We start from the raw sequence: 72,089 nt of genomic DNA on the forward strand, positions 1-72,089 counted from the left end.
TTTCATTGTAATAGTTGGAATAAGGGGTACCACTCTTGTATGCTTGAAAAGCATTCACTTGTTCATTTGTTCCCCTACATTTACTTTGGTCATGTCCCAAAGTTCCACAATTCTCACATATCCCACTTGGGATTGATGAAGATGCTACCATGGCATTAACATGATGCTTTGGTGATTTTGAGGCTTCTTCAAGTTTAGCCATGGCCTTCTCAAACTTTAAGTTAATGGTATCAATATGAGCACTAAGTTGAGCACCCAATTGAGTAATAGAGTCCACTTCATGCTTTCCTCCTCTAGTAGCCTTGCGAGGTCTACTATATTGTGAGTTATGGACCGCCATTTCCTCAATCTTGTTCCAAGTTTGATTATCGTCAACTTCGGTGAACATACCATTTGATCCCATGTTGAGAATGTTTCTTGAGTCTTCATAAAGACCATTCCAAAATTGTTGTACCAAGAACCACTCGCTAAGTCCATGATGAGGACATGAGCGACAAATTCCTTTGAATCGCTCCCAAGCTTCATACAAAGATTCTTCATCCCTTTGCTTAAAACCCGTAATTTGAGCTCTTAGCATGTTAGTCTTTTCCGGAGGGTAGAATTTTTTGTAGAAAGCTAGAGCCAACTTCTTCCAAGAGTCAATTCCAAGAGTAGCTTTATCAAGGCTTTTCAACCATTGTTTTGCGGTGCCAATTAGAGAAAAAGGAAATAAGACCCATCGAATTTGGTCTTGAGTTACACCGGTTTGTGAAATCGCATCACAATAGTCACAAAAAGTCTTCATGTGGGAATGAGGGTCTTCACTAGGCATCCCCCCAAATTGGCTTCTTTCGACTAATTGAATAAATGCGGATTTTGCAATGAAATTTCCGGTTAAGTGTTGTGGTGGGGGAGTACCATTGGGTAGGTTCTCCTCGGTTGGTACGGAATGTGATGAAAATTTAGGCATTGTGGGTTGATTTTGTGATTGATTTGGTGTTGGGTTCTCCTCACCTTCTCTTGCAAAAGGGTTGATAAACTCAATAGTATTTGGTTGAATATCTACAACCTCACCAATACCTCTCAATGTACCTCTAGCAAGTCTTCTATTGGTGGTCAAAGTCCTTTCAATTTCGTGATCAATGGGTAACAAGTTACCTTGTGATCTTCTAGACATGCAAAATATCAAACAACTCGAAAACAATTAGAACAAACCTTGAGAAGTTTTACTTCCCCAAGGCAAAGAAAGACACAACTAATAACAATCTAAGAAAATCAAATCAAGTTAACACCGTCCCCGGCAACGGCGCCATTTTTTGGTCGAACTCACTTGGAGCTTAATTTTCGGTTACTTGTCATTAGGAGCACCTAGACCAAAACAATATTTATAACTTCACAAACACCTCTACTATTAGTAAAGAGGCAAGTAAAGGTCGGATCCCATGGGACGGGTATTGATGTAGGATTTTCGATTGCAAGTAGCGGTGTCTAGGGGTGTCACAATTTGGGTTGAGATAAGAAGATCACTAAACTAAATAGCAATAAAAGTAAACAAGCAAGATGATTAAAATGAGATGTAAACAATTGATTAAAGGCACTAGGGTGTCATGGGGTCATAGGGGATTCATGGGAATTGATCATACAAACATATTCTCAAATTATAAGCAAGCAATTATTGTTGTGATGGATCGAGTTGGTTTATATCTTACAATCCTAGGAAGGTTTGGGTCCCGGAGCCGAATCGATTAGATTGTACAACACCTACAAGTCGACTTAATCCTTCCTACTCAACTATATGCATGGTCTAATGAGACTCGAGTTGGTTTATGTCTTACAAGTCTCATTGAAAAGGTAAGTGATGGGTAAAAAATGCAAGGATTCATAGGCTCGCATTTCATCAAACATAACATGTGCATAAGTTGAGATCACAACAAGCAAGCAAATAAATTATGAAAACATATTAAATTAAGCATGAATCATCCCCCATGTTGGTTTCCCCTAATTACCCATTAACCCTAGTTAAGGAAACTACTCACTCATTATCAAGTTTAACATGTTAACAAGGTTGTCAATCATATTAACAAAGCAAAACATGATGAATAAATGAAGATGATTAACAATAATTAAAACAAGGATTAAGAGATTTATACCTAGTGATGATTCCAAAATAAAGCAAAGAATAATAGAAGTACTTGATGATTGATGGAAGGTTGTCAATCTCCCAATAAACCCAAATAATCTTCAATTACCCAAAATAAAAGATGAACAAAAGAGAAATTAAGGAAATGAGATTTGTATTAAGACTTGATTAGAAGTTTATTACAAGATTAAAGAGAGATTAGAATGATATAAACTACACTAAAGATTGATAAGAAGAACATGATTAATCTAATTAGACTAATGGGGTATTTATAGTGGGGATTAGGTACACAAATTAGGGTTTACTAAGGGCTTAAATGATGATTAAGGCCTTCAGGAATCGCTCCTGTCAAAAGAGATGCCGGTCTCCTTTTTGCTAGTCTTCCGAAAATATGCGCATCTTCAATGGAGGGAGGAAGAGGACGTGTGGGTCTGTAACACAATCCGGGCGTCCAAGAGTTGGGACGAGCGGATTCTGGGGTGGCTGGACGGGCGGCCTGCTGGCTTGGACGAGCGTCCAGGGAGTCTTGTGGACGGGCGTCCCTATGGTAAAGACGCTCGGATTCTCAGTCTTGGACGGGCGTCTTTATGGTTGGACGAGCGGATCTCGTCCCAGCCTTCCTTTTCTTCTTTTCTTCCTCTCTTCTTCCAATAATCCTCCGGGATTTAGTCGGGGATGCAAGGATTTCTTCATCATTGCCCATCTACTATAATATGTACAAAGGCTTCTTGTCTTGTCTTCTCTTTGATGCTTGGTCATTAAATTCGATCAATTTAGCTCTATTTTGCCATGAAAATGCAAGGTTTGCACTCCTCTCCTACCAAGGAAACAAAACCTCAAAGAATATGCAAACTAAAGGACTAAAGATAGTAAATGACCCAAATATGCACTAAAAAGCATAGGAACGAGGCTAATTCGGGGACTAAATATGCTCAAATAATGGTCACATGAGACTTAAAGTAGCATAAAGGTTCTATCGTTCCGACTCAACCTAAATGCAAAAGTAAACGTGAAATTTTTCGAAATTTTTCGAAATTTTACGATATTTGCGAAAATAAACGTGCAAATTGAAATGCATTAAAGACACTATGCAGACACAAATATGGATGCATACCCTCCCCAAACCAAACCGTACAATGTCCTAATTGTACTAAAAATAGGGAAAGGAAATGCAAACTGACGAGAGAGGAAGAAGGAATCGCGGAAAACTTACAAGATGACGTAAACTAACGACCTCCCCAAACCAGCCAACAACATGGGAGGTCGTAAACAGCCCCGTAATAACCACAGAACACGAGGCATAGCAGCAAAACTCGATCGAGGAATAGGACACGCGATCGAGTGGTTTGGGCCAGCAGACGAGGAAGTAGTGCTCTCGATCGAGCTACCCTCTTTTGCAGGTACTCGATCGAAGAAAGGAGATGCTCGATCGAGTAAAATGGGAAGAAAAAATATTCGATCGAGTAAATAAGGTACTCGATCGAGTCATTCTCGTTAGATTCCTGTAAAAATGCAACAGACAGACTACGGAACCAACCAAACAAGCTCAAACGTTCAGTCTAAAGTTCATAAAACCAACAACTAAAGCACACAAAAACAGCTAAAAGTTTTATCAAAAGTACAACAAATTACTGGCCGGGTTGCCTCCTGGATAGCGCAGGTTTAAGAGGTCCCGCATGACCTTTTTGACTTCATTTATCTGGCTCATCTGGATTGTCGAAGTAGAGAACTTCGACCTTGCCAATCACGTCATTTGCATCATAGTAGTGCTTCACATATTGGCCACTCACCTTAAATCTTTCACCTTCGGAATTCTCTAATTCAACTGACCCAAATTTGGTGACAGCAGTCACTGTATAAGGGCCACTCCACCTGGACTTCAGCTTACCAGGGAACAAGCGCAGTCGGGCATTAAACAGCAACACCTTCTGCCCGACATGGAATTCTCGAGGTATGATACTTTTATCGTGCCATCTCTTCGTTTTCTCCTTGTAGATGCGCGAGCTATCATATGCATTTAGCCTGAACTCTTCCAGCTCATCTAGCTGTAACAAACGATTCTCACCACACAACTTAGGATTATAATTTAACTCACAAATGGCCGACCAAGACATACACTCTAGTTCAACAGGTAAATGACAGGACTTCCCATAAACCAACCGATATGGTGATGCACCAATCGGTGTTTTAAAGGCAGTCCGATATGGCCACAATGTGTCATCTAATTTAAGACTCCAATCCTTCCGTGATTTCAAGACAACTTTAGCTAAAATCTCTTTTATTTCCCTATTAGAGACCTCAACCTGCCCACTAGTTTGAGGATGATACCCCAAACCCTGATGATGTTGGACACCGACTTTAGACAGTATAGCTGCAAGTTTCTTTTCTTTAAAGTGCATTCCCCCATCACTAATGACGACCCTAGGGACACAAAATCGGGGGAAAATAATCTTTTTAAACATCCTAATCACGGTCTTGGCATCACAGTTAGGTGAAGCAATGGCTTCCACCCATTTAGACAAATAATCCACAACTACCAAAATATACCTGTTACCTTTACTAGACGGGAATGGTCCTTGGAAATCAATGCCCCAGACATAAAAAACCTCGACCTATAAAATGCCGTTTTGAGGCATCTCATGTCTCTTAGAAATATTCCCCGATTGCTGGCAAGCATCACAAGCTGCAACAAACACTTTAGCATCTGCAAATAAGGTAGGCCCGTAAAACCAGATTGAAATACCTTAGCCACGGTTCGCGACGGACCGTGGTGACCACCATAAGAGGACGAATGACAACCTTCTAGGATTGCTTTAGTCTCCCACTGTGGAATACACCGTCTGTAAAGACCGTCTGCACACTCCTAAAATAAATAAGGATCATCCCAAAAGTATTGCTTGGCATTGTAAAGGAACCGCTTCCTCTGCTGATAAGACAGGTCAGGTGGCAGCTCGCCAGTGACAACGTAGTTAGCCAAATCTGCATACCATGGATCATGGTTATTATTAATAAAAACTGCAAATAAAGAATCATCCGGGAAAGAATCATTAATAGGTAAAGGATCCTTTCGCTCCTGCTGCGGTAACCGCGACAGGTGATCAGCTACTACATTCTCCGCGCCCGTCTTATCTTTGATCGTCAGATCAAACTCCTGAAGAAGAAGTATCCATCTCAACAATCATGGTTTAGCTTCCTTCTTAGCAAGAAGGTGTCCTAGCGCTGCATGGTCAGTAAAAACAGTAACTTCTGACCCTATCAGATAAGAGCGAAATTTCTCCAGCGCATAAACCACAGCAAACAGCTCCTTCTCAGTAGTGGTGTACTTCACTTGAGCCTCATCCAGAGTTCGGCTCGCATAGTAGATCGCATTTAAAGCCTTGTGTTTCCGCTGGACTAACACCGCTCCTAGTGCATAATCACTAGCATCGCACATAATCTCAAATGGCAACTCCCAGTTGAGAGGTTGGATAATCGGTGCTGAAATCAAGGCCTGCTTCAACCAGTTAAAAGCAGAAAGACACTCATCAGTAAAAACAAAGGGGGCATCCTTAAGCAACACCTGTGTAAGTCGTTTAGCAATTTTTGAAAAATCCTTGATGAACCGGCGATAAAAGCCAGCATGACCAAGGAAACTCCTCACTCCTTTAACATTAACAGGAGGAGGCAATTGCTGAATCACTTGCACCTTTGCCTTATCCACCTCGATGCCCCTATCAGAAACTAAGTGCCCTAAGAAAACTCCCTCGTTGACCATAAAGCGTCACTTCTCCAAGTTAAGCACGAGATTAACCTTAATGCAGCCCTGCAACACTTTATCAAGGTTAGACAAGCAGTTATAAAAATCACTTCCATAGACGCTAAAATCGTCTATAACGACCTCCATAATAGACTCTATATACTAAGAAAATATCCCCATCTTGCACCTTTGAAAGATGGCAGGGGCATTACACAAACCAAAAGCCATTCTACGATAAGTAAAAAAACCTTGAGGACAAGTGAAAGTAGTCTTCTCCTGATCATCCGGATGAATAGGGATCTGAAAGAACCCTGAATACTTGTTAGTTATTTAGACCATATTAATACTCATCTTATGATATTAAAATTACAAATTAATTTAAAATGGTATAAATCTACATGCATGCAAATAAAAGTATAAAACATGGTATTAAACCATCTTAAGACAAAAGTTCCTTACATTGTATAAGGCAAGTTTTGGGCACAACTCAAGGACTCCTTCCTTTATGTTGTTCTTGAGCTATGAAAATGGATGATCCTCCAAGACAACAAACCACCAAAAAGATGGTCTCCTAAGGATATACCCAAGAATCAACCCAAATACTACTACAATACTAACTAGATATATGTAGTAGTAAACCTTGTTTAATTGTATATATGATGTACTAATAAATATTATTACTTTGATAATATTATTAGTTAATATTTATATATGTTTTTGATATAAAAGATGAACAAAATAAGAAGAAAAATTTGGTCTTTAGGTAGTGTATATGAACCTAGACCAATTTTTCTTCAAATTTTTCCAACTAGAGAAATGGTGGAGTTTCAATGGTATTTATAGGCAATTTGAGGGGACATTTATAAGTGGAAAAATCCACCTAAAGGACACTTGTGATGTCCTCAAAAAACCAGCATATGTGGACTACTTTTGGTCCATTTCGGTTTTCGATATTTGCCCCACAAATGCTTATAAGTCGTATATTTAATTATCTTACATAATTAAATATTAATTTAATTTATTTAACACTTAAATAATATAAATTAACTACCAATGACTACTTAACTATTAAGTAATCATAAGACCATTTAATCAACATACAATGTGTCAATATTAACCCATTTAGCTAATTTTACAACCTCTTGTAAAATTTAATAGCTAATTAATTCCACCTCAAAACATATACACATATCGTATAAAATTAATTAATTAACAATTAATTAATAAATTCTAATCATTTATTATTTAAATATCTCATAATTAAATAATAAATCTCTTTGTCCCGAGTTTGTAACCCGTCATCAAATAATACATTTATGTGACTAACTAAGAGTCAAATAATACAAGGAATTAATTATCTCGTATCTCATACAAACAATTAATTTATTCTATTTGGGCGTCATCCTATAGGTGTGACCTAAAGGGATCAGCTGATCACCGCCGTCACACGACAGTAGTGTCAAACTCTAGTCAGCCAATCATTACCGATTAACGACGATCAGCTGACAAATAAATAAAATAAATCCCCGATATTCCTTTTACGAGATTTAATATGTAAACGCACTTATTGTGGAGGACACTACTCCAACAATCTCCCACTTGTCTGACACAAGTGTGCGTTACCAATTCTCTTGTCCAATAATATCTCCCACTCAATGCAAGATGTCTTTCAGGTCGTTCTTGCACGTGATCATATCATAAAGTGGTTTCCTCGATCGGAGAATGACCATCGACCGGATAATCTACTATAGATCGCATCCGAGCGTGGCCACGCATTCACAGTCATCTCTCCTCGAGTGGCCTTGAGATAAAATATGACTTAAAAGGACAATCTTGTTGACCTATTTTCTTCATTCGATCTGATCACAATGACCAAAGTAAATGCTCATCGGCCTCCTTTTACGGTGCGACTTAGAACAAAAACCAAAGTCACCGGAAAACCGTACCAACTCAGACAAATAGTCACCAGTCTAAAGAATTGACTCGAAGGAATAAATAGAAATCCTCGCCACGACCTAGCAACAAAAGGACTCTATAAACGGTCACTGTCCGACAAATTGTCTCACAATATGCCTATGTAATCGACCAGTCATCACTATGACCATATGACAAATCGAACCGTCATCTATCGCCTTACAATCTAGTCACTCCGAGACGTCACCTCATTAAGTAACTAGGGACAAAATACAATGTTAATCCAGTTCACTTAATAGGGTTCGACATTGTCTTTACAACCTATTTGGAGAAAACAAAGTATATAAATTCAGACATAAAACTGAATATAACGATAAATGCAACTTATCATATATGAAATAATAAATACAATATTTTGATTATTACATATCATATATTTTACAACATTTCTGGCATTCGTCTCAACCCTATCGAAACTACATGACTATCATGTTTAGCTTGAGACAATGGCTTGGTTAAAGGATCGATGTTGTCACCGTCCCAACCTTACAAACCGTAATTTCTTTCCTTTCGATTAAATCTCTAATTACATGAAATTTCCTAAGTACATGTCTAGACTTGTTACTAGACTTGGGCTCTTTGCTTGAAAAATAGCCCCACCTGTTATCACAATACAAAGTGATAGGATCTCGGCGGTCGGAACTACTTTCGGTCCTTCTAAAACCGCCTAATCCAAACGGCTTCTTTTTGCAGCCTTCGAGGCCGCAATGTACTCAACTTCCGTTGTAGAATCAAGATCACGAGACTCTTTGAAATTCTCCAAAGAAACCGCCCCTCCGTTCAACAAAAAGACAAAACCAGCCTCGGATTTCAAATCATCCCTATCGGTTTGAACGGCATCCGTATAACCTCTTATACGTAATTCGATTCTCCTACAAACACTAAGAATGAATCTTTAGTCCTTCTCAAGTACTTCAGAATATTCTTGACGGCTATCCAATGACTCTCACCTGGAGTTTTCTGAAAACGACTCGTCATACTCAAAGCATACGAGACATCAGGACGAGAACACATCATAGCATACATGATCGATCCAACAGCGGAAGCATAGGGAATCGATTTCATGCGTTCAATATCCTTAGGCTCAGTAGGACACTATGACTTACTCAAAGTGATCCCACTACCCATAGGTAGAAAACCTCTCTTGGAGTTTTTCATATTGAACCGGTCAAGAATCTTATCGATATATGCTTCTTGACTCAATGCTAATATCCTTTTGGGTCTATCTCTATAGATCCGGATACCCAAGATGCGCTGAGCTTCTCCCAAATCTTTCATTTGGAAGTGATTTCCCAACCACTTCTTAACAGAAGCAAGCATATTAACATCATTCCCAATGAGTAATATGTCGTCCACATAAAGAAGTAAGAAAACAACTTTACTCCCACTAAACTTCATGTATAAACATGGTTCCTCAACACTTCGAGAAAAACCATTCTGTTTAATAACATGATCAAAACGATGATTCCAACTCCTTGACGCTTGCTTAAGACCATAAATGGATCTCTTAAGTTTGCATACTTTGTTAGGATTTTTAGGATCCACAAAACCCTCAGGTTGTGTCATGAACACTTCCTCTTCCAAAAACCCGTTCAGGAAAGCGGTTTTGACATCCATTTGCCATATCTCATAATCACAGCAATCACTAACATTATCCGAACAAATCTAAGCATAGCAACTGGTGCAAAAGTTTCATCATAGTGTAAACCATGAATCTGAGTGAAACCTTTTGCAACCAATCTAGCTTTGTAGACATCTTTATGTCCATCCATGCCGATTTTAATCTTGAATATCCACTTACACTGAAGAGGTCGAACATCTTTAGGTAAGTCAACCAGGTCCCATACCTGATTATCGTACATGGAATCCATTTCGGATTGCATGGCTTCGAGCCATAGCTTAGAGTCAGAACTCATAATAGCTGCTTTATAGGTCTTGGGTTCATCACTTTCTAAAAGTAAAACCTCATAGTCACCATCTTCCTCGATAATACCAAGGTATCTATCAGGCTGGCGACTAACCCTTTCTGACCTCCTAGGTTTAGAAGGAACAATAACTGATTCAGACGTAGAAGGAACATCTTCCTGTATTCTCATATCAGTTTGTGGCTCTTGAATTTCGTCAAGTTCAAATTTTCTCCCACTCTGTCTTCTAGAAATAAACTCTTTTTCTAGAAAGACAGCTTCACGAGCTACAAACACTTTGTTCTCGTTACTATTGTAGAAGTAATATCCACAAGTTTCCTTAGGGTAGCCTACAAAAATACACTTTTTAGAACGAGGTGCAAGCTTATCGTCAGACTTACTCTTGACATAAGCATCACAACCCCATACTTTCATGTATCGCAGATTCGGGACTTTCCCTTTCCATATCTCATATGGAGTTTTGTCGGTTGCTTTAGTGGGACTTTTATTAAGTGATTGACAAAACAGACAAAATGGCAAAACCCCAGAATGACTTAGGTAACTGTTTGACTCATCATCGATCGAACCATATCTAATAAAGTTCGATTCCTCCTTTCAGCCACACCATTTAATTGTGGTGTGCCAGGAGGAGTTAACTGAGATACAATACCGCAGTTTATAAGGTGATCTTTAAAGTCATTGCTTAAATATTCCCCACCACGATCTGATCGTAATGCTTTAATCTTCTTATTTAATTGGTTTTCTACTTCATTCTGAAACGCTTTGAACTTATCAAAAGCTTCACTTTTATACCTCATTAAGTAGATAAACCCATATCTACTCATGTCATCGGTAAAAGTAATGAAATAGTCATAATTACCTCTAGCAGTTACTGTCATTGGGCCACAAACATCAGTATGTATTAAACCCAATAACTCACTAGCTCGAGATCCTTTTCCTAGAAAAGGTGAACGAGTCATCTTGCCAAGAAGACAAGATTCGCATGTACCAAATGATTCGAAATCAAAAGGTTTAATTACACCAGTCGACACTAGTTTTTTAATGCGCTTCTCGTTAATGTGTCCTAAGCGACAATGCCATAAATAAGATTGATCGGGATCACCTGTTTTTAGTCTTTTATTATCTAAATGATAAACATCGTTGCAAGTATCTAGAATATAAATACCATTGATTGAAATAGCTTGACTATATACAATCCCATTAAGGGAAAAAGTACAACACTTGTCTTTAATTACAAAGGAAAACCCTTCTGTGTCTAACACAGATACGGATATTATATTTCTAGATAGCGTTGGTACAAAATAACAATTATTAAGATGTAACTCCAACCCCGAAGCTAAACTAAGTACATAAGTTCCTACAGAGACGGCAGCTACTTTAGACCCGTTTCCCATTCGGAGATCGACATCACCCTTGTTTAGCTTTCTTATGCTTTTTAGGCCCTGCAAATGATTACACAAGTGAGAACCACAACCAGTATCTAATACCCAAGTTGTATTTGAAGCATAATTTATGTCTATCATAAAAGATTCAGTTGAGAAATTACATGTCGGCTTCACAATGCCAGCTTTTATGTCATCCAGGTACTTTGTACAATTACGTCTCCAATGTCCCTTGTTATTACAATAATTACAAGTATCTTTAAGAGGATTACCCTTTATAGGTTTTTGCTTGGTAGAGCAATTCGCAATTGCTTTACCTTTGCCCTCCACCTGAATGGGCTTCTTACCTGCGTTCCTCTTAAACTGCTTCTTCCCCTTCACGTTAATCGCAAGCACATCTTTCCTCGTACTCCCACTCAATCCCATGTCCTTCTCTGCTTGCACAAGCAGAGAATGGAGCTCATGTAAACTCTTTCTCATGTTTGTCATATTGTAATTTATCCTAAATTGGGTAAATCCCTTGACGTGCGAGAGAGAGTGGAGCACTCGGTCCACCATAAGTTCGTCGGGGATCTTGCATCCCAACCCCTCTAAAGTTTCCACGTACTCAATCATTTTAAGTACGTGTGAACTTACAGGTTGACCATCTTTGAGGTTAGCCTCAAAGAAACGAACAGCGGTGTCATACTGAATTATTCTCGGGGCTTGAGAAAACATAGTAGAAAGCCTCGAGAATACTTCATATGCATCGCGAAACTTGACACATTGCCTTTGTAAAGCAGGATCCATTGAAAAAATCAAAACATTTTTTATTGCAGCGGATTCCTTTTGATAATTTGAAAAAGCCTCTCTTACATCGGCAGTGGCCCTAGTACTAGGCGAAGGGGGAGAGGGATCGACAAGGTAGCGTAATTTGCCATCACCTGCGGCAGCTAATCGAAGTTGTTCCTCCCAATCTTTAAAATTACTACCGTCGGCTTTTAATACATATTTGTCCATAAAAGAATGTAGCCATGAATCTCTAGCTATGGTGGCGGTTTCACTAGTAGAAGTCATCCTGATTACTACAAAGGAAATAAAGGAAAGATTAACATTTATCGTTTATAAATATTTAACTTGTGAAACTATTTAACAAGTTCCCATTTATATAATGATCTCCCACTGAATTATATAAATGATTCCAAGATCCAATTTTATATAAACACGGGCACGGTGGACCGATTCAACCCATATTTATATAAATTTGGTGAGTCAACATTTTGACTGATTCTACTACTAGAACTCTTGGTTGACGGATTTTCTTAAAATCTATCTTTTAGCCCCAGAATAAATATGGGCACGGTGGACCGATTCAACCCATATTTATCCCGTTGAGTCCAACCAATTTTCACGCGTAATAACTTTTATTACCCTACTTACCCAATGTAAAAAGAGTGTACCTCGGTGATCCGAACCTACCTCTAATGAAGAAGGGATTCATAGGTGCTATTATTTGGTAAGGCTTAATCTCAATTTTAAACAAATGTGGGAGATCTTATCAATTTAATTGTCTATCACTTTTAAGTGAACAAAATTGGTGAATGCTAGACGATTAAATCGATAACAACAAAAAAAATAAAACATGTAGTGACGATTTGGCATGAATGCATAGAAGAATTAAAACAAACAAGTCCTAATATGGCCACCTAGTTAATCTAATTAACTAAAATTATTACACTTCGGAAACCAACTCCTTGGTCCCTTGAGTCTTCATAAATTGGCCTCCTTCTTTAGGATTTTTAACGCCTTCCGAAAAACACCGTCTTCATGAAAACTCGTCTTTAGAAGCTTCATCTAATTACTAATAATTAAATTACATAACAATACCCTATTATACAATTTGTAATAAAATTAAAATAAAACTATTAATTAATTACAAATTAGGCGATGCGAAATCGCAATTAATTACAAAACAAGTCAATATTCCCTTACATTTCGGGAAATACCAACTTCTACCTATGGCCATATTAGGAAAAATTACATAATTATAATTCTAAAAAAAATATTCATCTAAATGAATAATAAAATGCATTATGAAAAATGACATGCCAAATCGTCTAACTTACCAACAACGATCATTTGAGCTTGCTTTGACGGAATTTTTTACCAATGAAAAATTCATAATCAATTCTTAAAACACTTTTAAGACTTACTCATCATTCTAATCTGGTCTAATATCAAAATAATTATTCTCAACAATTATCTTGAATTTATATGGGAATTAAAAAAACAATTGTGACAAAAAATGATATAATAATTCACAATTATCATACAAAAATTCCATTTAATATAAAAATTTATGGAAAAATAAATTTCAAAACCATGAATATTCTGGTCTTACACCAAAAATGCCATGCAAGTGAAAATTTTTGTTTTTGAAATTTATTTAAAACGATTTCACAATTTAATCGGTAAAGCGATAATTTTTACGATTTAATTCTAAATCAAACCATAAAAATTGAAATGACTTAAAATAAAATTTTGTACATTTTGGAACAATTTCCAGGAGCTAAAAATTCAGAAATTTCGAGCCCTAAAGTTAAATCAATATTTATTTACAAAATAACCATTATTTACCCATTTTTATCAAATAAAAATCAATAAACTACCTAAATTAATCACATTAACCTAAAGTATCTACTTATCTCATAAATAGAACATGCATGTGGTTATTTATAAATAAATATGCATAAAATTAACATGCAACCAAATTAAATTAACTCTTAATTAATTTTAATGCATTTTTACTCAATTTTATGCCACTTTAAGTTATAAAAAATGGAAAAATTTAACAAAAATCAAATTTTCGTCCCATATCATTCTAAGACCATATTATTTACATGCAAGACTATATTATGTGATAAAACGAATTTTAGTAACATAATATCAATTTTATTAATTTATCTCATAAATTACTAAAATCGTCTTAAGACAAGATGCATGTATTTAACAATGCTCTGATACCACTTGTTAGTTATTTAGACCATATTAATACTCATCTTATGATATTAAAATTACAAATTAATTTAAAATGGTCTAAATCTACATGCATGCAAATAAAAGTATAAAAGATGGTATTAAACCATCTTAAGACAAAAGTTCCATATAAGGCAAGTTTTGGACACAACTCAAGGACTCCTTCCTTGATGTTGTTCTTGAGCTATGAAAATGGATGATCCTCCAAGACAACAAACCACCAAAAAGATGGTCTCCTAAGGATACACCCAAGAATCAACCCAAAATACTACTACAATACTAACTAGATATATGTAGTAGTAAACCTTGTTTAATTGTATATATGATGTACTAATAAATATTATTACTTTGATAATATTATTAGTTAATATTTATATATGTTTTTGATATAAAAGATGAACAAAATAAGAAGAAAAATTTGGTCTTTAGGTAGTGTATATGAACCTAGACCAATTTTTCTTCAAATTTTTCCAACTAGAGAAATGGTGGAGTTTCAATGGTATTTATAGGCAATTTGAGGGGACAATTATAAGTGGAAAAATCCACCTAAAGGACACTTGTGATGTCCTCAAAAAACCAGCATATGTGGACTACTTTTGGTCCATTTCGGTTTTCGATATTTGCCCCACAAATGCTTATAAGTCGTATATTTAATTATCTTACATAATTAAATATTAATTTAATTTATTTAACACTTAAATAATATAAATTAACTACCAATGACTACTTAACTATTAAGTAATCATAAGACCATTTTATCAACATACAATGTGTCAATATTAACCCATTTAGCTAATTTTACAACCTCTTGTAAAATTTAATAGCTAATTAATTCCACCTCAAAACATATACACATATCGTATAAAATTAATTAATTAACAATTAATTAATAAATTCTAATCATTTATTATTTGGGCGTCATCCTATAGGTGTGACCTAAAGGGATCAGCTGATCACCGCCGTCACACGACAGTAATGTCAAACTCTAGTCAGCCAATCATTACCGATTAACGACGATCAGCTGACAAATAAATAAAATAAATCCCCGATATTCCTTTTACGAGATTTAATATGTAAATGCACTTATTGTGGAGGACACTACTCCAACAGAAAAGAACATCTAAATAACAGAAAAACCTATGAGAGGCTAACCTTTCTACCATCTGATCAATGAAAGGAAGGGGAAACTGATCTTTCTTTGTGGCAACATTTAGCTGTCTATAGTCTATGCACATCCGCCAACAAGTCACAACTCTAGTAGGTATCAATTAATCTTTATCATTCTTAACCACGGTAGTTCCTCCTTTCTTGGGAACCACCTGAACTGGACTCACCCATTTAGAATGACCAACAGAGTAGATAATACCTGCATCGAGTAGCTTCATTACCTCAGCCATCACAACATCCTCCATCTTCTGATTCAGCCTGCGCTGACCCTGTCTGCAAGGTTTGTGATCTTCCTCTAACTCAATCCTGTGCATAAAGATATCAGGGCTGATGCCCTTAATATCATCCAATGAATAACCCATCGCTTTCTTGTTTTTCTTCAGAACAACTAACAAAGCGGTCAGCTGTTTATCATCTAATTTAGCACTAACAATGACTGGATATTGCTTTGTATCATCTAAGAATGCATATTTAAGATGAGAAGGAAGAGGCTTACGCTCAGGTACCTTTACCTCCATAGCGCAAAGAGTATTTACCAATTGTTTTACCCTCTCTCCTTCAGCGTCGGTGAGTTCACGCTCATCTATTGCAGCTTCAAGCAAGTCCAACACAGCGTCATTGTTTTTCTAGTTATCTGCACACTCATCTAGCAACATCAAAGCTTCCAGTGGATCCTTAATCAAGGAATCCGACCAGAACTCATAAACAGACTCATCAACGATATCAACTGAATAACAAGTATCCTCTATCATTGGCCTGGCAAGTGTACTAGGTAAACTGAAAGTGATAGCGTCATCCTCCACTGCAAGAGTCAAACGCCCTTGTTTGACATCAATAATGGCCCAAGCTGTACATAAGAATGGTCTTCCTAGTATAATTGGGGTCCGGGTATCCTCAGCTATGTCTAAGACAATGAAATCTACTGGTATAAAGAACTTGCCAACTTTGACAGGCACGTCTTCTAGGATACCTAAGGGTCGTCTAACCGATATATCAACCATCTGAAGGGTGATATTAGTCATTTTAAGGTGACCCATATCAAGTTTCTTGCAGACAGAGTAGGGCATGACGCTGACACTGGCCCCTAAGTCACAGAGAGCCTTATCTATCACTTCATTTCCTATGGTACAGGTAATAGAGAAACTACCTGGGTCTTTCATTTTAAGCGGAGCTTTATTGAGGATCAAGTTACTAGACTCTTCCATAAATACAACAGTCTCAAATTCACTCAGCTCTCTCTTACGCGTCAAGATATCTTTTATAAATTTTGCATACGAAGTTACCTGGGTAATTAGCTCGGTAAAAGGGACGGTCACCTGTAGATTCTTGACCACATGTACGAATTTACCGTACTGTCGCTCGACCTTGGCATCTTTCAGTCTTCCCGGATAAGGAATTCGAGTTACAATAAGCGGGTCTGCGACTTTCTCTTTACCTTTGTCTAAACGTGGCATCTCCGCAGCAGAGGAAAATGACCCAGCAGCAAGTTTAGACGTCAAAACAGCGTTGCCACTGTTGCTAGTACTCGATCAAGTACAATGTTCACTCGATCGAACACTTTCTTCATGGGATCCACTCGATCGAGTACCACAAGGTTCTCGATCGAGTTCTTCAATTTGAGCACTCCTCGATCGAGACCTTACATCACTCGATTGAGGAATTTCAGAGGAGAACCTGCTCAATCGAATACCAGATTCACTCAATCGAGCATTGGGACGATGTTCAGCAGGGACGTCATCAATGTGTTCTTCCAAAACAGTTTCTGGAGTTTCAACAACAAGTATATCAGCATTTTCCGGCATTTTTGGTCCATCATAAGTAAGACCACTTTGGAGATTGATCGCATGGATCAGTTCACAAGGAGGTATGTAACTTGCTTAGTTCATTTGGTCAGATGTAAGTTGCGCGACTTGATTCTGCAACTTATTCATAGAACCCTCATTTTCTTCCACATTTTTCTGAAGTTGAAGTGCCAAAGATAGTACCAATGACTTCAACTCCGCTATTTCTATATTCATAGAGGAAGGTTCATCTTGTTGCGGCATCGGATCGACAGGATTAGGAGTACTTGCTATGGCCATATTGTCATAAAATTGAGAGAATGAGACTCCTTGCTGGAATTATTGGTAAGCACGGACTCGCTCTACCTCGGCCATACAATGTCCTTCCGCACCACACCTACCACAAATCACCTCTTGCTCAATCATAGCATGAACATGCTCATGCTCACCTATGGTTTGCAAAATCTCCGGATTGATACACCTCTCATTAGAAATTTCCACTTCAGCTACAAAAGAGTCACCAGCTGTTTCATTCACTCGTCTACCTCCTATCAGATTTCTATATTCAGCTACATGAATGGCCATGTCTTCAATAAGATGCCATCCCTTATCATCTTCAACATTTTTCTGAAATCTCCCTTTGGTTGCATTATCCAATATGACTCTCTGATCAGCATACAACCCATTGTAAAATTGGGTGCATAAGAACCACCGTTGGAAACCATGATGAGGTACAGAATGAACAAGTTTATTGAACCTAGTCCAAGCTCCATTCAGATCTTCGGTAGGCAGTTGTGTGAATGTAGTGATTTGGGCTCTTAATGCATTCGTGCCCTGTGGTCGAAAATACCTTCTATAGAAGGCCAAAGCTAGGGAATTCCAGTCAGTAACACCAGCAGCTTCCCTATCCAAATCTCTCAACCATTCCCGGGCGTCATCAGTTAAAGAAAAAGGAAAAACAACTCCCTTGACCCTATCATGTGTCACCCCAGCAGCTAAAGGAATGGTAGAGCAATACTCCGTAAACAACTCTATATGCTTACATGGATCCTCACCAGCTACCCCCTTAAAGAGATTCCTCTCAACCAACTGTATGTAGGATGGATGAATTTCAAAGGTGCCCGAATCTGTAGTAGGAAGCAAGAAACCTTTAGGCAAAGAATCCACCGTAGGTTCCGAGTGACTGGCGATGTTCAGCATTTCAACAAGCAAAGTTGAAAGAACAACAGGTATGACAATGTCCCCTTTTAAGACAGATTTCCTGCAACACAATTAAAGCACTAGAGAAAAATATGAGATCAGTCTCAAGGAACGAATTCCTTGAGACGAGAGACAGACTTAAAATAAAGCAACAATATTACGCCACCTCCCCGGCAACGGCGCCAAAATTTGACACGGCTGTCGCAACCCTATCAAAAATAAAACCAACTGGTCCCTATAAAATGTAGTAGAGGCAGTCGAGTATCGAATCCACAGGGAGATGGGAAAATGTATGCTAAACTAAGCCCGTCTAGGTAACCGTTTCTTGAAGGTTTTGATTGTTTGAGTTCTAAACTACAAAGTTGTAAGGGAAGAGAGCAAAGAAAAGATATGGATTAAAGTGCAGATAAATTGGCAAACAAAGAGAGATAACTAGGACAGTCGGTTCACCATGGTTTTCTAGGAGTCCAATCTAGGGTCACAGGTCAGTATAAATTCGGTCTGCAGGGTAATGGAAAGGTCCTCTCGGTCCGCTATTCGCCCTAAAACATTACTAGCTTAGCTTTCGCCCTTTACTAGCATGCCCTAATGTTCATTGCAGGTCTTACCCCTTCCAATCTCTAGATCTAGGTCAACGCATAACGATGTAAATTAGCTAATTGCATCGACTCAAGCAGCTAATTACAGTTAATTGCAATGATTAACAACACAGACTAAATTACACCAAATCCTAATCACCTATTCATGATTCCCTAATTACCATGGTTCCCCTATGTCCTAGCATAGAGAATTAGCTAAGCATAATTATTAAAGAATCAATAACAATAAATGAAATAAAAGAATTAAACATGGATAAATTGCTAGGAAAGATAAAGAGAAAGAATAAAAGGAGGAAAAGTATGAGTAAAGCAAGAACAATAATTGCAATAATGAATAATTAAACTAAAGATTCGAGTTTACCGATATAAAAGAGTAGCAATTGAGTAATTAGGTCTAAAGTGTAAAGAAGGAATGAGAGAAAAGGGAAGAAGAAGAAGTTTTCAGATCCATAAATTAAAGGTAAAAGAAGTGATAGTTTTGTTCTACTGCCGTCATCCTATTTATTCTAAAGATAGGAAATAAAATATCTTTGCGTAAAATACCCCTACGGCAGAACCTACTCGATCGAGCAGAACTAAACCACTTGATCGAGGGAAAACCAAACCAAACATCTCGATCGGGAACATTAAGTGCTCGATCGAGGAACCAAAAAACACCCTCTCTCGATCGAGTTCAGTAACAACTCGATCGAGGATCTTCAGCAGCATAAAGTATTCGATCGACTAGTTTCAGCAGCCAACTTGGTCGATCGAGCTATATTAGCGTAAATCAACTCTTGAACACCTTCCGAAGCCACTTCACGCATCTCTAAGTGACCGATTCCAAGCTCCGATTTTTCCCTCTCCAAAATGTGTTAGGTTCATATACCTATTATTAGACTTTTCTAATGGTGATCTAAATAACTTGTTAATTTAAAACTAGTGGATGTAGTTGCATGCATGATAAAATGAACAAATAAGGAGAAAAATCGATTTCTACTTACATGCATGTTGACCGAAATTTGGGCACAAGTAAGGTCTCCTACCTTCACTTGTTCTTGAGCTATATCACAAAAGGATGATCCTCCAAAAACTTCAAACATTCAAAGTAGAATGTCTCCTCATTGTTGCACCCAAAACAATTACCCATAACACTAATCATATTACTAACTAGGTAATAAAATTAGTAACCTTAAATATTATTTCTAATATTCATATTATTACTACACTAGTAATCTTGTGGTAATATTAGAATTCATGAACAATTTTTATGCATAAAACAATTTTATATAGAGAGAGGGAGAGAGCATAAGAGTTTTTCTCATAAGAATAAGAATGAATGATGAATGAAACTCCACACTAGAGTATAAAGGAAGGGGGGCACGGTTTTAACCTCATGGGGAAGGGTAATGTCTTTTCTTTTTCTCTTACCAAAGACAATAGACTAGCTTAGGTGTGTAAGATAAATCATGTTGTCTTTTTGCATGAAAAATAACAACCATCATTACCCTAAAATCACCCATAAAACCGGCTCCCTTATGCTAATATGGACTTCCATTTTACAATTTGTATTTTGTCAATTGTAATCTGTGACATGTGACAAGTAACATGTCATTAGAAATTTAAATGCATATTTAACTTAATAAATATCATTTTAAATCAAATAATTACATTTAACAAATTAACAAGTAATTCACAATTACATGTATATAAAATAGGTCATATTAAGTCTAGTTAATGTAATCTACAACATCTTGTAATTATAATTAACCAATTACTCTTATCTCAAATGTTTCATAAACTTTAATCAGTTTTAGTAATATAACAAATTAATTACTAAATTGAATCTTATTTAATCACATTACAATAAGATATATAACTCTCTCTTATTAAATAAAATTTGTTCAATTTAAGGAATTAATTAATCTATATCGATATACAATTAATTAACTTTACAGTTTGGGAATCGTCCTTTAGGTGTGACTTTAAGGGATCAACTGATCACCACCGTGAAACGACAGTAATGTCAAACTCTAGTTAGCCAATCATTACCGATTAATGTTGATCAGTTGACTATATAATTGAATCATCCCTTACGTATTCTTATTATGGGATTTATTAATGTGATCGCACTATTATTGAGGACACTTACTCCAACAATCTCCCACTTGTCTGAGACAAGTGTGCGTCACCAATTCTCTTGTCCTATTACTATCTCCCACTCTATGCAAGGTGTCTTGCAGGTCGTACCTGCATTTGATCATATCTTGAGTGGTTTCCTCGATCTGGAGAGTAACTGTTTGACCGGAATTATCTACCGTAGATACCTTCCGAGCGTGGCCACACATTTTCAGTTCACTGCTCATCGAGTGGCCCTGAGATTTAGATAACCCTGACAAGGGGATGGACAATTCCTATCGCACTATTCCCTTCGTATAGCCACAGTTCATCATGACCCAAAAGATACCCTTTTGACTTTAGTTACGACAGTCGTAGAGCATAAATCAAAGCCAATCAGAAACTGTGCCAACTTGGGCGAACAGTCTCTAGTCAAAGAATCGACTCATAAGAATACTATAGTAGCTCTTGCCACGACCAGACTATATATGAATTACCAAAACTCGGTAAGCGGTCACTGCCCGACAGAGTGTCCCATACAGTCTGCCTATGTGATCGACTAGTCATCTCTTATGACTCTATGGCACTTGAACTTGCCATCAATCGCATCACACTCTAGTCACTTCGAGACGTCACCTCATATAAGTGACTAGGGGCTAATACTATGTTAATCCAGTTCACTTAAATAGGGTTCAATATTGTCTCGACAACCTATTTGGAAAACAAAGTAATAAAAGGGTTTTTAATAAAACTCAAACGATGAATGCATTATCACATATGTAAAATTGATACCATATCAATTACTACATAATCTATAATCCATACTTAATTTGTATATAACTATACATCTCAACTCAATTGAAATGGCATGACTTATCATGCTTAGCATGTGAAAAGGGCTTGGTTAGAAAGTTTTAGCAATACTTTGCACTTTTCCTAACCTTACTATATACTATTTCCCATTCTTGTGAATAATCTTGTATTATAAGAACTTCTTTGAGTACGTGTCTAGATCCAATCTGGACATAGGCGCTCTTGCCTTTGAATAACTCCCACTGTCCTCACAGTGTGTAGGGATAGGACCTTCAGTTATTAGAACGAACTACCATAGTTCCTCTAATTCATAAAACCGAATCCTCATATCATCCCTTCCTTCTTGCATATGTCATTATTGCAAGTGTACTCAATTTCCGTTGTGTATATCTCATTGTTCAACTGCCTAGGATGTGCTAGCAGATATCCTCCTTAAATAATATAGCCAAGATGGTTCTCTAACCGACCTTATGTGTTTAGAATATAGTTTTTGTATAACTCCTTGCACATAAGTCCATCTCAATTCTAAATGCTTAGCTTCATATCTTTAGTACTTCCTGAGTACTAACTAATGAACTATGTGGCTATATAGAGACTTCTCTCAAAGATTCGATTTATAACTTCTCGTCACTCCAAGTATACGAAGTTTAAGAATGGTGATACATCTTATCGTAATGAATTAATCTCGCAGCGAAAGCATGTGGATTCAATTTCTACATGTTCAATACTTTTGAACTTGTCAAGATTCTTATTAACATAAGAATATTCATTTAACGCTAATATCCTCTTAGAATTATCTTTATAGGTCTGGATACCTTAGAGATGTATTATTCTTCTCCTAAGTCTTCCATCATTCACAATGATCAATATGTCCCTTACATATAAGACTAGTAATACCATATAACTCCCACTAAACTCCATGTATAAACAGAATTACTCGACAATTCAAGTAAAGTTTATCACATGATCGAAACATACAATTCAACTCCTTAACTTCTTCTTAAGTTTTCATCCTACGTTAGGATAGTTGCGATTTTCAAAAACTCATGCAAGATGATTTTTAAATCCAACTATAAAATCCGAATTTTAATGAAGCGTTGTTGTTGCGTGCAAAACCTTTGCCACCAATCAACCAAGCTAAGTAAACATCTTTATGTTTATATTCATTTCGGACTCTTGTGGAGTTGAGACGAGAGAAAGCATATAAATAAGTTACAGGTTTGTTACTTCCAAAAATAACATGACTCATGTCCACTTAGTTTTCGAATCAATAATTGCTGATCTTGACCAAGAAGGAACATCTTCCTACGTCTTATTCTCAGTTTGTGGCTCTTGAATATTTTCTCCCACTCTGTCTTTAAGAAATAATTCTCTTTTCTTAATAGACAGCATCACGAGCCACAAACCCTTTGTTATCGTGATCATGTAGGAAGAGAGAGCACATGTTTACCATCGAAACAAGCTACAATTTAGGTACCATGCCTAACTATATCTCATATGAAAAGTAGATGATTGCTTTATCATGTTTTATTTTAGTGGAAAATTTAAATGCCAAGCAAATTTTATAACAGAAACTACCTCCAACTATATTGTAAAGATTCAATCATATCATAATGAAAGTGAACTTGCGATACGATATCACACTCTTTTTGGTGCAGATAAAAGGCATCACTTTATTGTTCCCCATTTTAACAAAGTACTAATACTTTGGTTTTATAATCTGTAGGTTTTAATACCTTTTAGACATTCATTGAAATTATTCAAAGAATTTCTCTTCTTACCTCATTAAGTGGATACCAAGTATCTACCTAATCCATTGGTAAAAGAGAAGAAGTAATAATGACCTTCTCAGATTGAAAATATTTTTGACCATACACATTGAAGTGTAATTTGGTGAATAACTTATTCTATTCGCTATACTTTTCAAGAAAAGTCACGAAACATCTTGCTTTGAATACAAGATTTGCACACACCAAAAGATTCCCAATCAAATGGTTTGGGAGACTAGTCAAAACTAGTTTCTTAATGCGATTTTCACTCGAGAATTGAGGAATGATAGGGGTCACCAACTTGAGTCTTGTATATATGACATTTATTTTTAGTTTGAATATAATTACTTTGATTTGTATGGTCTCACCATAAAGTTAATCGTGGTATGTAAGAGTACAACTCTTTTTTTAATTGCATAATGGTAAAACCCTTTACCTTTTGTGCAAAATTCAAATTATATTCTTATTTAGACATATTGTACATCATAATAATTATCGAGGTACATTTCTAAATACAAAACTAAAATCAGTACACTACAACATTCAAATGTTCATGGATGAAATGATAACTACCCTAGTTCCATTCATGCAAATTTCAGAACTTATTCTTGCTTGTCGTCACACGATAATGCCAAATATGATAAAATCCATAAGTTTGTATTAAATACTCATGATATGATATTTGGCAATAATGTAATGTCAATGTCATAGATATTAAGGAAGGAATATGTTGGAGTCACAAGACCAACTTCCTTGATCTTTACTTATTGGGGTTTGTCTCTATTTTAGTGTCTAACACCTTCCCTTTCGATCTAGTTCTATCCTTAACAGTTAAGATAGGAACTTTACTTTATATTGCTCCCACTCACTTCAAGAATTTATACTTGATGAAGACTTATCTTCATATAAATTCCTAGTTAATCCTTTACAAGGATGAACTCTTATTGTGGTATTTGGTCAATCGAAATTTCTAGAAAATCAATTTACCAATTTAATATTGTCATATTCTTAACAACTTAAGTGCTTGATGACAAGTGTTTAGGTTGAGCAATAAGACTTTTGAACCGTGGATGCATAGTAGATATTATCAAAGCATATTTTGACTAATCATTACCTCTAGTCATATTTCTTCACAAGAAATCATACGTAGGCATGTTAGGAATTTAAGATGCTAATCTCATATGACATAGGACAACTCCTATGGAGTTCTATGGAATAGAACAATTCCTATGGAGTTAGTCCACAACCTATGATACGGTTCAATTTTAGAAAGAGATTTTTGTCGTTAGCAATAGTGGTTTAGCGGAGACTCGTGTTACAATTGAATGATATCGCATATGAGTAGGAGTAATGAAATATCACAACATTAAAACAACGAAATAGTGGGAAAATTAAATATTCATCGTTATATCTAAAACATTTTGGCATGTTTTAGCATTTATATAATGACCTCCACCCAATTATATAAACGATTCCGAGACCCAAAAATTCATATTAAATCTTGGATGTGAGCCTACGAGCCCTCTACACCTCTTTCTAATATAATCTTGGTGGGTTAACCCTCTTAACCGATTCTACAATTAGAACTCTCGGTCGATGAATTTACGATAAGTTCATCTTTAGCCCGAACCTATTGCGGCTACGGTCGCAAATACTTTCGTTAAGATCAACCAAATTTTCGAAGTGCAATAACTATTTATCACCCCACTTACCCAACGTCAAAGAAAGCACCCCGGTATAATATTTCAATACCGTATTGTTCCTATATGAAATTGGGATTCATGAGTTCCTAGTTATTTGGTAAGGCTAAGTCTCAATCTTTTAAAATGTGTGAGGTCGAGTCAATTTATTATCTATCAAATTTAAGTGAACTAAATTTTCGAGCTAACGATAATTATAAGTGACGCGGTCGATTACTTGATATGAAATGCATGTGTTGTTTATGGCGATTTGGCAATGCATGCAACATATAATGAAAAATGCAAAAGCAATAAATAAACTTCCTAGTATGGCCTTCCTAAAATATAAAATCAAATAATCTATTACAAATTCGGAAACCAACTCCATTGGTCCCTTGAACTTCAATTGGCACACTTCCCAAGGAAAATACCGTCTTGACCAGAACTCCTTTCCGAATGGCTCCGTCTTTAGGAAACTCCGGAATTACAAAATAATAATAAAAATACATGGCTATTCCTATTATACGTTTGTAATAAAAATTTAAATCTATTAAATTACAAAACGGTGATGCGAAATCACATTAAAATTACAACCAGATCGATATTCCCTTTCATTATGGGTAATACCGAATAAAACTAAGGCCATACTAACATAAATTACATAATTCAAAATTACATAAATAAAATATGACATTCATCAATGAAAAATGCAGCATTATAATATGTATCTAACATGCCAAATTATGTGCCAAATCGCCCTATTTAAACCTTATATCGTATATAATCCGATTTTATGGAAATGCGTGATAATAACTTATTAAAATCACAAATCAATACTTAAATCAAATTTAAGCCCAAGTTAATTATCCTAACTCTTTTAGGACTCAAAAATTAGTCTTTACTCAATTTTTGACAATAATTCAACTTGATTTTGTATTATTGCTTATTTAACTTCTTTTAACCATAACAATTATGAAATAATTCTCAATAAATCATAAAAATTTGGAAAAATTTGAAATCACTTATTTTTTTTTTTTTTGCAAATACTGGAATATTATCAATATTCCAAAAATCAATAAAATTTTGCCCAAAAAATATTTATAATTTATTTCATTAATAAATCGTATAAAACATAACTTTTACCATTTAATTCCAAATTAAACATAAAATTTATGGAAAAAATCAAAATAAAATTTTTGAACATTCTTAAAAAATTTCCAGAACCTGAAAATGGCAAAATTTCAACCAAAAATTTCGAATTTATTTTTATGACTAATAAAGTTGCCCTTTTATCGATTTTATCACATAAAAATCAATAAATATACCAAATCAATCAAAATTAATCATGCAACTTTATATCTGATGTTCATATCATATATACAATATTAGGGAAAAATTTCATGCCATAAAATTTATTTTAGCTATTTTTGCTAAAAAATAGTCACTATTTATATCATTGTAACCATTAAAATTATAAATCATTCATAATAAATCACATTTATCTAAACTTTTACATACAATCTGTAAAATATGCATGTGACATCATATTAAAATTTCATGGCCTGTTTCAAAGTTTAACTATTTTTAGTCATTTAACCTCTATTTATACCATTTTTATCACATAAAAATCATAAATCATGAAATATTAATCACATTAATACGAAATTTTACATAAAATACATAAAATATTCATGTGAGGTCATACTAATAAATCACGGCCAGTAGTGAAGTTTAACTATTTTTAGTAAATAAAAGTTCATTCTACTCCTAAAAATGTAATTATTTCACTAAAAATCATTAAAATAAGCAATAATCATCCATAAATCATCAATATGACCTAAAAACATTTTAGAACCAGAATGTATAACATGCAAAAATTTTCGTGGCATTATCCTCATAAATCACAAACTATCTAGTTTTAATTAAGTTACATTTAACTCGGAAAAACCAAACCGATTATGCATGCAACACCAAAGCACTGATACCAATTGTTAGGTTCATATACCTATTATTAGACTTTTTTAATGGTGATCTAAATAACTTGTTAATTTAGAACTAGTGGATCTAGTTGCATGCATGATAAAATGAACAAATAAGGAGAAAAATCAATTTCTACTTACATGCATGTTGACCGAAATTTGGGCACAAGTAAGGTCTCCTACCTTCACTTTTTCTTGAGCTATATCACAAAAGGATGATCCTCCAAAAACTTCAAACATTCAAAGTAGAATGTATCCTCAATGTTGCACCCAAAACAATTACCCATAACACTAATCATATTACTAACTAGGTAATAAAATTAGTAACCTTAAATATTATTTCTAATATTCATATTATTACTACACTAGTAATCTTGTGGTAATATTAGAATTCATGAACAATTTTTATGCATAAAACAATTTTATGTAGAGAGAGGGAGAGAGCATAAGAGTTTTTCTCATAAGAATAAGAATGAATGATGAATGAAACTCCACACTAGAGTATAAAGGAAGGGGGGCACGATTTTAATCTCATGGGGAAGGGTAATGTCTTTTCTTTTTGTCTTACCAAAGACAATAGACTAGCTTAGGTGTGTAAGATAAATCATGTTGTCTTTTTGCATGAAAAAGAGCAACCATCATTACCCTAAAATCACCTATAAAACCGGCTCCCTTATGCTAATATGGACTTTCATTTTACAATTTGTATTTTGTCAATTGTAATGTGTGACATGTGATAAGTAACATGTCATTAGAAATTTAAATGCATATTTAACTAATTAAATATCATTTTAAATCAAATAATTATATTTAACAAATTAACAAGTAATTCACAATTACATGTGTATAAAATGGGTCATATTAAGTTTAGTTAATGTAATCTGCAATATCTTGTAATTATAATTAACCAATTACTCTTATCTCAAATGTTTCATAAATTTTAATCAATTTTAGTAATATGACAAATTAATTACTAAATTGAATCTTATTTAATCACATTATAATAAGATATATAACTCTCTCTTATTAAATAAAATTTGTTCAATTTAAGGAATTAATTAATCTATATCAATATACAATTAATTAACTTTACAGTTTGGGAATCGTCCTTTAGGTGTGACCTTAAGGGATCAACTGATCACCACCGTGGAATGACAATAATGTCAAACTCTAGTTAGCCAATCATTATCGGTTAATGTTGATCAGTTGACTATATAATTGAATCATCCCTTACGTATTCTTATTATGAGATTTATTAATGTGATCGCACTATTGTTGAGGACACTTACTCCAACAAAATGCATGCAAACAGGACAAGTTTCGGCTCGATTATGCTCCTTCCGGCTCATTCCTGCAATTAATACAAGATAGACCAAAGTAGACTATTCGGGGGCATTTGTAGCTAATCACTACATAAATAGCACAGAAATGCGTGCAAATGTAGGGTAAAAACCATATATAAAATGCACGCATCAATACACTTGTCAAACTTCTCAAATAGGCATTTTCACAAAATTTTTCTAAAATGCAACTACTTGCCATGATGCAACTATTATATATACAACTCTAATGCATATGCTATTATCAACTAATATGCCATGTAAACTAAATGCAAACTCTTAACAACACATTGGTTTGTACCGCATCAATCAAAATATAGCCACATTGTCATTAACATATAAAAAGGAGGAAGGAGATGTGGAAAGATCATACCATGCGGTCTTCTATTTCCTTCATGCCTCGAATGTGGCGTAGTCGACCCAATGTGATAAGAGTGACAAATAAACAAACAAATATATACAATATATACAATTCTACACTACAAAGAAAAGACCATATTTTTGGATTTTTAAAATTTTTCCATTTTTATCATTTATCATTTTTGATAAGTGTTAGAATTCCCCATCCCCACACTTAGAATGGACATTGTCCCCAATGGACAGAATAATAGGGAATTATGCAAATGAATGATATGATATAATGCATGATTCTACACTAAATGCAAACTCCATGTGAGATATATACATATGATGAGTATATACAAATGATGCAAACTAAGCTAAGCTATATGATGCATGCTTTCTATTGTTGGGAGAGCTAATTTAAATTAACTCGGGTTACTTATGAATGAACTTCCCCAAACCGAACAAAACACTATCTCTAGTGCAAAAAGAGGGAAGTCTATTCACAAGCATGCAAATGCAATGCATGAAAAGTAAGTTGTCATTTTGGATTCTTTACGGTGGGAGCAAAAAAAAGATAATCACCTTAATGTTACCGAGGTGTGAGTCCTTTGGTGGTGCTAGGACTCAAAACTCTCATCCATCAAAGAGTCTAAAATGACTCTCTAAATGCTCTAAACTAAATGTCACTAGTAGAAAAAGTCTTATTGACATCGCCACAAAGACATCGGTTTTAGTTAAAACGATGTAAATGTTTATAAATAACATCGGTTCTTACCAAAACCGATGTAAAGTGTGTACAGTTTTTTTCCCTTGCATCGGTTATTTTTAAAAAACGATGTACACAAATATTTGTGCCATCGGTTTTAACATAAACGATGTAAATGAGGTATCATTGGCATCGGTTTTAAATGACCGATGTAAAAGAGTTCTAATTTACTGCAAAAGATTAATAAACCCTAGCCTCCCCTCTTCACAGTTCAATATCTATTCTCCCAAGATCTCCAACTCAATCATCCACCCTCTCATTACCCCCCTCCAACGATTACTTCTTCTCCTTGCTTCCGTTTTCGTTTCCGTTTCAGTCTCCATCTCCTTCGCCTTTTCCCGAAAATGAATCGAGTTTTCTGTCAGGAGTGGTGCTGGGGTTGTTTGTCATTGGAGATTCTTCTGTTGATGCTGGGAATAATAACTTTCTTGGGACTTTTGCGAGAGCTGATCGACATCCGTATGGTCGTGATTTCGATACTCATCTTCCTACTGGTAGATTCTCTAATGGCGGAATTCCTGTTGATTTTCTTGGTTCGATTTCTTCTTTTATTTTCTCACTAATTGATGTTTTTCCGTGATATATGGTTATTTTAATTTTAACTATAGTGACTATGCTGTGAGTTTACGACGGATCATGGATAGTTTGTTGCACTGTAACTTGTTTAAATGAATGCAAGAAGTTTCTTTTGGCTGGCCAAATTGATGGATTGATTTATTGATCATAATAATGGTTTAATTTGATGATTAGCGTCGTGATTAGGAATTTCGTTAGTGCCAAGCTATCTAGAAAATGCAGGGACTATAGAAGCTATGATTCATGGAGTGAACTATGCTTCTGCTGGAGCCGGAATTATCTTCGCTACTGGCTCTGATCTGGTGAGATTTCTTTGTTCTTATTCTACATAAAAAAAAAAAGTTGAATGCTTTCGGACATAATCTTGATCTAGAATCAGTCTATATTGTTTTCGGACGACTCAGACCGACTGTCACTTCAAGAGGTCTGAAATATTGAGTGTAGACCGTAAAGTGAGCCATCTTGCGTCCATCTCATCTTCCTGAACAAGGTGGTTAGATGAATGCATGATGCAATCTTCCCCTGTTGAAAACTCACAGTTTGTTTTCGGAAAACCGCATTAACAGTTGCATTAGCCGACTGCTACTCCACAATAAAGAAGCGTGGAATGTAGACTGTTTGGTGAGCCACTAGGCCTCTAGGGGCCAAGTATTATATACACTAACGCATATATTAGGCCATCTGACTGTAGTTAGATCGGCCGCTGATACTTATATTGAAGCTTAACTGTTGAGACCTAGAAATGTTTTGCCACTGACACACTGATCTTGACTGGCACGACCCTTCACTTTCCCTTTCTCTCACAATCCCTCTATTTTTCTCTTTGCTTGCTCCGCTCTTGTCTGTTGTTTGTAAATATTTTGACTATGACCACCAAATCACCAATGTGATGTAATTATGTAATAACGCCTTGGTGCAATTTGGTTTGCAGAAACCAAACAAATGTTAGTTGTGGAGGAGTCAGATAGATGGGCTGCTAGAGTTGCCAAAGCGGGTATCGAATGAGGTGAACCTTGAGCATCTTGACTATTTTGTCATCTAATTTGCTTCCAGAATTCACCATTGTTCCTTTTCCTTCTGATTAAAAAACTACCTTTTATTTGGCTTTAGAATATAACATTCTTATCCTCTGCAACAATATCTGATTTTACAGACTCTTAGAGTTGCATTCTTATCCTCTGCAGTTATGTTATTATACTGACTCTTATGGTTAACAGACTCTTACACTTCCGTGTTTCGACTACATGGAGCAATTTGTAAACGGAGCTTCTACCGACGCTCCTGAACTCTCTCAGTTTGCCCAGGTATGAGTTACTTTTATGGATATCGTGTTAACTGATTGCACGTTCTGAATTATGGCCACATGACGGTTTGTTTCACAAGTGTAGTCTACGATTATGTTGTTTCTGGTTGACTAGAAGAAGTATGTGTAGATGATGCTTATATGGTTGTTTAACATCTCTCAGGAATTCAGTAATGCTGGCAGGTCTCGTGGTGTGCTTCCATCTTCAGAAAATCTTGGTCTCCAGGTGATTCATTTTGCCAATAAAATGACAGTCCTTTATTTTTGTTACGTCTTATGTTTCTTTCACATCTGGTTGCATTGTACCGTTAAAGTTTAGATGCTATTGTTCACCTGGTTATCAATGACTTGAGAATATCATGGCTTCCATTTACCCTCTTATTGGGGAAAAAAAGGATTTCTGGTTTTAATGTATAATGATGGCGTTTTTTTGGACTTTGTTTCACCTGGCTATCAATGACTTGAGAAAATCAGCTGCTTTCTATTGAAAATGTGCGGTGTCGGAATGAAACTCTTGAGGTTGGCCTATCCTTTGCTTTTAAACGTATATGTTATTTAATCTCTGATGGTAAATCGTTAATCACCCTTTGGGAATGTTTTAAACAAGATGCTAGAAACTGAAACAAGCCTTTGCGATAGCTGATGTGACCATAATTAGCGCACATTTAGTCCCCTAATTGAGCCTATTTTGCATACTATTATAGCATTTCTTGGCCATTTTATCCGTCAAAACCTTCCTATTTGCTTTTCTATCGCATTTCATATGTTTTGTAGAAAAGAAGATAATAAGGCGGAAATTCCCGTCTTTCGTGCATATTTGGAAGCTTATTGATGATATTAGATGGACTAGTATGAAGAGGAGGCAAGAATGATGACCAAAGATGTAGGAATAAAGTGTTTGTAGAAGGATCAAAGGGTTAAAAGTAAGAATGACGAGAGGGAAGGCACTTCATGAAGAAAATGGCTCGGAACGCAAACCAAGAGTTGCTCCTTTGGCTCTGAAAATATGTTAGATGGAACGGCGTCGAAAAATCAAGCGATCTAGGCTTTTGAATCACTCCAATAGGAGTCCGGATGAGAAAATGACGTCCGTTTTACAATCCGAGGTCAAACAAAGAAGCTGTTCGGGAATCCGCGCGTCCCGAGAAGAAGACGCTCGTCTCCCCTAATCCGCTCGGATTGTCCCCAAGACGCACGTCTTCTGGCTGGGAAAATAAAGAAAATTCACTGGAGGAGAATCCGCCCGGATTCCCTACAATCCGCTCGGATTCCCCCTCAACAATCCGCCCGGATTCCCCAGAATCCGCTCGGATTCCATCGCCCAAATCCGGCCGTCCCGACCTCAATCCGCCCGGATTCCTTCACAGCACAGTTTCCTCTTCTTCAAGCTACGAAGGACGCCCTTCTCTCGGACAATCCCGGAGTCTCCCTGCTCAAATCTCAAAAGTGTAATTACTAGTTTAGCCCTTAGTTAACCTAATGCATCCCACCTAATTTCCACTATAAATACCCCATTTGTAATAATCAAACCATCAAGTTTTATTAGATTAGAAATTCCTCTTAGATTAGATTAGGAGTAGATTAGAATAAATTACTCTTTAATCTTTCCACAATTTACACATTAATCTCTCCTTAATTATTGTTCAAGTTTATTATTCAAGTTTATTATTGGGTAATTGAAGATTATTGGGTTATTATTGGGAGATTGACAATCTTCCATCAATCAATCAAGTTTCTTCTATTATTCTTTGCTTTATTATTTGGATCATCTCAAGTTGGTATAATTCTTTTACCCTTTTACTCTTTATTGTTTATTTCTTCATTCTATTATCATGTTTATACTTGTTGTGATGATTGACACCATTAATGACATGTTTCCCATGATAATGAGTGAGTAGTTTCTTTAGCTAGGATTAATGGGTAATTAGGGAAACCAACATGGGATTGATTCATGCTTAATCTAATGTGTTCACATGATCAAATTGCTTGCTTGTTGTGATGTCAACTTTATGCACATGTTATGTTTGATGAAATGCTAAGCCTATGAATCCTTGCATTTTTACCATCTCTTATCTATTCAACTTGACTTGTAAGATATAAACCAACTCGAGTCTTGTTAGACCATGCATAGAAGTTGAATAGGAGGAAAGTAAGTCGACTTGTAGGTGTTGTACAATCTAATCGATTCGGCTCCGGGACCCAACTCTTCCTATGAACCGTAAGATATAACCCAACTCGGTTCCTCCACAACATTAATTGCTTGCAACCTTGTGAACATGTTTGTATGATCAACACCATGAATCCCCTATGACCCCATGATATCCTAGCACTCTTAATCAATTGTTTACATCCTTCTTTTATTGCTTGTTTTACTATATTGCTTGCATTAGTCTAGAACACAACTACAAACCCCATCAATTGTGACACTAGCATAAATTGAGATAGATAGACTTAGAACCCAAAGCACACCGTCCCATGGATCGACCTCGACTTACCGCTAACTAGTTGTATGTTGAGTATTATAAATGTGTTTGATTGGATGTGACCCGACGACACCACCCATCAATAGCGAAGTAAAACTTTTGTAGTTTCAGAATCTCCTTAGATTTATTTATTTGGAGTTTCGCGATAATAATGCTCTGAGTTTTTTGATGCTAACTTTCAGGGCCTCTCTATCTCTGATCATAAGCGTAACATGGCATTTGCATTGATTCGAGTTAAATGAGAAAATTTCAGGCATGTCAATGAAGCTCTTGAGGTTGGCGAATCCATTTCTCTTGAACATAATTGTTGTATATTTTCTAATGCTAAACCGCCAATCACCCTATGGCAACGTGTCCAACTTCAGCTGATTTTTGTAAATATTTTGACTATGTACGCACTACACCAAAGGGATTTAAGTAATTATGTAACGTATCTACTTGGATTTAAGTTGAGTTACAGTTATAGCTCTATATTATTTCTTCCGATTTCTTGTAATATTCTTTGGCACTCTCCCTCATGAAAATGCAAGATAATTCATTATCTTTGGATTTTGTATGCAGGTTGCCTGATTTATAATCTGTTAGATGTCATCTTGAAATACTTGATGGTCCTGCTCAGGGTAAGCCGTACACTTGTTATACACTTATACATACTACCTATTTTACTTGGATTCGGAACACGGTCTACTGAACTCAACATTATTCAGCTTTTTTAGACATGGGAAGCCTGTCTTGAGAGTATATAGGTGATGTTGTGTGCAGGTGGTGTTGTGCGCGCAGACTCCAAGCTGAAAACTCGACGTAGTGTTGCTAGTTAGAAGGAGCTCAAATATACGGAACAAAAGAGGAGTATTACACTATTATATTAGTTTTTTAATTACATTTTGTATCCTACCATCTTATTATTTAGTCAGAAGTATTCTAATATTTTTGTTCAAAACACATGTATATTTATAATCTTGGAGTATATATTTATAATTATAGGTTTTGGAAATGTAATGTTTTTTTTAATTGATTGCAACTCTCATTTGAGGCGTTTCCCCATAAAAAAACACCTCAAATATATTTTTTTAATTAAAAAAATACCAATTTACATCGGTTTAGTCAATAAATGATGTAAATAAGGTTGATATTTACATCGGTTCAGCACCAAAACCGATGTAAATTAGATGCTGTTAACATCGGTTTTACATAGAAACCGATGTAATTAAATGCCATTAACATCGGTTTTATCTAGTAACCGATGTAATTTTAAGCCATTAACATCGGTTTTAAAACTGATGTTTTTCTTAATTTCAATAAACAACGCCCCCAGAAGCATCGCGCAAAACTAATGTAAATGGACCTAAATAACCGATGTCAATAGCAGTTTTTCTACTAGTGTGTTATATAAGCTATACAAGTCATGTCAACAATGTAATCAAGAGATAAAAACAAAGCAAAAGGAGGGGTAGGAGACTCACACTGGAATAGGCCGAAATGCTACCATAAGCTATCAACCCCGCATTTGTGTCGTCCTCCTTCATGCTTTGTCAACCATCAACTTTCACTCATCGCATCATCATCATCTTCCTCTATGGACCCGGAGGCATCATCATCATCCTTTTCTTCTTCACTTTCACTTGAACCTTGCTCTTCATCATCATCATCATGGCTAGACCCACTACCTTCCCCATCCTCATCATCAACAACCTCCTCAATCTCCCTAGTTTCCCGGGCATCTCCTTCTTCATCTCTAGAAGCTTGAGGAAAGAAAACTTTCCTATCCGCCCACTCCGGCAAAGAACTCTTGGGATCAAGAAGTCCTTGCCTAGCAAGATGGTAAAGGGGTGGATATTGGGCATAATAAGCGTTCACCCGATCATTGTAGGCTTCTTTATGGATACGTTTCATGAATTGTACCAAGTAATCATTGCACATCACAACGCTAGGATCATTTGTTGTGAACTCTTTGTAGGCAAATGGGTAAGGAGGTACCACTAAGGAGGAAGCTTCTTGATTTGGACATTAATGCTCTTTGATGATGTTCTTTGCATTCTTTGAGACGGGGAGAAGGTAGTTGTAACGGCGAGTGTTGAGACGGCAAATTTTCCCGGGCAAGATAATTGAATTGGCATCCTTGATCAGCCACTCATATCCTTGGGCAGAGTTGTCATGTTTTAGCCAATGAAACTTGTGGATCAAAGTGTGCATGTCATGAAGGTTGCCACCTCTAACCGGTTTGTAGATTTTGTCTTCATTGAATTGTGGGTTAAAGTGCTTTGACAATCTTGTTATCAAGCCTCCATTCACAATGAAAGCCGCTTTCTCTTTACCTTCCTTGAAATATAACCATCTCTTAATCAACAATTGAAGGATATTGTATTCATTCTTTGATTTCCCTTGGGCATTCATCTTGGAATCTAAGTAGGTGAGGTCGAGCCCGGTCATATAAGTAGCTTCTTTCCTAGCAATCAAGGTAATGGAAATTGACCTATGCCAATACCCTATACCCGGATGATGGATATACAAGGCGTTACACTATCTAAATGTAGTCAAATTCCTCCCAGAAATCGCCTTCCAAAGTTGCTTGGCATCAAACTTGTCGGGTTTTTTGTCAAAATCTCAAAGATCCTTAATTCCAAAAACCTTTATGAACTTACCCTTAAACATCCTTCTACTGTTGTTCTCAAGACAGAATTCGACATCTTTCCGAGTCTCTACCTTATACTCCTTAAAAGAGATTATGAACTCCAATGTGAGGGAAGGGTATGTTAATTCATTCATGTCAAACAAGGTAGACAATCCCATGGACTCGAAATGCTCTTGTTTGGTCTAGCACTCCCAATTTCCCCAAGGTGTCTTGAGATACAAACTTAGTGGTGATAATTTTCTTCCTAGCAAGGGATTCAAAAGCTTTTCTATGATCATTGTAAATAAAAGTTACCTCCGGATAATCTTTTAGTTGCCTAATCTCTAGTAAAGTGGTGGTAACTTCTTCCACAGCCTCAACAACTTCCCTTGTTTGTACCCTTGGTTGCTCAACCACCACTATAGCATTAGAAGCTAGAACTTTTTGCCTCTTGGATAAAGTTAGGGCTTTAGGTGCTTTGGTGTTGTCCTTTGTCCTTGCCATTGTTGATTTCTCCTTCAAGTTAGTGTCAACAAACCTTGAGTATGCTTTAATGCTCCCTTAATCTTCCAATTTCAATAAAATTTCCAATCAAATTGGGGGTTTTCGGATTTCACCCTAACCCTAGAAATTTTGATTGATTTTGTGGAGATTTTGATGTTTGAAGGTCTTTTTGTTGACAAAGGAGTGATTTGTTTTGATTATTAGCAAGTTTGCAATTGATTTGGATGAATTTGGTTGAGAAATTAGTGTTTTTGGATGATGGGGTTGATGGTTGTAGTGAGGGAATTTGTTGTGTTTGCGTTTGAAGAAGAATAGAAATGAAGAATGAGGAAGGGGAGTCCCGTGTTTTGCTCTTATATCAGGTCGGGACGCTCGACCTCATATGGGGACTGGCGGTTTTTGCATCGAAAATTTTCATAAGCTCTGGGTATGCCCGTCCTGAGCTCGGCTCGAGCGGTTCGAGAGCTGGGACGCTCGTCCTGAAGACAGCTCGGGCAAATTCTTAATCAGTCCATTTTTTTTCTTTTCTTCCTTGCTTCAGCCCCCACGAGCTCAGGTCTGCCCGTGGGGATCCCTTTCCCGCAATATTAGCTTCTTCTTTTCCTACTCCTTTGTCACGAGGTTGCACTACAAAGGCTTGGCTAGCCTAGGCAATTGCTTCCCCACACTTGATCATCAAACACTACACATTCAAAGCACATTAAAATCGCTCCCTCACTTGCTCTCATGTTACAAAAATTATACAACAAGGCATATAAAATGCATTGCAAAAATTGATTAATATACAAGTTAAATGAAATGCAAGTTAAGAGGTTATAATATGTACAAATGGTGGTTTAGGGAGGACTCCACCAAACACTCCTTTTCTTGAGAGGTGTCAAGGGGGTAGAGCAAGGACGTTGTTGATGTCGCTCAACGTCTTGAAGAAGTAGTCAAATGCTTGTTCATTGTCATGATAGAAGTCTTGCATAAACCTTGGCACATTGTTGTCTTCATTCATGTAGTAGTCCGAGTCAAAGAGGTGACAAGGATCTACATAGCCTTGGTCTAAAGTCATAGCATTTCCAATGTAAGGGTAAACAAATCCTTCAAATTCGTCATCCCATAGACCACATACTTTACTTGCTTCTTTCCCCATGTTGGGAGGATCATGAGTTGGTAAGAGAAACTCTTCTTCCTTGTTAACACGGCCAATAAGGCCTCCATTGATACTTGTCATGGGTGAGCTGTAACACCCTCATACTCCAAGTGCCTTACCAGGACCACTTAAAGCATGAGAATACTACCATCTCGGTTACTCGAGGCAATGTATATCAAATAGACCGTAAAAGAACGTACTTTAATAAATAAGTTTTAAGTAATTACATAACCAAAACCAACTGTAAAGTAAAGTACAACTGTTCTACAACCAAACTACAACTGAAGTAACAAAAGTATAAAGACAACACAGCGGAAGACTACTATCAGACTCGTGGCAACTCCATCCCCAGCTAATCCCGTGCACATCCGTAGTTTACCTGCTAGACAACTGCTCACCACCCCCGAATGGATCACCATAGTTTTTAAAACATTTAAACGGGGTCAGTAGTGATTACACAAAACAAACAGCTGCAATAAAACAATACCACAACCAATTCAATCAACCCAAACTCCATCACATCACCACACACCTGACTACACACTAAAGTGTGTAGCCCTGCCAGAATACTCATCGCAACAAGTATTCCACACAACCAATGGGGGACCGCAGCCATTCCCACCTAAGCCCCGCTCATCTCATCCGAGCGATAAACCCATGTTCCTTAATGTGTACATCCCATCTGTGGCGGGTTCCACAGAAGGCGAATCAAGTGCGTGAAGCCACTCCCGCAAGTGACTCCACTCAGCCGAGGACGCACCTCGCAAACCATAGACAATTATACGATAATCACAATACACTACCAACAGTCACCAAATCAGAATCCAATACCAACACGTTATACAACAACAACAATCAATTACCAACACAACCATGTAACCAATACTGAGTAGGGAAACCCGTCTAAACAAACACGTAAAACACAATTACTCGATCGAGTAAGTGACTTACTCGATCGAGTGCCCCTTACTCGATCGAGTCCCCAACTTACTCGATCAAGTACCCCACAGGCAGACTACTGTTTTGCGTAAAAAGCTACTTACTCGACAGAGTAAGTCCCACTCGATAGAGTACCCATAGACATAGAAAACTGTAGTATTACAGTCTTCCCTCCTTAAAAGGAACTTCGTCCCCGAAGTTCAACCCATACTCAAAACAAACATAATAACTCGATCAAGCCACAACAACGCAACTAAGAACTCAAAACAAAACCCCTACCTATAAAACATGAACTCTAAACACCAACTCCACCAACTATGCCTACCTCCACAACATGGCTCACGATATCGTATCAACTACATTGTAGTCTCTCTCAACACTAACTCCATGCACTACCAACTACCATCCACCAACGCCGCTAGCTCCGTTTCTCTAACATATTGTCCGCTAGAAAATCCAATATCAAGACACTCATAAACATCAAACGGAATGTTACATTCTACCACCCTTAAAAGGAACTTCGTCCTCGAAGTTTACTCCCACTCATAGCATCACCATCCAACTGTCAACACTATCGAACTCATAAACATCATCACCCAACTGTCAACACTATCGAAGTATTCTCACACTCCTAGACATCACACTACTACAAGCACGGCCATGACTTTTTAACAATATCAACCACAATAAAAATCCATCCTTTATGATACACCAACACTCTACTTCCAATTATATTACAACATGTACAACCATCAAACTCTCTTTGTCGCATCCTACTCCTCTTAAGATAAAGGTTACGTCCTCGTAACCCACTAATGCTAAATCCTTAGTTGTATCTTCTCATCACCACCACATGTCAATGATAACCGCCTATAAACTCAACCCTTACAACCATTTCTATATCCAAGACTCTCTTACTGTAACAGTTCCCACACCTCAATTTATTCAGCACACCACCTAACCTATACCACAAAATCCTTAGCATAACCAATACTCCAATTCTTCCACATTATTGTAGAACGATATACTCCTCTATACAAAGCACCTATCTCCGAAAGCATAAATCACGATCCACACTTATTACCCACACTCACACAAGATCCTCAAGTTCCTTTCTTTCATTACCGCAAAACTCATTCATAACTTAACATGATACTACTTTCCAACACCCTATACTCACTGTCCCAATAAAAGATTATGAACCACTTGCAGCTTCCAGATCAGTACAACACATGTTCCACAAATCACTTACCATTACTATGTCAACCAATGCCTCCTCTAAAAGAAGATCACAAGTACTCCAACAACCTCTCGCAACTGTGTCCCATCAACAGAAGATCACTATACCATGACAACAATGGAAACATACACAATTCTCTTCCATATCATACTCTACCCTCACTCCAAAGCTGAAACCAGCAAGAAACATCAATAATCAAAACAACAGTCTATATGTCTAAACGAAACTCACAAGAAACAGCAGTAAACAAAACAACAATCTATGTATAACTGGTATGTACTTTCGAAAACTCGTCTCGTAATCATCCCGCCTACTCCACCACAACCGATGACAGCATCACAACACCGTCACCAACAGCCGCACCGCAGCGCGAAAATACCCGCATCACAACACGAAGTACCGTGCCCGGATCACCACCCGAGGCAAACCAACCACATCGATAGACATCATAACTTATACAATTCCCATAAACACTCACTCAGGATAACTTCCCAGACAAGAAACCTTACTCAAAACCGCTTTACTGGATCACAACACAACATACTACACGGAATAAACAAATAAGAACCTCATGAACATCATCCCTACCATCTCACGGAATAAACATGTATCATCAATACTCATACAAATATAACTAGCCATGCCAGATCACCCAAACTATCACTTTTGAATATCATTCCATTATTACCCTACCCAACATGCATTACAGAACATTCAAATAACAACATTCTATCACACCATACCACTTCTCGTGAGGTCAGAACCTCACGCAAACGTTTATACACATCATAGACCCGTAATAACACATTCTCTCATTCGCATAACCGTCACCCCCTGCCAAATATAACCATACAGCTAATACTCAACTCCTAGCAACCGCCTCCTAAGACCACGTCTTATACTTCCTCACAACCGTACATATCAATCCGGCCTCTACAAAGTCAACCTCTTTAGAATTGCTATCTTTCTTATCTATCATCACCCTTACCACTAGTGACAACACCACAATACCACCATTGCTCGTATAACAAATCTCTTACACTCACCTCTTAATATAACAGTTCATTTCCTATCTTCAGTTAGCATTCCAAATAACGACATCAAATCCACCAACAAAATTTATCTCAAAATTCTTCCCAATACTATCCTTAATTGCATCGTCATCTAACTCTCCACCAAAATCTCATATCGTGCAGATACCCTACCAACTTCTTACTCCCTTAATTCCTCGAAATTCATGACTAATCATGTTATCCTGAAACTCCTATATAATCATTAACTCACATCCTCATGATAGTATCATACATCTCGACGATTCCTTACTTCTATATCACATAACTCCGGTCAACATTTTTCTCAGCTTACTTTTATCCTTCTTTTCTCTTTACACTCAACAATACCAATTAATAGTTCATCTCCTTACTCCTTGTACCTAACTCTCTAGTAATCCAGTTACCTTTTTGTTGCTCCAAAACTCAAATTCCATTATTTCATATCAGTACCATCTCAATCTTTCTTACCATGGATCTTCTCTCATCATGCTATCCCTCACAAACCAAAACTCGTTTCATACAGTTAATTGCCCAAGAAAAGCACACACTAGTTTTACCTCTTAATAAACCAAATATCCCAAACTCACTCACTATCTACAAATCCACGTCGCGTCATGTCTCCATCTAAGTTCATTATATACCACTCTTCTCCATCCTCCTACAACAACCTTTCATTACATATATTCTTAACCAACACAATCTAACCATCTCCCTCCATTATTCCTTACACATCTCAAGTTGCTACTACCCACATCCTTCCTTTCAACCTTTTCATTCTCACGTTCCTTATACTTACATCACTCCTTACTCATATACACTTACCTTTACATCACTCAAATTCGCAATTATATCACTCACCACGTCTCACGAAACTTGCACCATGCCTCAATCAGCTCATCATAGTTCCTTTTCTTTTTCCACTATCCATCACAACCACATATAACTCATGTCCTCCCCACCGAACTCATACCCACCATAAGGTGCCGCTCACTACATCATAAGATTGGGTAACTTACGCATCAAGATTAACACATATGTAAAACAATGCATAAAGGAGCAAAATAACACCTTTGAATTAAACATAATATGCAACGAAGTCAAAAGATAAGCACATGACCCAAAACAGGGGTCACTAGATCGAGTACAGCCTACTCGATCGAGTAGGCGAAGGTCAGAAGCACGTATAAGAACTTACCAGGGCTACTCGATCGAGTAAGGGTTACTCGATCGAGTACCAAGGGGTGCACTCGATCGAGTGAGGGCCACTCGAACGAGTACCCTACGCATTTCTCAACACTGTCCAATTTTCGTAAAACGGTCATATCTCACTCGTTTCTTGGTCATTTTGGGCGTGTAACCTATCGTTAGAATCGTAAAAGAACAAGCTATCACCTCCAATTAGAATCACATCAAAATCATATATACATCTCAAGTTATAATAGTTTAAAGACAACCTCTCTATAATCGAACAACATAACTATTTGATTTTCTCATTCAAACAACTTAAACATGAACAAGGTGAACAAAAGCGACTCGATACTTGTAAAACCACTATCCCTAACCACATGTTACTACCTACCAAACACCAAACAATAATATCTATCATGCTCATATAACATTCAACTTATCAATCATGTACTACCACATGCTTTAACTTTATAACTTTTCGTAAAACAAAACATACTCATACATTACAAATCCTATTTCCATGTTACTAATACAACAATACTATAAATTCACTTCGTTACCTAAACATATTCATAATCAAGAAATTCATATTCTCATGCAATTGCATCTTTTCAAATCAATTCATCCATTTCAACCACATTCTTCATCTAACAAGTGCATATGACACAACAGTAGCCAAGTATATGAACTTATTATATAGCTTTACGCAAACAAAATTATGTGTAATCATATCACATCCCCTAATTACATGTTACTAGTATAGCCACATTGTAAATCATCTATCTTGGATTATCATTATTCATCACATATTATCATATATCAACTACTTCCTTTTTCCACCACATCATTCATCATTCTCATATACTTTTCCAATAATTCCAAACAACATTGCAAACCAACTATCATCCAATATGCTTATTTACAACACTTTATCATTTACCACATTCCCCATTCCACCACAATCATTTTCCAACATTTCTATATAACACATCATCCAACATATGCAATAGAACATTAGTAAACACATAGCGATCCCATGACACCCCATAGTGAACGGTTTAAAGTTGTAGGGCGAGTTCGCGACTTTAGGACGTCTCCCAAGTCTTTGCATTAGCTCCGACAACTCCTACCCGGGTTCATTTTATTTTGACTCACTAGATTTATTGGGTTCATTAGTTACATGTTCCAAAATTGTCGCTCTAATACCACTTTGTAACACCCCCATACTCCAAGTGCCTTACCAGGACCACTTAAAGCATGAGAATGCTACCATCTCGGTTACCCGAGGCAATGTATATCAAATAGACCATAAAAGAACGTACTTTAATAAATAAGTTTAAGTGATTACATAACCAAAACCTACTGTAAAGTAAAGTACAACCGTTCTACAACCAAACTACAACTGAAGTAACAAAACTATAAAGACAACACAACGAAAGACTACTATCAGACTCGTGGCAACTCCATCCCCGGCTAATCCCGCACGTATCCGTAGTATACCTGCTAGACAACTGCTCACCACCCCCGAATGGATCACCATAGTTTTTAAAACATTTAAACGGGGTCAGTACTGATTACACAAAACAAACAGCCGCAATAAAACAATACCACAACCAATTCAATTAACCCAAACTCCATCACATCACCACACACCGACTACGCACTAAAGTGTGTAGGCCTGCCAGAATACTCATCACAACAAGTATTCAACACCGCCAGTGGAGGACCACAGCCGTTCCCACCTAAGCCCCGCTCATCTCATCCGAGCGATAAAACAATGTTCCTTAATGTGCACATCCCTTCTGTGGCGGGTTCCACAGAAGGCGAATCAAGGGCATAAAGCCACTCCCGCAAGTGACTCCACTCAGCCGAGGACTCACCTCGCAAACCACAGACAATTATACGATAATCACAATACACTACCAACAATCACCAAATCAGAATCCAATACCAATACGTTATACAACAACAACAATCAATTACCAACACAACCATGTAACCAATACTGAGTAGGGAAACCCTACCTAGAATAGTAGAATAGCAATCACCATAGATGATCTAGCAGCTAATCAGAATCTCTCCTCTATGAATCCTCCTCCTATAACATGCACATATACAATTACCAACTACACATCACAAAACACCCAAAAACCCCCAACATTACCCAATTAGGGTTTTAATGAAACTCAACCAAATGCTATAAAAAATTATACAAGGAACTTACCCTTGACACGACGATCACAACGGTATAACGAACGAAATGATCCGACGAACCTACCCTTGGGGGTTTGCCAATAACGCGAGATATGCGAATAACGTAACTTCTAATCTCTCTTGAAAGGATTTAGAATGTTGAAAAGTGTTTAAGAAAATAATGACAGAAGCTTTTATATTAATCTCGCGTTATTAACAAAACCCGTCTAAACAAACCCGTAAAACACACTTACTCGATCGAGTAAGTGACTTACTCGATCGAGTGCCCTTTACTCGTTCGAGTCCCCAACTTACTCGATCGAGTACCCTACAGGCAGACTACTGTTTTGCGTAAAAAGCTACTGACTCGACAGAGTATGTCCCATTCGATAGAGTACCCATAGACATAGAAAACCATAGTATTATATGAGCTTTGCAAGCTCTCATTCTTGTTGTGAAAAATTCCATGCTCTCCGAATAGAGCCAGTTCAACATTATCAATTTCTTTCTTCCAATTGGGCGGTGTGTCTTTGCCCTTCTCTTTGAGATTCCCATCCATCACTTGTCCTTGGAATGGAGATTCCACTTTCTTCTTATCACCTTCCCGGGTACAGTGATCAACCATAAAGCATGCCTCAAGCAAGTTGGGAGCTCTCATAGTCTTGTCAAGATTAAAGGTGATTTTTTCATCACCAACTTCAAGTGTGAGCATCCCGTGCTTTACATCAATCACCGCTCTAGCGGTGAGTAGGAATGGTCTTCCTAGAATGATTGGAATGTTGGATTCTTCCTCCATATCAACAATAACAAAGTCCACCGGTATGAAGAACTTTCCAATTCTCACGGGTACATATTCCCATACCCCAAGTGGGTTCTTTGTTGTTCGGTCCGCCATTTATAAGGTCATGTTAGTGCACTTGAGATCTCCCACTCCTAGTCTTTTACATACCGAATATGGCATGACACTCACACTTGCACCTAGATTACATAGTGCCTTGTTGATTGTGGTGTCACCAATGGTACATGGAATGGAGAAACTTCCCGGATCCTTGAGCTTAGGTGGGGAATTTCCTTGAAGAATTGCACTACTTATCTTTGTGAAGGTGATGGTCTCCAACTTCCTTATGGACCTCTTCTTGGTAAGGATGTCTTTCATGTATTTTGCATAGGCCGGAACATGGTTGATCAACTCCGTGAATGGTATGGAGACCTCTAGGTTCTTCACAATCTCCATGAACTTTCCAAGTTGCTCATCAACCTTGGGCTTGGCTTGGCGACTTGGGAACGAAAGTCTAATCACAATAGGCTCTTTCTCAACCTCTTTGGCCTTCTCTTCATTTCTCTTCTTCCATGAGTCATCGGTAGTTGGCTCTACCACCTTAGGGTTTCTCCTCAATGGTTCCATCACATCACTTTGCTTGACACTTTCCTCAATAATATCCTCTTCAATTGGCATCTTAGGTCCCTCATATCTTGTACCACTCCTCAAGTGAATGACATTGATGGTTTCATGTCTTGTAGGAGAATTACCTTGAGGAGGTAATTGTCCTTTTTGTCTTTGGGAACTTGAAGAGGCCAATTGGGACAATTGTGTTTCCAACATCTTGGTATGAGAAAGGATATTGTTGATGGTAGTGTCTTTGGCTTAGCTATATCTTTGCATTTGAGCAATGAAATCTTGTCGGCTCTTTTGTATTTGGAGGACCGCTTTTTTAACATCAAAAGCTTGGTCATTGGATTGATTATAAGAGGGTTGATTTTGGTTAAAGTATGGTCTTTGAGTAGGATTTCTCATTGGAGGTGGGGTGTATGTTGGCTGAGGGTTTTGAACATTTTGGCTCTTGTATGAGAAGTTTGGGTGAAATTTGGTGTTTTCATTGTAATAGTTGGAGTAAGGGGTGCCATTCTTGTATTCTTGGAAAGAATTCACTTGCTCACTTGTGCCCTTACACTCTTGTTGATCATGCCCCAAAGTTCCACAATTCTCACACACTCCATTTGGAATAGAAGATGTTGCTACCATGGCATTGACATGTTGCTTAGATGATTGAGAAGCTTCATTAATCTTGGCTATGGCTTTCTCAACTTTCAAGTTCATTGTGTCAATATGGGAGCTTAGTTGGGCACCCAAATCGGCACTCAATTGTGTGACGGAGTCAACTTTATGTCTCCCTCCTCTAGTAGCTTTTCTTGGCCTACTATATTGAGAGTTTTGAGCCGCCATCTCCTCTATCTTTGCCCAAGTTTGGTTGTCATCTACCTCGGTGAATCTTCCATTAGAACCCATGTTGAGCACATTCCTTGAGTCTTCATACAACCCATTCCAAAATTGTTGGCCAAGAAACCATTCGCTTAGTCCATGATGATGACAAGAGCGACATGTATCTTTGAATATCTCCCAAGCCTCATATAGAGACTCTTCATCTCTTTGCTTGAACCCGGTGATTTGGGCTCTTAACATGTTGGTCTTCTCCGGAGGATAGAACTTCTTATAGAAGGCAAGTGCTAACTTCTTCCATGAATCAATTCCAAGAGTGGCCTTGTCTAGGCTCTTTAACCATTGCTTTGCGGCTCCGATCAAGAAAAAAGGAAACAATACCCATCGAATTTGGTCTTGAGTTACCCTCGTTTGGGAAATTGCATAACAATAGTCACAAAAAGTCTCCATGTGTAGATGAGGATCTTCACTAGGCATCCCTCCAAATTGACTTCTCTCAACTAATTGTATGAATGCGGATTTGGCAATGAAATTACCAGTCAAGTGGGGTGGTGCTGGAGTACCATTTGGTAGGTTCTCCTCGGTTGGTCACGTTCTTCATATTAGCTCAAAAACGGACTTAACGACCATTTCAACAAAAGCGGGTTTTAACACCCTTTTACAAACGATTTCACAAACATTTTCAACAACTAGGAGACACCCCTTTGGGTCGTCACCTAGCTCGCGCCTAAACAGGCTCTCTGAGTTCCAGTTTTCAAACATGGGCAGACCCGCTTGCATCGCCAACGGGCTCGCGCCTCAATGGCTGCCTGGCACTGCTCCTGTCCCATTTCCAGCAACTCGTCGAGGACGATCTTGACTTCGGTTAACCCGAATACAGGACGTATCATATTGATGAGTTTGCATTTTAGACTTTGCATTCTAAAACATTTTTTTAAGACAAATGGATCATGTTAAGTACTATAAACGTAACTCGGTAAATGGATATTTAATTTCCGTCTTGCATGCTGTGGATGTGGGAATTTGAAGTATCCACGGGGGTTTTTCAAACACAAAGAGTCGCCACCGAAATTTAAGGAAAACTCAGAAACTGCTTTAGAGAAAAGGATTCGTGTGAAATTACGTGTTGGGAAACTCGTTCAAAAACCCAACCCCGCCCGTTGTAAACAACGGCCAGTATTAATCGAACTAGTATTTGTCATATGGATCCATTCATTTTAAACCCTAACATGTAAAAGCAATTCTAGTGGTTTAAATGCACATAACTTCGTCAAGTGATTTAAACATGTGAGTCCATTTAGCTATTCTAGCATAAATAAACAAACAAAGATAAGAGAAAAAAATTCATTCTTACTCTAGCGGCGCTGCAACAAACATGGGTTAGATCACAATAACAATTACAATAAAACCGTAAGCAAACAAGGAAGGCATTAACAAACACCCAAGCAATCGAAACAAGGCCTCTTGGCCGAACACCTTACACGGCCAACATGACCTACTACGGGTGCATACTGACCTATTCTAGGTCAAGGTTGGTTGAGAACACAAGATATATGATAACATTATCATATGCAAATGAAAAGAAGTAAACATGCATCTAAATCAAACAATTGTTTCACAAACGATTGGCATATGAACAAGGCAAATTAGAGGACTAATTCTTAGTTTAAAACAGCCTAGAAAACCTTTCCTAAGGACATCATACACGACATCAATCGACAAAGCAAACAAGCATGACGATAATTGAACAAACATGCTAACGGTTTTAATTAATTCTTAATTAAAACAATTAAATCTAAACATGCCTATATAATCATGTGAATCATGCCTATCATACACAAAATAGAATCATTCTTAGCCTAGAAATTTGAGCCATACATGGTAAACACACGGCCTACATGTGAGACAAACAAATCGACACAAACAATTCTAATTCATGCGATTTCATGCAATTCTAATTAATTAAACCTAATTAATTAAACTAACATGTGAACAAGCAACCAAATTAAATCATACAAACATGCATAATCTAATTTAAGCAAACAAATCTTATGGTCATGCATTCATCTCATAAATCATGCTAAAATACGAATTAAAATTAAACAATTTCATTATTTAATTCAATTAATCAGATGGTTCAACTAATTAACATCTGTTAAATAATAATGAGAGATAAACTAGAGCGAAAAACCTCTAACTTTCAAGAAACCTAATAATGACGGCCGTTAAACACAACAGCCAAAATCGTTTTTCGCCATTACAAAAAGCTTCATCTTCTGTGTCAGCTGCCAAAAGTCCCTTTCTTGGAACTAATGGAGCTAGTTCTTCGAAGATGGGTCCTAAAGTTTCTACCTTTAGGAGTCCTACGTCAGAAGAAGCAACGAAGACGAGGTCTTTACAAGAGATGAATGGGATTCCTGTTCTTAACTTGACTGAAGAAGAAGAAGTAAACCCACAGGATGGATGGATGCTCAGGCGAGGTGGTAAGACTATACCGGTAATGGAGCCTATAGCAGAGGAAGAAGACTTGGTAGAGATGCTTCAATTTACGTCGGAGGACATCAAACCTGAGGTAGAATTTTGGAAAAACTCTGTCTTTTGTTATGTCTTGGGTGCTAATCCACCATGGAATCTTATAGAGGACTATGTTTACAATGTTTGGGGTGAGTTTGGAATTGACAGAGTCTTGTTTTAGACAATGGGATTTTCCTTGTTAGATTTTCTAAACAGGGTAGTAGGGACGCTCTGTTGAAATCTGGGTACTATTTGTTTCATAACAAACCAATAGTAATTAAACCTTGGGATGTTTCTTCTGAATTAGAAAAAGGCAAATTTGAAGTGGTACCTGTTTGGATTCGTCTAGCTGGTATCCCTCTGAAATTCTGGGAAAAATGCTTGCCTAAGATAGCTGGTCTGGTGGGGAACTTTGTTCAACTGTGGACAAAATCCAGTTGAGTTATGCTAGGGTTTTGGTCGAGTTGAAAATGGATCAGAGTTTGCCTGACCAGGTCAAGTTTTTGGATGAGTCTGGAAAAGTGGTTACTGTTACTGTGGCCTATGAATGGAAACCTATTACCTGTACCAGTTGTAATGGTATAGGCCATATTGCTAAGCAGTGCAGGAAGCCAGTTCCGAAAAAAAGGAGGAAACAGATCCAAAAGATTGTTCCTAAACCACAAGATCCCCCAAAACAAGTTTGGAGACCAGTGCAAAAGCCTCAGACTGTTGTTCAGTCTCCATCTATTTTTATACCTGAGGCTTTCTCTCCCTTGGACCAGGTTAGAATGACTCCTCTAGTTAAATCTACACCTGCCAAGCAGATTATGAGGATAAATAGACAAGGGGGATTGGATGGCATCAGACTGTCTGGGAAACTCAGTCCTTATACTTTTGTTGATGCACTGATAAGTAATGCTACTTCTGGAGGGGGAGTGGTTGATGAAGGAAATGTAGATTCATATACATGAAACATATTCTTATATGTCTAAATAATTTGTCATAAAATTAATTACGGATCTTATGCATGCAAACAATAATAAAAGGGAAGAGAAATAATGTCCTTACATTCAATATTTCGGCTATATTGGGCACAAGAGAGATCACCTTTCTCTTCTTGTTCTTGAGCTATTCCAATGGATGAACAAGATCTAAGAATAAGATCTCTCCCCAAGCTTTATACCCAAGGCTTTCACTTAATCTAATTAATATTATAAGTACTAGTATAATATTAATCTTAGTAGAAAATTGAACCAAAACTCTTTAAATCACATAATGGTTTCGGTTTTTAAGAGAGAAGGAGAGAGGATTTTTCTTCTCACTAGAACTTGTATTTTTGGATGAGTAGTTAGAATGAATAATACACCCATTACATTATGGTGTATATCAAAAATAAGAAGAAAAACCAAGTGGTTTTTCTTCTCTAAAAATCCGGCCAAGAGGAGGTGGAAAGGAGCCAATGCATGGGCTCATTTGTCTTCACAATGCACTATAGGCATGTAAGGCTACTAAAGCAAAACAATCATTATGTTTAGCTACTAATTAAACAATTAATTAGCTTAAACCTCTTCTTTATTTCGGTCCATATGATAATATGGGATCCATATTATTTTGTCAATTGTCAATATGTAACATGTCACATGTAACATAATTTGTAATGTATTTTTAACATATTAAAAATCAACGTATTAATAAAAATACGTCATATACAAAATTTGATTTAGTAATTCCATAATTACTTGTGCCGAAATAATTTTTACCAATTTATAAATCACAACTGATTGTATTTATAACAATTCATTCAATTTAATTGTTACATTAAACAATTTATTTCATCCGAGTAATTATACAATTTAATTACTCAGACCGTATCTCATTTAATCACATTTCAATTTGATACGTAAATTTTACTTCCAAAATCGTCCGTCAATTTTCAAGTAATTTAATTAACTCGCAACATTATACGATTAATTAAATAATCAATTAAGAGTATTGCCCTTTAGGTATGACCTAGGGGGTCAACTGATCACCACCGTCACACGACAGTAATGTCAAACTCTAGTCAGCCAATCATTACCGATATATGTTGACCAGTTGACAGTAACAATATTACTTCCCAATTGTATTCTTAAAATGAGATTTAATAATGATATTTAAATCATGTAATCGCACTATTGTTGAGGACATATTTCCCAACAATCTCCCACTTGTCCTCGACAAGTGTGCGTTACCAATTCTCTTGTCCTATTACTATCTCCCACTCAATGCAAGGTGTCTTTAGGTCGTACTTGCAAGTGATCATATCGAGAGTGGTTTCCTCGATCCGGAGAATAAGCGATTGACCGGAATTATCCACTCGGATACCTTCCGAGCGTGGCCACGCATTTCGATTCATTACTCCTCGAGTGGCCCCGAGATATTGTTTTAACCACGACAAGGGGATGGACAATTCCTATCGCACTCATTCCCTTCGACTAGCCACAGACATCATAACCCAAAATATGCCCATTTGACCCCATTTACGAAGGTCGTAGTAACACAAATCAAAGTTAATCAAACTGTGCCATCTTAGGCGAATAGTCTTTAGTCAAAAGAATCGACTCATTAGAATACTATAGCAGCTCTCGCCACGACCAGGCTATATAAATTTGCCAGAACTCTATAAGCGGTCATAAGGCCCGACAAAACGTTCCTAACAGTCTGCCTATGTGATCGACTAGTCATCTCACATGACTCTATGGCACTTGAACTTGCCATCAATCGCATCACACTCTAGTCACTTCGAGACGTCACCTCATACAAGTGACTATGGGCGAATACCATGCTAATCCGTGTTCACTTTAACGGGGTTCAATTGTCTCTACAACCCGTTTGGATGTAACAAGGTATAATAAAAGAGTTTTAAAGTAAAACTCGAACGACAAATGCGATTATCACACATGAATAGTCAATGCCTGATTACTATTCCATGTTCTATAATCTAATTTGATCTTGTATGTAGTTGTTCATTTCAATTCAATTGAAATGACATGACTTATCATGTTTAGCCTTTGAGAAGGCTTTGGTTAGTAGGTTTTATCAACTTCTTGTACCTTACTCAACCTTACTACATATTCGTTTTCCTTTGTAATGTATACATTTGCATTACAAAACTTTCTGAGTACGTGTCGAGATCCAATCAAGACATAGGCCCTCTTAGCCTAAGAATAGCTCCCACTTTGTTTTCACGGTGTGCGGGACTCATCCTCTTGCACATCTCATGATTGCAAGTGCACTCAATTTCCGTTATAAATATCTCTCATTGTTCTTTATTGCCTAGAACGATTCTAGAAAATCTACTTCTTAATTAATATTGCCACAATGGTATCTTAACCATCCTAATGTGTTTTGATTATGGTTTTGTCGGAAACCATGCGCAACCTCAATTGTCAATTGTCACTTGTGTAACACCCTTACACAAAATTGCATCATAAACACTTTGCTTTACTTCCTTAATGCTTCTGCATGCACTTAAGGGTAATCTTTATGGCGTACTTGGCAAAGATTACTTAAATTCGATTTTGAAAACAGTTCATCATACTCAAAGCATATGAAGTGTTATACATCATTTCTTTTTAATTGATTCGGCAGCGGAAGCAAATGAAATCAATCAAATATGTTTAATTTAATTGAACTAGTCATGAATCTTATCAACATAAGACTTCTTCGACCCTAACATCATGTGGATTTATCTTCATAAATCCAGATATTCAAGATGTATTATAATACTCCAAAAGTCTTAAATCATTCTCAATGATCAATATGTCATCCACATATCGGACTAATTAAAAATTCCGTAACTCCCACTAACCTCCATGTATAAACACAACTTCTCGACTTATCGAGAAACGTTTTATCACATGATCAAAATGTTGATTCCAACTCATTGATGTCCTACTTAAGACCCTCTCTTAAGTCTCACATTATCTTAGGATTGCAAGAATCTACAAAACTCATGACATGTATTGAATACATTCCTTCTTTTGAAGAAGCGGGTTTTAGATTCACTTGCTACGTATTTCATAACCTCATAATGAAACACAATCCTTAAGAAGATCCAAATAGACTTAAGCATTTTAATTAGTGCAAAACCCTTTGCAACCAATCTTGCTTTGAAATATCTCTTTATTAGTGCAAAACCCTTTGTCACTAATCAAGTCTTTCGATTCGGATTTTCATGGCTCTAAGCCTTGTATTGAGCTGTGACTTTAAACACTCTTATGTAAGTCATATGTTCATTACTTTCTAGAAGTAATCAACTTGAATCAAACAATTTCTTTTGTAAGTTATAAGCTCTTTACTTTCTTAAAAGTAGCATGAATTCATCATTTTTAACAAGTGACGAATTTAACCTCCTAGGTTTTGAAGAAACAACGTCTTACACAAAACGTCTCATGTAGCCAAGAAAGACCAGTTTCTTGCGACATAACAATCTTTGTGGCTCTTGAAAAAATTTCTCCCACTCTGTCTTCAAAAATAAACTTGTATTTTAGAAAGACAACTTCACGAGCCACAAACCCGTCGTACTCGTGATAATTGAAAGGGAAAAATGAGTATTTGTTTCTTGTGAAAACTTACAAACATGGTACCCTTACCATTTCATATCTCATAAGATTCGATTTAGTGGAAAAAAATTTAGACAAAAATGATAAAATCCCCAAAAAGGATCAAGTAACTCAAAGTAACTTGATTGAAATCCAAACCATATCGAATAACGTTTGATTTCTTATCTAATCACACATTATTCCATAATGCGTGCTAAGAGAGATTAACTTGTGATACTATATCACATTTCCTTTGGCTTATATCAAAGTCTTCACTTTGATAATCCCATCACGACTTAAATCGTGATTCCTTGAATTCTTTGAAATTCTTCAAAAATTTCTCTATTTACCTTATTAAGTGAACACATTAGTGTCAACCTAAATCGTTGGTAAAAGAAAATGATCAACCTATTTTGGATCAATGATTTACAACCTCGATCTCCTTTTCAACCAAAAGGCACGAGACATCTTGCTTGAATACAAGATACGCATATACCATTAACAATCTAATGGTTTCAAGAGTACTCAATAACTCTTTGCGTTCATCATTCCAAAATTTAAGGTTTAATCTTGGGTTACCAATTTTGAGTCTTACATCATCTACATGACATATATTATACTAGTTTGGTTTAGAATATAATCACCTTGATAATGGGCTAGCCATATATCAAATCGTGGTGTATAGGGTCACAAAAATGTGAAAACCTCTTTTGTATCTTAACAAGTTTATATCCTTATTTAGAGTTAATGCACTTAATAGTCATAATTAAGTACAACTTTAAATCCAAAAACTAGATTGAGTACACAATTACTCTATCTCTCGTCATTATTGATGCTAGTCGTCATATTCTAATCATTCTATGTATCAAGTACAACGATGTAAACCACCACCGGTTTCTAATATTGACGAAGTAGTACTAGCAAAATTTATGTTTAATCAAATAAACATTTAAAGAAGAAGGTCCCATTAGATGTCCCACAACTAACTCGTTGATTCTTCAATAATTTGGGGCAGTTTCCTTTCTCGTGTCCAACATTTAAGACAATGGAAACTTTATCAGTCGGGATTGATAAGTTTAGTATCGTTATTCTTCAACAACTTTACTTTTATCATAACCTTGTATCAATTCCATTATAATCCTTACTTCTTGAACCTCGTCCTCATCTTAACAGGTTAAGAGAATGCTCCCACTCATTTCAATGAGTCTTTGCTTTGAGAAGCAAAATTGAATTCATGAAGAACACTCTTCATTTGTTCGTTTTAGTCTTAAAAACTTTCATTGAGGTGGTTGCGTTATTTTGGTCAATTACGAATTCTTGACAAAACTAATTACCAAAATAATTTATCGCTTCAAGGTACTTAATTCAATTAAGCATATGAAACATAGTCCATTGTAAGTAGAAGTGTTAGTCAAGAATCAAAAACCTGTTTGATAATGAATAACTTTAATCTATACTCTTTACAAGAGATCCTTAGCAATGGTTCATACGAGGTCTTTAGAAGAAAATTCATATTTTGTCTTTAGTTACGATGTTTTAATGGAGTTTTGAATCAAAATCGAAATGATATCGTATATGAATTGTGGTAAAGAAATAGAACAATATGATAACGGAATATTGGAAAACAAAACATTTATCGTTATAATAATACTTGTAAACAAGTATAACATTTACATAGTGACCTCTACCCAACTATGATAAATGATTCCAAGATCCAAATTCATATTAACTTAGGCACGGGGTAGCCGATGCAACCTTCATTAATATAACTCGGTAGATTAACCTTTTAATCGATTCTACTTTTAGAACTCTTGGTCGATAAAATTACTCTAATGTTTATCTATAGCCCAAAACACATCAACAAGGGCACGGGGTAGCCGATACATCCCTTATCAATAACTTTTGTTGAGTTCAATCCAAATTTCGAATAAATGTGTCCATTATCCAAACCCACATCAACTTGGGCACGGGGTAGCCGATACATCCCTTATCAATATGAATTCGGTGGATTAGACATTTATCACCCACTTCCCCTACGTAACAAGGTTTGTACCCGGGGTAGCCGAGTGCACTCCCTCGCGAAATAGGTTTTCATGGTTTCTACTATTTGGTAAGGCTATGTCTCAATTGTTTGTTTTAGCGAGAGGTCATGTCAATATATTATCTATCACGTTTTAAGTGAACTAAAGCGGTGAACTACGATAATTTTAATTGACACGGTCGTTAAACTCGATAAAATAAGACAATGCATGTTTAGTTATGGCGATTTAGCGATGCATGTGACATAAAATAAAATGCAAGCATAAAAGTAAATAAATCCTAGTATGGCCTTTCCTAAAATAGAAAAACTATTAATCTATTACATATTCGGAAACCAACTCCATTGGTCCCTTGAACTTCGGTTGTGGCACGCATCTCGAGGTAACACCGTCTTTATGTATCGCCATTCTTGAAGAAATCCGTCTTTTGGAACTCCGGAATGAATAAAATTACATAATAAATTACATAATTTCCTATTATACATTTGTAACTAAAATAAAATAAATCTATTAAATATTACAAAACGGTGATACGAGATCACAATAAAAATTACAACCGAATCGATATTCCCATACATTTCGGGAAATACCAATTAAAATCTAAGGCCATACTAAGTAAAATTACATAATTCAAAATTACATAAATTAAAATTATGACAATCATAAAGAAAAATGCAGCATTATAATATGTATGAACATGCTCAATTTTTATGCTAAATCGCCTTTTAATTAGCCAATATCATATATTACTCGGTTTTTACGGATTGCGTGATTTCAACATTTTATAATCACAAAAATACATAAACTCATATTTATGCATAAGTTAATTACCCTAACCTCTTAGGACTCAAAATATAGTCTTCACTAATAATTTGACCGTAATTAACTTTTATTTACAAAATTGTTCATAAATGGGCCAAAAATACAAAATTAAGCTATTAAACTTCAAATAAATCCAAAAATTCCAAATAAATTCAAAATTTGAAATTTAAATTCATGAACATTCTGGAAAAATTCCATGACACTCATAATGTTCAAAATCTTAGGTTAAAAATTTCGAAAATTTTCCGGAAAAACAATGTTGCGGTTTATCGATATTTAATAAAATAATCATAAAAACATGGAAAAATTATTTTCATTAACTTTTCAATTTTAGATCTGAAAAATATAATAAAATGCAACATTAGACGTTTTTCCTAAGTCATAGATTATATTTTATTAATTTTCATTAATAATGTCACTATTTATGCCATTTTTCTTCAAAAATTCATAAATCATGCTAAAAGACTTCTTTATAGCCAATTATTTTACACACATCTTGTAAAATTGCATGTGACAACATATAAATTTTCTATGACCAGATTCGAAATTTAACTCTTATTAACCTATTTTTCTCTTAAATCCGAATTTAATAATGAAAAAATCATTTTTCGAGCATAACAAGTGCAAAAATTATGAAAATTTACAGGTTATCTCAAAATAATATATGTAACAACATATCCAAAAACCAACTTAAAATTCGAAGTATAGCTAATTTTCGACCAAAAATGACATTTTTACTCATAAAATCACATTTAAATGTCATTATTGTAAATTATGAACAATAAAAATCCGAAAAATTAACCAAAAAATCCTAAAACACTTTAGGACCAGAAATATTAACATGCATGTAATTATTTCGTGATATATCATAATAACACAAATTTTACAAGTTTTATTTTGTTATTCATATAACTCGGAAAAACTTTTAACCAATTTGCATGCAAACAACCTGTCTCTTGATACCGATTGAAGGAAATGTAGATTCATATACATGAAACATATTCTTATATGTCTAAATAATTTGTCATAAAATTAATTACGGATCTTATGCATGCAAACAATAATAAAAGGGAAGAGAAATAATGTCCTTACATTCAATATTTCGGCTATATTGGGCACAAGAGAGATCACCTTTCTCTTCTTGTTCTTGAGCTATTCCAATGGATGAACAAGATCTAAGAATAAGATCTCTCCCCAAGCTTTATACCCAAGGCTTTCACTTAATCTAATTAATATTATAAGTACTAGTATAATATTAATCTTAGTAGAAAATTGAACCAAAACTCTTTAAATCACATAATGGTTTCGGTTTTTAAGAGAGAAGGAGAGAGGATTTTTCTTCTCACTAGAACTTGTATTTTTGGATGAGTAGTTAGAATGAATAATACACCCATTACATTATGGTGTATATCAAAAATAAGAAGAAAAACCAAGTGGTTTTTCTTCTCTAAAAATCCGGCCAAGAGGAGGTGGAAAGGAGCCAATGCATGGGCTCATTTGTCTTCACAATGCACTATAGGCATGTAAGGCTACTAAAGCAAAACAATCATTATGTTTAGCTACTAATTAAACAATTAATTAGCTTAAACCTCTTCTTTATTTCGGTCCATATGATAATATGGGATCCATATTATTTTGTCAATTGTCAATATGTAACATGTCACATGTAACATAATTTGTAATGTATTTTTAACATATTAAAAATCAACGTATTAATAAAAATACGTCATATACAAAATTTGATTTAGTAATTCCATAATTACTTGTGCCGAAATAATTTTTACCAATTTATAAATCACAACTGATTGTATTTATAACAATTCATTCAATTTAATTGTTACATTAAACAATTTATTTCATCCGAGTAATTATACAATTTAATTACTCAGACCGTATCTCATTTAATCACATTTCAATTTGATACGTAAATTTTACTTCCAAAATCGTCCGTCAATTTTCAAGTAATTTAATTAACTCGCAACATTATACGATTAATTAAATAATCAATTAAGAGTATTGCCCTTTAGGTATGACCTAGGGGTCAATCGATCACCACCGTCACACGACAAAGAATGTCAAACTCTAGTCACCAATCATTACCGATATATGTTGACGATTGTTTGATAACAATATTACTTCCCAATTGTATTCTTAAAATGAGATTTAATAATGATATTTAAATCATGTAATCGCACTATTGTTGAGGACATATTTCCCAACAGTTGAGAGTGGAAAGGACCCTCCAGAGCCTAATACTAATGCATAGTATTGGTTTCTGGAATGTTAGGGGTCTTAATGACTTGAATAAGCAGAAGGTGGTCAAGTGATTTATGCACAATAATGGGGTTGGTCTTGTTGGTCTGCTGGAAACTAAGCTCAAGCCTAGTACTTTAATTAAGAGACCTACCTCTATTTGTGATGGTTGGAGTGTGACCACTAACTGCAGGTGGCATAAAGAGGTGAGAATTTGGATTTTTTGGAGGCCTTCATGTTTTGATATACAATTTCTGGCCTATAATGCACAGTATATCCATATGCTTGTCCATTCCCAAACTGATGATAGGAAGTTTTATTTAACTATGATTTACGCTTTTAATGGATTACATGAAAGGGTGGAGCTGTGGGATTTTCTTAAACAGGTGGCTAATCAATGCTCTGATCCTTGGCTCTTGCTAGGAGATTTTAACACTGTTCTTTCACCTATTGAAAGACTTGGTGGTCATACTACTGAGATTGAAATGGAATAGTTTCAAGAATGTGCCTCATTATGTTGTATGGAAGATATTTCAGCTACTGGGGCTCTCTATACTTGGTCTAATAAACAAGAGGCTTCTGAGAGAGTTTATAGCAGATTGGATAGGGTTATGGGCAATCTTGAGTGGATGGCTATGTTTGGTGATTACATTTCTCATTTCCATCATGAGGGACTATTTGATCACTGCCCATGTACTGTGGTGAATAGGAGAGCTGACTTAGGAGGGAAAAGAAGCTTTAAATACTTCAATATGTGGGGCAAAGCTGCATATTTCAAGTCTAGTGTGCTTAGTGTCTGGAGGGGTGTGTATACTGGCACTAAGATGTTTGGAGTGATCAAGAAATTAAAAGCTCTCAAACCAGTTCTCAAAAAGTTGAACCATACTTGTTTCTCTGATATAGAAAACACTACTGCCATTGCTGGTCTGGCTCTAGCAAATATTCAGAAAGCTCTAGTTGACAATCCAGGGGATCTGAACCTTATTCAACAGGAGCTGGACTTAGCAAGTGATCTTTAGGAGCTTACTGTGGCTAGAGATAGTTTCTTATCTCAAAAAGCAAAAATCCAATGGTCTATTGAGGGGGATCTGAATACTGCCTTTTTCCATCATGCTATTAAAAAGAGGATTATGATGAATAAGGTTTTTCATATTGAAGATAAAGATGGGAGACTCTGTACTGAGGGATCTGATATCCAGATGGCTTTCTTGGACTATTACCAATCATTACTAGGGTCTCATAAACAGACTCTTTCAGTGCAACAACATGTAGTTAGTTGTGGTCCTTACTGTACTGAGGAGCACTGGCTCATCTTAGCTTAACCAGTTACTATGGAGGAAGTTAAGCACAACAGCTTCAGTATACCTAATGAAAAATCTCCTGGTCCAGATGGTTACTCAAGTCAGTTTTATAAGGATGAATGGGATATTGTAGGTGATGAGGTTGGTGCTACTGTTGTAAATTTTTTTGATTCTGGGAGGCTTCTGGTTCAGGTTAATTCTACAGTTATAACCTTAATCCCTAAACTAGATAGACCCTCTAGTGTGAAACATTTCATACCTATTTCTTGCTGCAATGTCCTATATAAAGCAATATCTAAGATTATGTGTCATAGACTCGCAAGGGCCTTACCTGATATTATTAGTAAGAATCAAGGTGCTTTTGTTAAGGGGAGGAGTATACTTGAAAACATTCTCATTTGTCAAGACCTTGTAAGATTTTATAATAGAGGCATGGTCTCGCCCAGATGTATGCTTAAGCTTGACCTACAGAAGGCTTATGATACAATTGAGTGGCAGTTTGTGGATCAAATGCTACAGGCACTTATTTTTCCTGATCACTTTAGGAAGTTGATTATGCTTTGCATTACTACTCCTTCTTATACTCTTAACTTAAATGGTTCACAGTTTGGGTTCTTTAAAGGTAAGAGAGGATTGAGGCAAGGAGATCCTATCTCCCCTCTCATATTATGTATTTGTATGGAATATGCCACTGGGAAATGGTACTTTAGATATCATCCTCTTTGCAAGAGCCTGAAGTTAACTCATCTTCTATTTGCTGATGACTTGTTGATGTTCTGTAAGGGTGATATCAAGTCAATTATGCTGCTCCTAAGGGCCTTATCTACTTTCTCTGAAACATCGGGCTTGAAGGTTAATGCCTCAAAGTCAGAGGTTGTGTTTAATGGTGTACCCGATGAGGTGAGAATGGATGTTGTACAGGTTTCAGGGTTTCAACAAGGAGTCTTACCTTTTAAATATTTGGGAGTACCAATTCAACCTGGGAGATTATCTAAAGCTGACTGTCATATACTTTTGGATAAGATTGTGAACAAGATCAGAGGCATTGGTGCAAGGAAGTTGAGTTATGCAGGAAGGCTTATTTTGATTAATTCCGTGTTAAACACTCTCCATTACTATTGGGCTTCTATTTTTCTTATTCCCAAAGGAGTCATAAGGAGAATTGAAGCCATTGCAGGAATTTCTTTTGGAGTGGTGATTCTGAATATCACAGGGTTCCTCTGATAGCTTGGGAGAAAATTTGTTGCAGGAAAAAGGAAGGTGGGCTTGATATAAAGCTAGCTGAGGTGTGGAATAAAGCTACTGTTGGTAAATTGGTTAATTGGACACAAACTAAAGCTGACAGGTTGTGGGTGTTATGGATTGATCATGTTTACCTAAAAGGAGCTGACTGGCAACCTCCTTCTGATTCCCACTGGAACTGGAGGAATATATGTAAAATTAAGGATGTGTTGAGTGCTGGTTTTGTGGGTGCTCACTGGCAGTCTGATGTTAGGGGCTACTCTATTAGTTCTGGCTACCACTGGTTGCAGGGTCTACACCCCCTTATCCAGTGGTATAATAGTGTTTGGGCTTCCTGGAATATACCTAAGCATTCTTTGGTTGGATGGATGATTAAGCATCAGGGTTTGAATACTAGGGAAATGCTCTTCCAGTTGCAGATTAGTGACAGAAACAGTTGTGTGAACTGTGAACAAGCTGTTGAGACACATGAGCATCTATTTTGCAACTGTGTTTATGGATCACAGATTACTGCTGGGATTGAAAACTGGTTGAAGAAGATTGTACAGTTCTAACTCGAATCAGTATAAAGTCTGAAGTAGGTGTTTGTAGGTTGGCATTGATGGCTACCTGGTATTGTACTTGGCAACAAAGAAATGAGTGCAGATTATCCTTGGCTCTAGCCTCACCAAGGAGAGTGGTTATGGAGGTACAGTCTATAGTGAGGGCACACATCTTGCAGAAAGTTCAGACTGTTATGCCTAGGAAGGAAAGAGATTGGCTGCTTAGCTTAGGTGTTCAAGTCTAAATTTGTTAAGTTTTGTAGCTGTTGCAAGTGTGATTGAGATTGTTAACATCATTTTGTAATATTGTTTTATAATTAATAAAAGCTCACATTCTACCAAAAAAATAATTCAATTAATCATAAATTAACAAAATAATATAAAGATGAAAACTTTAATTATAAAACATACTAATTAATCATAAAAAGTATGTTATAATTTCAAATTTAAAACATGAACATTAAATTAAACACATATCTAAGCATACGAGAATAAATCTAACATAATTAACAATAATCATGTGAAAAACAATTCATATAACAATATAAATCGTCTAATTCCTAACAGAAATTAATCCACACAATTAAAAGGCCATCCACCGGCATACATCATCATACAAACCCGTCCCCCTTCATTCGTCACTAACAATATAATAATTACCGTAACAATTGCATAATTAATACGATAATTAAATTAAAAGCGACAAAAATAATAATTAAAAAGGAGAAGGAGAGTATTTGGCACCCTCGGCTTACATGTATCTCGGATGCAAGCTTCTTGGTACGTCGACGGTTTTCAAATCAATAATCGAAATCGAACTTTGAACCAAACAAACACGTTTCACGTGTAAAATCAATTTTGCGCAGCGAACTTCAAACGATCACCACAGCCTAAATACTCAACGATTTTTCAAAATCAAAGATGTTTTGGAATCCTTGAATGACAAAGTTTTCAACTTTGGCAAGAAACCAGACTAAAAACGTATTTAAAATGATTAAAAATGAAGCAAAATAGAGCTGGTCAGAAACTTCTGAAAACTGTGCAAGGTAAAGTATCGAGCAATTTAATGCTCAAAATATTAGCAAGGGCATTTCTTTAAGGCACGAATCAATCAAGTGCACTACCTAGATTATGTATGTAAAATTTAGTGAATTTTAATGGAGATTTGATGGGGTTTCGAGATGATTTTCGAAGGGTAGCTACAGGTGCTCTGTTTTTCTGGGTTGGTGCTCGAGGAAGAAGATGAAGATCTTCCTCAAGTTTTATGGGTTTCTTGAGGCTATTGTTGCATTAGGTTTCATTATTATATCATAAAGGAAGGCAATGGGAGCTTATATAGGTGAAGGAAGCTAGTGTTTCGTAGGCTTAGAGAATAGAAAAGTCATATGACTCGGTTTTTGGTAAGCGATCTTTCTCTCTTATTTCTTGCTCTATTCTATATATTTTCCGATTCTCCATTACTGGCAAAGGAAGGTAGGAATATATGGAAGATATATTTCCTAATGGGCAAGGCAAGAGAAGTGCTTGGAGCTCAAGAAAGAGCTCCAAAGCTCACGCAAAAAACAGAGCACGGAGCTGAACACGGGTCTATTTTGCGGGGCTTGTGGGGTTCGAACCGTGGCTTGGGTTGGCTAGGTTATGGGCTAGGGTTAATGGGCTATGGTTGGGACAAGGCTAGGGTGGTTGGGTCAGGTCAGGGGTGGTCGGCGGTGTAATACTCCGTACTTTAATTAATGGTTTATATTTATAATTATGTGAGTAGTCGTAAATAAATAATAAGATGAATAAATATTAAGTGGAATAAATAAATAATAAGTTGTAGTCGTAAAAGAAAAGAAGTTAAATAAAATAAGAAAATAAGACGGAATGGGGGCTACGGTTGGTACCATGTGGGGGTGAGCCGTATGGGGCCACGGTGGGACCAAGTTGAAGAAAGGTAGTATTTGGTTTGGGTGTTACCTATGCTTTAAGATATTTTCATTATTTTATTATTAAAAAGGACTTTCTTAGAACGTTCCTACTTCTCCTACCAATTTATATAAATACCAACCCTATGCCTCACCATCATAATTATTCTTCTTCAAAAACTCAAATACAATCGTGAGGAGAGCTTTTGTGAGACAACTTTAAGACGGAGTCTTCACCTTGCGATAATTAATTGTGGTAAGTTATCTAATCGCTTTATATCAATTTTTTACGTTTGACCTTGACCATACCCTTGACCGTTGACCATGACCGTGTGGAAGCCGTTGACCGTGGCCGTGAGGGAACGTTGACCGACGGGTTTGACCACCGCCGGGTCAACTTGTTTGTGGGGCATGTTTGTATCGTTTTTGCGGGATTGTTTTGGGTAGTTTACATCTTAAATTTATTAATAAGATTAGTTAATAATTATACATAATTTAATTACTGTTTAGGTGGTGAATTTGTTGAAGAGGTCTTTTGATTAATTGCTTAATTGAGAAGATATGCTAAAAGGTAGGTTAACTACTCAACTATACTATATTGGTAATTGGAGAATTGTTGAAAGATGGAATATTGTTGCAATTGTTGTCCTGAGCATATCGTCGTAATTTTTGTCCTATGATCATATTATTATCTTGTTGGTTGGTTCTCTGTTGTTGATTGGTTGTGAAAGAGATTGGCATTGCTATTGAGATTAATTGGTCAGTCAGGCACATGGGTGTGCAAGTGTCGTGATCCTGTACGTATGATGGTCGGATAGGCACGGTGGCGTTAGGGGTTGGGCCGTGGACCTGAGCAGTACACCGTGTGGTGTCGGATTGGAAATCATCGAATGGTGCGTGTGTGTGGCACGGTCAAGCCGTGTATGTGACGTGTATGTGCCGCGTGTGTATGAGCGTGACGGTCTTGGTTTTCGATCGTTAATTATGTTTCAGGCTATCGTATTATTAATATTATGACTCTTGTTTGGTTATCCTACTCAACCTCGTGATTGACAGTGTATTCGTGAACACCTGTGATGAACCATAATGGGGAGCAGAGTGATTTCAGGTTAGCTTGTGTGAAGTGCTGGATGCTTAGAGGGGAGCTTGGGACGAGATCACTTGAGTCTAGAGATCGTCTTAATTAATATTCAGACACTATTTATTTTAATTCCGCAGCAATTGTTAAAAGTAGTTTATAATATTAATTTATCAAGTTCGATATTTGGAATAAACCTTTGAAGGCACTTTAATAATACATCGTCTTAAAGTACTTTGGTATGTGTTTGTCTTTATACTTACTACCTCAGGCAACTGAGATGCTGCACCCTTATTTACTTGAGAATGTCTTGCTAAAGGCTCTTAAATAAATGGGGGTGTTACAAAGTGGTATCAGAGCGAACGTTCCTAAGGCCTAAAAAAATGAATTTAAAGAACTTAGGATGAGTCTGTAATACTAGGGTTTTTCCTAAGTCTGTACTCGGCCGAATATGTCTTACTTGGCCGAGTAAGGGTGTCGTGTGTTTCTGGACAGTTTACTACCCAGGAATACTCGGCCGATTATGGGAATACTCGACTGAGTAGAGGATACTCGGCCGAGTATACTCTATACTCGACCGAGTATCCGGTCTGACGGGTGTTATTTCGGCGGTTTGATTTAGAAAGGGTTAGAGTTATATAATCGTGGATTAACAGTTTCTAATCATTTCACAAAACCAAAACATTTTAACGTAACTCTAATCCTCTCCAAATCTCTCTCAAGTGCGTGGATTGTTATCAAGTTTCTTCATCTTTTATTGTATCGTCGGTGTCGGTAAGTCCTTGATTTCATTAGTTCCATTGATTGATCTTTTAGGGTTTGCCTTGAATTGTGAATTGGGGGAAAAGAGTTTTGCATATGGTAATTGGAGTTTATGTGATTGTTGTTAGGTGAGGACTTCATAGAGGAGCCGTTCTAGACTGCTTTGCTTGTGTCTCATTGTAGTTGTGCTAAGGCAGGGTTTCCCTACTCGGTTTACTGTCTAATTGTTATAAGATTATGTTTGTATTCTAAACGATTGATTATTTGCTGATAATTGTTGGTGTGTTGGAGTTGGTGTGGTTATTGTGATGGTTGTTGATGATGTTCGCGAGGTGCGTCCTCGGCTGAGTGGAGTCACTTCCGGGAGTGGCTTCACGCCCTAATTTCGCCTTTTGTGGAACCCGCCACAGAAGAGGATGTACACATTAATTAACAGGGTTATCGCTGGTTGATGAGCGGGGCTTAGGTGGGGATTGGCTGCGGTCCCCCACTGGCGGTGAGGATTATCTGTTGCGATGGGTAATCTGGCAGGGCTACACTCTTTAGTGTGTAGTCAGTTACTATGTGAGATCGGGAGTTGGAGGTGGATGATGATCAACAGTTTGCCTTTTTGTACTTGTCTTATTTTGATTATACAGTAACTGACCCCGTTGTAGTTTTGTAAAATCTGTGGTGATCCATTCGGGGATGGTGAGCAAATTATGATAGGTGATGATGTTCACTAGCTATGGGGCCGTCGTGGGGAGTCATCACTCGAGTCTAGCTTCCGTTGTCAAGAGATTTAACATTCAGTCTTAGTTTTTGAACTTTCATTGCAGTACTTTGGTTTTTGGATTTGGATCATGAAAACTTTTATCATTTATACTTTAATAAATGTGTTTGGATTGTTCACTTTGATATACTAACCTCGGGCAACCGAGATGGTAAAGGTCTCTCATGCTAGGGTGGTCCTGGTAAGGTACCTTGGTATGTGGGGGTCTCACAAAGTGGTATCAGAGCGACGATTCTGGCACCTAAAACTAATGAACCCAATGAACTTAGGGAGTCTAAATAAAATGAACCCGGGGAGAGTTGTTTGGAGCTACCGCAAAGACTTGGGAGACGTCCCGAAGTCGCATTAAGGCCCTTGCGATCTCAAGCCGGTCACATGGGGGAAACTGTTGTATGTTTGAGTCATGTGTGTGTGATATCTATAACTTGAATCTTGGGAAGTTATTGGCTGAAATGGTGAAAGTGTTGGAATACAGTAATATATGAAAGGTGAATTGTGAATTCGTATATGATAGATCTTGAACATGAAAATATTACGTGGCTTTCAAAAGGGCAGTGGTACATATGTGTATATCTTGATAGAAAAGTATGTTTAACTATGTTTACGATAGTTACCGTTCGTTTTTGGCATGACTCGGCCGAGCAGGGCGGGTACTCGACCGAGTAGGGGGTACTCGGCCGAGTAACCAAGCACTCGACCGAGTGTTGTTTGGGGTGTGCGTAGCAGTAGCTACTGGTTGTGACCACTCGACCGAGTATTATAGCATACTCGACCGAGTGGAACATACTCAACCGAGTATCACCATACTCGATCGAGTATGTTTTCTGTGTTTCTGACGTTGGCTACTGGAGTGGAACACTCGACCGAGTATTAGTAATACTCGACTGAGTAGTCCATACTCGGCCGAGGACTTCTTTGGCGGAGGGTCATGTTTATTTTGAGTCGTAGGCTATGTGCTTACGTTTCCTTGCTTTGATCAGCTCAAAATGCCGCTAAAGAGGCCAGCAGCGTATATCCAAGCAATTGAGATGACCACAGAGAAGATAGCCTGTATGATCGAGCAGCAGGATGCACTCCTTGAGGCTCTTAAGAATATGGGTAAGGGGGCGGAGAAACCGGTGGATGCTACCCATCTAACCACTATCATCGCCCACTTCAACCCATCTACTTACGAGGGCACCAGAGAACCTAAGCTGCTTGATAACTGGCACCGTGAGATGGAGAGTCTCCTTGAGGTTGTGAAGTGTCCGCCGGAGTTAGCTGTTAAGCAGGTAGTGTACTACCTGAGGGGTGAGGCTGCAGTATGGTGGCAAAACGTGAAGGAAGATGTCAGGGCATACTACAGGGATGAGGGGCTCGGTGCTATACCGTGGGCAGGTCTGAAGAGTGCCATGAGAGAGCAATTCGTGCCGGAACACATTCGTCACAAGTTGAGATCCGAGTTTGATTCTTTGACCATGACTAACGATATGACGATTATGGAGTACTATCACCGGTTCCTTGAGTTGTCACGTTATGCTGAGGACATGCAGCTGGGGCAGCGAGGTTTAGCTCTTCGTTTCGAGAGGGGGTTGGCACCCAAGATCATGAATAGGTTACCAGCCGAGGTTAGCACCGATATGAAGGATGTGTACTTGAGGGCTGGGCAAGCTGAGTGGTTGGTGGACTTATCCAAAGAGGCTACGGAGAGAACCACCACTGAAAAAAGGAAAGCAGAAAGTGAGAGTGGCAATCCGTCTAGCCACACGAAGGGCAGCTATGGTCAGTGTAGAGCTTTTCGGGAGGATCTGGGTTTTCTGGGGGATCTCGAGCATGGGGTAGGTGTGTTGGTTGGAGTGTTAGTGACAACTCCAATCTCACTTGCTTCAACTGTGGGGGAATAGGTCACAAGAGGTACCATTGTACCAGTGCCAGAGCTGGAGGAGCCTCAGGGGCTTATCAGCGAAGTTTCTCGCAGGGTCCGAGTAGAGTTTTGCTAGTAACAGGCAATCTGGGCCGTGGGGTAACCGTGGAGGGCAGAACAACAATGGCGGCTTCAACCGCATAGTGGAGGATCTTATCAGGGCCCGAACAACAGTGTGACTCAGAACTCGGCAGCTAAGCCGAGTACTTCTAACACCTCGGTCCAGGGTGGAGGCTAGAAAAGCAGCGGGAAGCTCTTTATGATGGACAAACAGGAAGCTGAGAACGATGCTCATGTAGTTACCGGTACCTTTCTTGTTCATAATACACTGTCTTTTGTTTTATTTGACTCTGGGGCAACACACTCTTTTGTGTCTAGAGGCCATGCTTTGTCGATGGGTTTTGGGGAGTTTGAGCTTGTAAAGGATAGCGTGTTCATACTTTCCGGGGATTCGGTGTCTTGTGTCAGGTTGTATAGGGATGTGTCCATGTTGGTTGGAGGGGTAGATTTACCGGGCAACTTGCTAGAGTTTCCTATGGATGGGTTTGAGGTCATCATCGGGATGGATTGGTTGGGTAATTAGTATAATACTAAGATAGACTGCCGACAAAATAAAGTGTCTTTAAAGGGGCCCAAGGGTATAAGAGTGTCATATAAGGGGTTTGTTGTGAGGCCTAAGTGTAAGTTCATCGCGGTAATGACCTTAAAGTCATGTTTGAGGAAGAAGTGTCCCTTGATTCTTTGCCAAGTAAGAGATCGGCACGCGGAACAGCTGACAGCATCTGATATACATGTGGTGGGACAGTTTAGTGATGTCTTTCCAGATGAGATACCGGAGTTACCACCTAAGAGAGATATCGATTTCAATATGGAGCTTAAACCGGGGACTGGTCCTATATCTAAAGCACCATACCGTATGGCACCTAAAGATCTGGAAGAATTGAAGAAGCAGTTACATGAACGGTTAGACAAGGGGTATATCAGGCCTAGTGTGTCACCATGGGGAGCACCAGTGTTGTTTGTGAAGAACAAAGATGGGAGCATGAGGCTCTGCATCGACTATAGGGAGCTGAATCGTGTGACGATGAAGAACAAGTATCCTTTGCAAAGGATTGATGCTCTTTTTTACCAGCTAAGTGGCGCAGGGGTGTTCTCTAAGATCGATTTGAGGTCGGGTTATCACCAGTTGAGGATAGCAGATGAGGATATTCCTAAGAGAGCTTTTCGATCTCGTTATGGTCACTATGAGTATGTAGTGATGCCTTTTGGGTTAATGAATGCACCAGCAGCTTTGATGGATCTTATGAACCGGGTTTTTAGTCCGTTCTTGGACAAGTTTGTGGTCGTTTTCATCAATGACATCTTAGTCTACTCTAAGACTAAGGAGGAGCATGAGGAGCACCTGAGATTAGTTTTGCAGACCTTGCGAGACAATCAGTTATATGCCAAGTTATCCAAGTGCGAGTTTTGTTTAGAGGAAGTGGCTTTTCTGGGGCATGTGATATATAAAAAGGGAGTGTCGGTGGATCCTAGCAAGATTGAGGCAGTGACCAAGTGGGAATCACCGAAGAATGTTGCTGAGATTCGGCGTTTCTTGGGTTTAGCTGGTTACTACAGGAGATTCGTGAGGGACTTTTCTATGATAGCACGACCTAGGACAGCTTTGATGAGGAAAGAGACTAGTTTTAGATGGGACGAGAGTTGTGAGACGGCGTTCCAGACCTTAAAGAAGCGTTTGACCACAGTTCCTATCCTAGCTTTACCTGAGGGTTGTGAGAACTTTGAAGTATACACCGATGCTTCAAAGAACGGGTTGGGATGGGTTTTGATGCAGAGTGGGAAGGTCATAGCTTATGCGTCAAGGCAGCTGAAGCCGTATGAGGAGAACTATCCTACTCATGATTTGGAACTGGGTGCAGTTGTTTTTTCTCTTAAGATTTGGAGACATTACCTCTATGGAGCAACCTTTAAGGTGTTTTCAGATCATAAGAGTCTGAAATATATCTACACTCAGAAAGAGCTTAACATGCGACAGAGGCGATGGATGGAGCTGATTAGGGACTATGATATAGAGATCGTCTACCACGAGGGTAAGGGTAATGTTGTTGCAGATGCTTTGAGTAGGAAGAGTGTTCATTCGTTGTGTACAGCTATTTCTTTGCTGAAGCAGAGGGATGAGATGTCCAAGATAAGGATCCATATGATTGGAAAAGGGCATACCGTCGGGGATTTGACGATCGAGCCAGATTTGTATGAGGATATCAAGAGAAAGCAAGATCATGATCCTAAGATCTAAGAATGAAAGTCAAGGGTGGAGAGGGGCACAGTTTCCAAATTTTATATCCACACAGATGGGAGTGTTCGCTTTGATGGGAGATGGTGTGTTCCTGATGATGCAGATTTGAGGAGGGTAATCATGACACAGCCTCATTGTACTCCTTATTCGGGTCACCCAGGAGGTGACAAGCTTTATAAGGACCTCAAGAAAACTTTTTGGTGGCCTAACATGAAGAGGGATGTGGTTGAGTTCGTGGCTATGTGTCTGACATGCCAGAGAGTTAAGGGTGAGCAGTGAAGACCACAAAGGAAGATTCAGTCACTTGAGGTACCTGAGTGGAAGTGGGAGTCGATCTCTATGGACTTTATTGTAGGGTTACCAAGGACACAGCAAGGTAACAATATGATTTGGGTGATCGTCGATCGGTTAACAAAGTCAGCTCACTTCATTCCGATAAAGGACACTTGGACTAAGATACAACTAGCTTTGGGTTACAGGAAACATGTGGTTCGGTTACATGGTGTACCGAAGGATATAGTGTCGGATCGAGATGCGAGGTTTATATCACGGTTTTGGCAGGAGTTGCAGGACTTGATGTGTACGACCTTAAAGATGAGTACAACTTTTCACCCTGCCACAGATGGTCAGACTGAGAGGACTATCAAGACTTTAGAGGACATGTTGAGGGCTTGTGCCATAGAGTTCGGTGGGAGTTGGGAGGACAGGCTGGATTTGATCGAGTTCTCGTATAACAACAGCCTACACTAGTATCAGGATGGCACCTTTCGAGGCTTTATATGGCAGGAAGTGCCGAAGTCCAGTTTGTTGGGATGACAACGCAGAGGTAGTGGTTTTAGGTCCACAGATGGTGCAAGATATGGTTGAACAAGTTTGGCTAATTCGTCAAAAGATGAAAGCAGCTCAGAATCGCCAGAAGGGTTATGCCGACTTGCACCGCAGGGACATCGAGTTCGCAGTGG

At 37.3% G+C, this 72,089-nt stretch overlaps 2 long non-coding RNA genes and 1 other non-coding gene across 4 annotated transcripts; all 3 read left to right on the forward strand.

Annotated features, from left to right (window-relative positions):
• Positions 1–470: 470 nt before the first annotated feature.
• On the forward strand, positions 471–577 carry LOC141654193 (small nucleolar RNA R71). The gene has a single exon (XR_012547757.1). It is a non-coding gene; the product is annotated as a small nucleolar RNA R71 (small nucleolar RNA).
• Positions 578–29,843: 29,266 nt separating this feature from the next.
• On the forward strand, positions 29,844–34,274 carry LOC141652271 (uncharacterized). 2 transcript variants are annotated; one of them, XR_012547095.1, is made up of 6 exons: positions 29,844–30,219; positions 30,437–30,564; positions 31,194–31,268; positions 31,480–31,566; positions 31,729–31,791; positions 34,231–34,274. It is a non-coding gene; the product is annotated as an uncharacterized LOC141652271 (long non-coding RNA). The 2 variants fall into 2 exon arrangements; XR_012547094.1 differs by having other exon boundaries at positions 29,844–30,564.
• Positions 34,275–34,289: 15 nt separating this feature from the next.
• Positions 34,290–35,023, forward strand: LOC141653546 (uncharacterized). Its single transcript, XR_012547454.1, has 3 exons — positions 34,290–34,323; positions 34,610–34,668; positions 34,811–35,023. It is a non-coding gene; the product is annotated as an uncharacterized LOC141653546 (long non-coding RNA).
• Positions 35,024–72,089: the final 37,066 nt, after the last annotated feature.

The sequence above is a fragment of the Silene latifolia genome, chromosome 4 (genome assembly GCF_048544455.1).
Source record: "Silene latifolia isolate original U9 population chromosome 4, ASM4854445v1, whole genome shotgun sequence".
Lineage (NCBI taxonomy): Eukaryota > Viridiplantae > Streptophyta > Magnoliopsida > Caryophyllales > Caryophyllaceae > Silene > Silene latifolia.